Below are 72,089 nucleotides of genomic sequence, written 5' to 3'. Positions count from 1 at the left end.
ACACCTACAGAGATAGTTTTCTTGGCATACTCCTAATTTGGTTCTGTACCTGATGAGCCAGTTGTGATAAATACTCCCTCACTTCAATTTTTAACCTTTTCAAATACTTGCAAAGCATCATCCTGTTCCTTATTAGCTGCCTTTTTTTTTTTTCAGACTGTTAAGGTTTGGAGATGTTTTTTGGTTGGAATGTTGGGTTTTGTTTTGTTTGGGTTTGGGTTTTGTTTTGTGTTTTTCCTGTACTCAATTTACTTCTTAATTTTGAGTGGTCTACTCTGGGTGCACTCAAAAGGCCACCAATAGCCATTTAACACACTAGAGGCATAAATTACCCAGACTCCATGCCTTCTCTTCACTTACCATTTGAACTGTAATCATCTACCAGGATGATTTCTTTCAATAAATGCGAAGGCGTTCGCTTAATTATACTAGTAATTGCACGTAAGATGATTGACAGTGCTTCATTCAGAAATATAAGTACAACACTGAGTGTTGGAAGGTCTTTTGGATATTTTTTCGTTTTACAGCTGTAAAAGAAGAACAACTTTAGTACAGTTTCTAAAGAAACTCAGAGAGCAAGGTAGCTGCAAGAAGGCAGAATTAGGATGTTGGGCTTAAAACATCTAGTGAAAAACAGCATGAGTGATAAAAAAAAGGAATTCTCAAATCTAAGTTTAATTATTCATTTGAGTTGTGTTATGTATGTATATAAACCATTTGGGTAAAGTTAAAATTTCTGCTAAAACAATAAGGAAGAATAATTACTGTTTCTCAATCCAAAATGCTTATAAAAATTGAAAATAAAGAATACAGTTGACTAAGCCGGGGTGATCAACTTACAAGGTAGTGGACATGTGAGAGATTTGGCTTTTTGCACTTACGATGCAAATGGTTTTTGCATTTATGTGACAATAGCCAAACTTGACAGCAGACAAAAGCAAATTAGACAATAATGCTTTTGTATGTGCAATGAAGAGCAGCAATGTAGGTCTAGCTATACTTAACTGCCATGGGAGAAGGATTCCCTTGGACAAAGAATCTCTTCAAAAGTTCTTTAAAAAGCTTCAAAAATCCTTCTTACAGAGTAAATCAGGCCTTGTGGAGCTCCATGCTACTCCAGAACAAATTGTTTCCAGTACTGAAGTAAACCTGACTACATCATAATTTTTTTTAAAGTATGTATTTGGGATATTTATCAGGTCTGCTAATTAACATCCTGGCCACCAGGCAGATGGTGAGGACTGGGTCTTCTTCATTAGTGCTGAGCACTAACTCCCTCTAGGGAAGACAAGAGAGTATAGCTGGATTATTGGACTGATCGTTCCTTCCCCTTTGAAACATACTCAGGAAAGCAATACTCAGACTACCTGAGTTCTGTAGCTGCATAATGTAGCTCTCTGGGAGGCAAGCTCATGCTCAAAGTAGATCTCTCCTATGGCAATTGTGCATGAATTGAATGCGTTTTTGTGGGAGTTCCTCCATTAGATTCATTACCCATTAGTTCGAGAGCCTGCATGGATATCTGCAAAAGGCTGCCTGTGCAAATATATCTTCATAGAGAGGCAAAAGAGCACCAGGCACTGCAAGCCACCCTTTGGCACCACACAGGCTAATAATGCTCCAGCCACCTCTGCGGTGACTGCTCCAAGCAGTTCTCTCCAAAATGATCCCACAGCAGAGTAGGGATCATTCAGCTTGGAGCTGCCTCAGGAGGATCTGTGACTGAATCACCACTTTATGCCCTCACACAACTCCACACCTTCTGCTTGAGCATCCAAAGATATGCTGCACAGGAAGTCCCCCTGAAACTCACTCTGGAAGCTGCTATACAGCCCTCACACTACTTCAGACACTAGGAACTGAGAAACATGTGCAAACTGTCATTATGTACCAGAGCTGAGGCTTGATCCAAGACCCAGAGGACAACTGCACTCAAGGGCAAAATATTACTGTCTGCCCTAGGTGGAACCAGCTGCTTCGAAGCAGTACAATGAGGAACCAGTTGCATAACCTGCTCTTTGCATGTTCCAGAGGGCTGCCAGTAAGACAGCTCCCCTTTTCCCAAGTACAATGTTGTTAATTCACACCCAGTTTGCAGTAAATTGTCTTATCATACTAGCAGAAAAAAAAAGTTCATTTTTTTAACAGATACTGGTTCCTTATGAGGATTTGTATGATTACTTATGCCAGCTCCCATAATACCACTGGTCTGCTTAAAAAACATTATCTATTGGCTTTGAGAACCAACTGATTCCTAGAAAAATCCCTTAGGCTTCCTCTTATAAAGTGTAATGCTTACTTACATCTTAATCCTTTAGATGCTTACCCCACTATATTTTTCAAGTAATTAATTCTCAGACTCTAATAACTTGAGATGGAAGCAGAGAGAAATTTTAATTTCATGTCTTCTTGTGGATGTAGAGAGGGCTTATACTGTACCTGGGAGATCTGGTGTCTCTGATAGGTCGATCCAGAGGTAGCCGGTCACTGAGATAAACATTATACCCATATTTTATGAACAGATTCTGTGCAACAGTTTGCTCCTCTTCCCTTAAATCTGTACCCCAGCGTTTGAACAAAAATGAGTCTGGGTAGAGCAAACGGTGTACAATCTTCTTTTCCCCCTTTGCATTGCCAGCTTGGCGTACTTCAGTCTTGGAGTTATCTTGCAGCTTCAGATCATATTCTATTTGTTTTATATTTTCGTGTAATGCTTCCACTGATTTTGCTGATTGAAAATAAGAAAAAGATTGACTATAACAGCAAGTGAGAACACTCTCCATCATCATAACTGAGCCAAATTCTCCTTATAAACTGCAGTTCAAGAAAACCACGAAGTTACAACTAAACTGATATTCACATAAGAGTAGCATCAGAGCCTCCCTCTGACACGAGGACAGTTTTTAATCACATTTCACAATACCCTGAATCAGATTTTGCTCTCAACTGCATGAGCACAGAGCAAGGGACACTGCACTGGAACCAGTGGAGAAGCCCGAGAGTAGAGGCAACACGCAGATTGTTAAATCAGGCCCAAGTAATTTCCATGATGTTGTGCTTGAGTTACATTAATCTTATGGGATTAGATGGGATTCCCATCTAAGTCAGGTTGTTACTATATTTATCTTTAGGGTGAATACAGTAAATGAGCCCTTTGCCATCTCCTCTAATAAGCTTACTGGAATATTTTGTTTTCTGTTTTGAAGCCTTTGAATAAGGTGAACCCTGACCTCTTAGAGTGTTGTTAGGTTCACAATATTGTGCCACAAATAAAATGCACAGAGCTTGTGTGAGGTTGTTTAGGACATATTTTTCTTGAAGGTAAATACAAGAAATAAGCCCTTTGCATCATCTTTTGAAAACTTTATTGCCATTTTTGATTTCTGCTCTATTAGAAACCTTTGAACACATAAATACTGATCTCTCAAGGTCTTGTTAAGTTCACAATACTGAACTGTGCCTTACAAAAATGGCACAGAAAAACTTGTAGAGTTAAAGCTTACTAGAGTTAAATTACTGTCTTGGTGAATAAGGGAATAGGAATGGATGTTGTTTAAAGTCTGATGCTTCCTCTCACAATATCCTCCTGCACAAGTTGAGGAAGCATGCACTAGGTAAGTGGATAGCAAGGGGGATTGAACTGCCCGGATCAGAAGGTTGTAATCAGTGGCATAAAGTCCAGATGGAGACCAGCCACTAGTGGTGTACCCCAGGGCTCAATATGGGTTCCAACACTGTTTTAATATAGAATCATAGAATCATTTTATTTGCAAGAGACCCTTAAGACCATAGAGTCCAACCATAACCTAAATCTAGCACTAAATCCTGTCCCTAAGAGCCTCATCTCTACATCTTCTAAACCCCTTCAGGGATGGTGACTTCACCACTTCCCTGGGCAGTCTGTTCCAGTGCTTCACAACCCTTTCTGTGAAGAAATTTTTCCTAATATCTAATCTAAACCTTTCCTCGTGCAACTTGATGCCATTTCCTCTCATCCTATCACTTGCTACTTGGGAGAAGAGACCAACACGCTCCATGCTACAACCTTCTTTCAGGTATTTGCAAAGAGTGATGAGGTCCCCCCTCAGCCTCCTTTTCTCCAGGCTAAACAGCTCCAGTTCCCTCAGCCACTCCTCATCAGACTTGTGTTCCAGACTCTTCACCAGCTTTGTTGCCCTCCTCTGAACTCAGTGTCTTTCTTGTAGTGAGGGGCCCAAAACTGAATAGACGATCCAAGGTGGGGCCTCACCAGAAGGACTATCACTTCCCTAGACCTGCTGGCTACACTATTCTTGTTACTAGAGACCTTGAAAATGGGGCACAGTGCACCTTCGTCATGTCTGCCTGTGGTACCAAAGTGTGAGTGGCTGACACACCAGAGAGTTCTGCTGCCATTCAGAGGGACCTCAAAAGTCTTAAGAAATGGGCCAACAGGAACCTCATGAAGTTCAACATAGGCAGGTGCAAAGTCCTGCACCTGGGGAGGAACAACCCCATGGACCAGCACCGGCTGAAAAGCAGTTTTGTAGAAAAGGACCTGGAGATCCTGGTGGACACCAAGTTGAACATGAGCCAACAGTGCACTCTCATGACAAAGGACAAAAGGTACCCTGGGCTGCGTTAGAAGGAGCGGGTCGAGGGAGGTGATCTTTCCCCTCTACTCAGAACCAGTGAGGACACACCTGGAGTGCTGTGTCCACTTCCGGGATCCTCAGTATAAAAGACACATGGACATACTGGAGCAAATCCTACAAAGAACCACTAAGATGATTACGAGACTGGAGCACCTCTTATACAAGATAAGCCTGACAAGGCCTGGGGACAGGGGGTGACTTACTGATGTATGTAAACTTCTTATGAGAGGGCCTAACAAAGATGGTGGAAGACTCTCTGTAAGTCTTTGTCTTCCTGGTGTCTAGCGAGAGGACAAAAGGCAGTTGGCACAAACTGAAACTCTCTTGTGTCTATGCTCAAGGTCCACAAAGGCAAACGACTGAGTCACAGGTCCTGTTGTTGCTCACCCACGCAGAGGAGGCTGTTTCTCTTAAAGGTAGCATTTCATAGCAAACAAAATAATGACAAGAACAATAGCCACCTGAGGTTAGTAGGCTGGTACAATGACCTAAAAATTGCTTACCACTTCTAAAAGAGTTCAAGGTCTAATATGCAAAAAACCATGATGATCATGAAAGACTTTAGTTTTTCTTGTGCAAGTAGAGAAACTAACAAATATTTTTCAAGACTGCAAGAAAAAGAAAAAATCAATTGCGTCCAGGGGAATCTAAACAAACATTATCACTACTATCTGTTATTGCGTCCTTCAGGAAATCTAGATACCTAATCCTCAAAAAGTTAAGCAGCATGGCATTTTACTTACAGAGGTTATACATTTTCCCATCCAAATGATCCAGTCTTTGAATGATGATATCTGGGTTCAGAGATCGAGGATTAACTTCCAAGGAATCACATCTCCCTTTTCTTTGATCTTGGAATAAGTGCACGAGATAACATACAAAACCTGTGATCAAGATTAACAGTGCAACTCTATGCGGTCTCTTCCAGGGTGCCATTGTAAGCTTAAAGAAACTCAGCGTTCTGCAGCTGTTTGGAGTTTGTGGTTCTGTGTCTGCACTGAGTCTTCTTGCCAAACACACCGTTTGAAATTGCCTGTACTTGACTGAGAGCTAAGACTGCTCAGATGAAGTAATTAAATCTAATGAGTCATAGAACTGTTGATGATAAGGTACAGCTTACGGGTGTTTTCTCTTGCATGTTTATATACATTTGTATGAGTTATTGATGTCAGAGAAGGTGTGCAGCTCTCACTGGCTCAGGTAATGAGTGACGTGAATGAAGTGAGCACGTGATGCCGTAGGAAGTGCAGGGCTGCCGTGTAAATGCTAGAAAACCTGTCACACAACAAAGCACCTGTAGACCCAAAGACAGCAGGAATAAACTGCAAGTCAATTCTGTACTTTCTGGTCATTAGCAGCTGGGGAACTGGGAATCTAATCAAAGAAAAATGTGAGAATATACATTAAAATAGATCTTCCATCAGTTTTTGAGCTGTCTGGAAGCAATTGTGACTGGTATAGGGCACTTCATAGTCCTCTCCCACACAGGCCATTCCTGCAGTTCACCACTACTAAAACCCAGACAGTTTTGCCTCCCACACATACATGAATTTTAAGTACTGTTCAGAACAATAACTAGCATACAGAGCTTTCCTTTCCATAGAACCACCAAGCTGCTTTATGCTTCCCAGCACTGCTGTCCCAGTGTGGTCATCTGCTGGCCACAGTCCCTCAGGGCTGTGCCTGCCCCAGTGTGTGTCCCCCACAGGCCACAGTCCCTTCAGAAGCATCTCCTTCCAAAAGTGTGTCTGCAACCCCAGGTCTCCTCCTCAGGAGTCCCCTCTGTGTGTCTCCTGCCCTAAGGCTGATGCACTTTCTTCATGGCCCCTTCCTCCCCAGTGCAGACCTGCAGCCCCTGTTACAGAAACTCTAACAGTTATGCCAGATACATATTGCTATAAACACTGCTTCAAATTCACATCACTAGTGTACAATCCTTTTCTTTTTTTTCCCTTCCTAGAAAACATCAAACTTTGGCCTGATTAATGTGAAAAGAAAAAAAGAACCAAAACTACTGAAAACCAAAACAGTTATACATGCCAAGATTCCTCTACTATGTTAAGTGTTGACGGAAATGAAAAAGGAGCCAGGGGGAAGATGGGGGTATAAGGAAAAAAACCAACCAACCAACCAAACAAACAAACAAACCAAAAAAAAAAACAAAAAAAAAAAACCAAACAACAAAAAAAACCCACACAACAAAACAGAGATCATTCCTCAAGGAAAAAAAGGCAGGATAGATGGATCTATGGATCTCTTTGCTATTCACTTGCATTTCTTTGTCCTCACAAGTTTTCCCACAAGCTGGATGTTGCAAATGCTCCTAGGCAGTGTGACTGTCCACCTGACAAATCCGCCTGCACAGAAACGCAGAGTGGTTGAGCCCGTTTGCCCTGGACCATGTCCAGATGGCTTCTGAAAATCTCCAGGGATGGAGAGTACATCACTTCTCTGGGAAACTTGTGCCAGTGAACAGTCACCCTCACACAGTGAGCATTTCCTGAAGTTCAGATGCTGAGTCGTAGCTGTTTTATTTCCTTGGGAATGCTAGGAAAAGTATTTGCAGATTGTCCAAGAATTACAGGATGCGTAGGAAAGAAACTAAAGGCAGGAAATAAAAAGGAGTAAGGTGGTTTGAGGAGGAACAAACATGGAAGAATGAGTGGCTGGTCAGTTTGCTTGTTTGGCCATGCCTCGTACCTGATCTGTCCTGTCTTCTTATCAAACTTCATTTCTGAGCATATTCCTGAGTGAGGGACTCTGTTCTTTGTGCATTTCTGTGCTTGGAGCTCTAAGTGCCAGCAACTGGAGACCACAGGTCAGAAGGAGCGTGTGCCTGTTGTGCCAGCAACTAGAGTGACCAGCGTGAGTGAAATCAAGTCTTGACAACTGAACTGGTGACCTGGAGTTTATCACAAACCAATAGCTAAACCCTCCTTCCTATACAAAACATACATAAGGCTATAAAGCATAGGAGCATAGAAATGAGAAACAGGCAAGGATCATACCGGCAACACTGGAGACCAGCTAACAGCTTTTGTTTTCATTTTCACTTAGTTCTGTCACTATGCCCCTAATAAGTCCCAATTCCACTGGCTAAAGACAGTAGGCAACTCCACAGAGAAGAGACCCTGCCATTTACCCACTTGCAGAAAGACTACAGCATAAGTTTAAGCTTTACACACCAGTTAGTTCAATGGCAGAGAGAATGACAAACACCAGAACAGGAACAAAATGAAGTGCTGATGCCCTGTTAGAGAGCTGAGAAACCAAACACAAGACACAAATGCATGAGAAACTAGATTTCTCTAGGTAAGAATCCTTCAGCTGCTCACTGAAGCTCCTGGTTACAGAACATCACAGGCCAAAGCAGCTTAGACAACCTTCCTGCTTCTCTAACTCCCATGGCAATTTTTCATAGAGCAAGAAGTCAGAAGACTGACTTACCATGTTCACTGCTGAATGAAGGGATGTAGGAGCTCCAAGGAATAGCTTGCAAACAGAAGGTGACAGTAGCTTCACAAGGCTCCCAAGACTGTATTGCTAGAGAGATATTTTGGTTTGGGGTTTTTTTTGTTTGTTTGGTTGGTTGATTTGTTTTTTTTTCTTTCAGGGGTTAGAAGGGGGAGCAGGAAAGCAAAAATAAAAAGACAAATCCCAGTACCACAGTAGGTTGGTTGTTTTAAAGAAAAAATCATTTCAATTTTACTTTTTTTCGTGAACACTTACAAAGAGAATACAAAAGTATTTTCATGAACCATAAAGATTATTCTTTTGTTAAAATTTTATGGAAATCCAGGAAAGACAAAAATAAAGGACCTCAGGACAGAAACAAGACTAGAAAAAAATGACAGAATGAGGTTCATCCTAGGAAAGAAAAAACTAAGGTAGGTAAGTCTGGTGGCTGTAAACTCTGCTCAGACCACAGCTGAAATATTATTCCGATATTATTGCACAGCCTGGTTTAGAACCAGGGGGAGGGGAAAAAGAAAAGGATAGTCAGAGGGATCCAAGAGCACTTTGTACTGCACAGGTTATGGTTAAACCACAAGTACTGTACTATGCACTGTAAACACATAGGAATACCTCAATAGCACAAGTGTAGTACAATAGTATTTAAATACCGTGTATTTAAAATTATTTATTTTTTAAATACTCAATGTTTTGTTAAAAGTACCAACGAAATACTTCTTTGGTGATAGGAACATTTTGTGTGTGCTTTGGGTGTACTTGGGTCAACGGGAGAGAAAAGCATGCCTACAAGAACTGTACCACTCCACTCACTTTCAGGATCAAAGAATGATCCTTTACTGTTTTTTGTATCACAGCACAGATACCGCTGTGATACACTGAACAAAGGTGGGAGGGGAAATGATTTCTAAAAGGCAGAATTTTGGGGGATTGCTGGTAAGCATACTCAGCACCCTCCACAGCTCATAATGAAACATCAAGCAAAAGTCCTACATGAGCTGAAGTCAGTGGCACTTCTGCCAAAGTGGAAAATTTTTACCCTCTGAGAAAGAAATTGAACACTATCCAGAACAGGCTCCTAGGGATACCACTAGCCTTCCAGTACAAGGAAGGACAGTGCATCAGAAATAGAGTAGAAAGAGATGGTCCACACCAAGAAAAATTCCTGCATCAGCCAAGAAAGGATGTTGTGAATCACTCTTCATATTCTTATTGGTTCTGAAATGATATGAACCCAACCCATAGGTTTCAGGAATGGTAACTCTGGAGAGTTACTCTCAGATCATGAACTGACATAAATGGTCATTGCCATGAACAGAGTTGTGGCCTTCATCACTATCCCAAGATATGCTTCCAACTTTTACTCTGTGAAACAGTCCAGGGTGTGTCACGCACTACAGCCTTCAGAGTTGTTCAGCATATTTTTTCCCAAGAAGCTGTATTTTTTCCTTAGTGACATGTTTCAATCCTTTCCTGTCCACATTTACAACATCTTCAAAGTCTATTCGCTTGCCTTACAGGTCTCTGCCAGCTTTCTAATATAGAAACATTTATAAGTGACCTTAAGGCACTACCTGACTCCTTTTGCAAATCATAGGGAAAAAATTGCATTAAGATAAAGAGAAGGAATGCCTGGCAGAGTTTCAAATCACTAGACTCACACTATAGATGTGCATATTGTTGTCACTGTATTTGGTTTGTAGTTCTTAAGGTTCTGCAGTTGCCTGTAAATCCACGTTAGCATTTAATCCCCATCAATTTGAATCACTTCTTCCTGTTGGAAGGAATTCAAATGGATGTTTTGGAGAAAAAGAGATGGAACACTGCCAGGACCCACACATTTTGTAATTAAACTTTAGGATATTGACATATGTATTCCATAAATGTTCTGCATTCACTGAGGTTCTTTCATTTTGCTTTTCATAATTACATGTATTTATCCACCAAGGTTTTAAAGTAACACAAACTGAAAATTGGTCAAAATTAATGGAGTTGGAGTTGACAGCTAAAGATTGAACAATGTGATTTCCAGCTAATTGCTAACCATACAGATTTCACCAGAGCCAATTCAAAAATTGTTTTTAACTGTTTACATGAAAGAAAACTTTTCAACTGGAATATAAATATTTTGATGCCCATAATTTTGTTAACCTCCCTATTTTGTATCCTGGGCTGCATAAAAAGCCCTGTCATATAAAAAGTCCTACCATATCCTGGGCTGCATAAAAAGTGTGACCCTTTACTCTCTTGAGACCTCATCTGGAGGGTGCACTCAGCTTTGAGGGTCCCAGTACAAAAATGACGTGGACCTGTTAAAGCAAGTCCAGAGAAGGACCACCTTCTGGAACACCTCTCCTATGAAGAACACTGAGAGTCAAGACTGTTCAGCTTGGAGAAGGCTCCGGGTAGACCTTATTGAAGCCTTTAAATATATAAAGTGGGGGGGTTACAAGAAAGACAGAGGCTTTTTACCAGGGCCTGCAGTGACAGGACAAGGGGCAACAGTTTTAAACTAAAAGAGAGTAGGTTTAAGTCAGACATAAGGGAAAAAAAAAATGTTATTATGAGGGTGGTGAGACACTGGACAAAGTTGCCCAGCAAAGTTGTCGATGTCCCATCATTGGAAGTGTTCAAGGCCAGATTGGATAAAGCTTTGAGCAACCTGGTCTAGTGATAGATGTCCCTGTCCATGGCAGAGGGGTTGGACTAGATCTTTGAGGGTCCCCTCCAACCCAAACCATTCTGTGATTCCTCGGGTAGAACAAAAATAGTGGCAAAGGAATATGAACAACAGGGTAGAAATACAGGCATGATAAAAACTTATCCCTCAAAATTACTTTCTTATTTTTCTAACTGTTCTGCAGAAGCCATCTCCTTTCTTCTTACTTGTTGGGTCATCCTTTCTTGTATTGCACCAGGAAACTCAAGTATGAAAAACAATCCTTTCATATATGCATATATACTCACAAAGCAGAAAACTTTGAAGGAAAGTATTTAATACCATTTTAAACAGTTTTATCAGCCCAGAGAATAAAAGTTGGCCAAGAAAGTTACAGAAGAGGTGGAAAACCTAGAAAAGCATTTGCTAACCAGTAGCTCTGACTACTGGCCAATTTAATTCTAATCAAGACCACGGCAATATAGAAGGCAAATCAATGCGCACGGGTTACTATACATATTTCTCAGATTTGGCACCGTATGCCCTGCTCCAAATCACAATCTCAACAACAAAAGCCCTGGGACCTGGATGAGGTTCCCTAGTGATAACAGAAAGGCAGTTTCCATTTTCTAGTTTTTACCTACCACCCCCACCTCCTCACCTCTCCCCTCAAAAAAAACCACCAAAAAAACCTACAAACTAAAAAACCAGCTAAAAAAAACCAAAACAACAACAACAAAAAAAAACCAAACCAACCAAACAAACAAACAATAAACAATCAAACAAGCTTTGCCTATCAACATTAAAGCACTCTCCAAAATCCTGGAAGCAGATCATCTGTGATTTATTGTTGCTGATCACATAAAGGCCAAAATAGAAATGTGTGTCAAAACAGGCCTAAAAAAGCACAAAGGAAAGTAAAAGTTGAGATTCACAGGAATCTAGAACTAGCTTCATTCAGAATTTTCTCAAAAGGTCTCATTTGTTTATTACAAAAATTTTGATAGCACCACCTTCGTAAGATTTTTCAAGAAAGAAGAGTGTTTAGGGTGAGTGCCAAGCTGTAACTAGCCATTAAAAGGACATAAGGATGCCTCAGCAGCACACTTCACTCTATTGTCAGCTCTGCTACCAGCTATCTCAAAAGTGGCCTTCACCTTCTGTCTCCGTACCTCAAAGACACTACACTGGCACTGTCATAAAATACTCATCAATTTTAACAACACTTTCATTTACTTTATTACTTCCTTCACCAAGTGACAGAGGAGTGGTGCTGTGTTGGACCTTGTTATCACCAGCAAGGAGGGGCTGGTGGGGAATGTGGAGCTCAAGGGCAGCCTGGGATGCAGTGACCATGAAATGGTGGAGACCAAGATCCTTAAGGCAGTGAGAAGGGCACACAGCAAGCTCACTACCCTGGGCTTCAGGAGAGCAGACTTTGACCTCTTCGGGGATCTGCTTGGTAGAGTATCATGGGATAAAGCCCTGGAGGGAAGAGAGGCCCAAGAAAGTTGTTTGATATTAAAGGAACACCTTCTCCAAGCTCAGGAGCAATGCATCCAAACAAAGAAGAAATCAGGTAAAACTGCCAGGACACCTGAATGGATTAACATGGAGCACCTGGACAAACTCAAACACAAAAAGGAAGCCTACAGATGGTGGAAGCAAGGACAGGTAGCCTTGGAGGAATATAGAGAAATTGTCTGAGCAGCCAGGAATCAGGTTAGGAAAGCTGAAGACCTGATAGAATGAAATCTGGCCAGGGACATCAAGGGCATCTAAGAAAAGCTTCTATAGCTAAGTCAGTAACAAAAGGAAGACGAGGGAAAACATGGGTTCTTCCCAGAGGAAATGAGAGAGCTGGTTACCCAGGATATAGAGAAGACTGAAGTACTCAATGACTTCTTTGCCTCAGTCTTCACTTCCAAGTGCTCCAGCCACACTGCCCAAGTCACAAAGGGCAAAAGCAGGGACTGGGAGAATGATGAACTACCCACTGTATGAGATCATCAGGTTCAAGGCCATCTAAGGAACAAGGCCATGGGACCTGATGAGTTGCATCCGCAGGTCCTGTGGGAACTGGTGGATGAAGTTTCTAAGCCACTATCCATCATATTTGAGAAGGCATGGCAGTCTGGTGAAATTCCCACTGACTAGAAAAGGACAAATATAATACCCAGTTTTAAAAAGGGAAAAAAGGAAGACCTGGGGAACTACAGGCCAGTCAGTCTCACCTCTGTGCCTGGCAAGATCATGGAGCAGATCCTCCTGGAAACTATGCTAATGCACATGGAAAATAAGACGTGAATGGTGACAGCCAATGTGGCTTCACTAAGGGCAAATCATACGTGAAGAATCTGGTGGCCTTCTATGATGGGGTTACAGCGTTGCTGGATAAGGGAAGAGCAAATGACACCCTCTACCTGGACTTGTGCAAAATGACACTGTCCCACATGACACCTTTGTCTTTACATTGGAGAAACATGGATTTGATGGATGGACCACTTGGTGTATAAAGAATTGGCTGGATGGTCACACTCAAAGAATTGCAGTCACTGGCTCCATATTCGGGTGGAGACCAGTGACAAGTGGTGTTCCTCAGGGGTTGGTACTGGCACCTGCATTGTTTAACATCTTTGTTGGTGACATGGACAATGGGATTGAGTGCATGCTCAGCCAGTTTGCTGATTACACCAAGCTGTGTGATGCAGTCAATATGCTGAAGAGAAGGATGCCATGCAGAGGGACCTTGACAAGCTTGAGAGGCGGGCCTGTGTGAACCTCCTGAAGTTCAACAAAGCCAAGTGGAAGGTCCTGCACCTGGGCCAGGGCAATCCCAAGCAGAGATACAGGCTCGGCAGAGGATGGATTGAGAACAATCCTGAGGAGAAGGACTTGGAGGTGTTGGTTGACAAGAAGCTGAACATGACCCAGCAATGTGTGCTTGCAGTCCAAAAAGCCAAATGTACCTCTGGCTGCATCAAAAGAAGCACGACCAGCAGACCAAGGGAGGTGATTCTGCCCCTCTACTCTGCTCTCATAAGACCCCACCTGGTGTACTGTTTTCAGCAGAACGACATGGACTTGCTGAAGCAAGTTCAGAGGAGGACCATGACGATGGTCAGAGGGCTGAAGCACCTCTCCTATGAAGACAGGCTGAGAGACTTTGGGTTGTTCAGCCTGGAGAAGGCTTTGCGGAGACCCTAGAGCAGCCTTCTAGTACCTAAAGGGGACCTACAAGAATGCTGGAGATGGACTTTTTACAAGCACAGGTAGTGATAGGACAAAAGGTAATGGATTTAAACTGAAAGATGGTAGATTTACATTAGATAGAAGAAATAAATTCTTCACCATTAAGGTGGTGAGACACTGGAGCAGGTTGCCCAGAGGAGTGAAGGATGTCCCATCATTTGAAGCGTTCAAGACCAGGCTGGATGAGGCTTTGAGCAACATGGTTTAGTGGAAGGTGTCCCTGCCCACAGCAGGTAGGTTGGAACTAGACTATCTTTAAGGTCCCTTCCAACCCAAACCATTCTATGATTCTATAAAATACAGTAGTCCTCCAATCTCCTCATTTCATATAACGTGTATCCATGTGCATCACACATGGATCCTCCTGCATCAGACAGGAGGAAAGGAAGAAGGTAAAGCAGTGGGGAGAAACAAGGACAGAACTACAGAATAATTGCTGTCAGTGTGAATTCTCTTCTCAGTCGCTACCTTCTCCCCTCTAAGCAAGTGAAGAAAGTTTTAAGGCTTTCCAAGTTAAGTCAAAAAGGAAAAAGTATGAGGCAAAAAAAAAAAAAGGCAACAAACAGGGAGGCTTAATTCCATAAAAATCACCTGTTCCAACATGGAGTGACACACTATAAACAGCATAATTGAAGAGTTACCATATTTTCAGCATCATTATGCATATAATTAGCACTAAATTCAAAAGGTAAGCCCAAACCAGAGTCCTTAGGACACACAGAGTCTTTGAAGGAACACAACTGTCTACCCTCCAGGGAGGAGGCAGATGGGAGCAGCACCCCAGCTCACTCAGCTGAGGATCAGCTCTCACCTTCAGGCTGTAGAGCTGTGTCCAGTGCCCTTGAACCACTACACACATCAGGCTTTTTAAAAACTTCTCTTCAGATGTTAATGACATCCTTCACCTTCTTCTGAGGAATAACTCTATATTAACATACACTCTTTACATGAGATGAAATTCCTCTGCTTTTCTCCTCTATCAAATTTAATTTTAACGGAAAAGCTCTTAGAACTGAACGCAGAAAATTGATACTTTCTGCAGAAACTTGGTTTTCTAAGTACGCCCTGGTCATAGTCAGTCTTCTCTAGTTCTGTGTGTGGATGTGTGTATGTCATGGTTTAACCCCAGCCAGCAACTAAGCACCACACAACCACTTGCTGACTCCCCACCCCAGTGGGACAAGGGAGAAAATCAGACCAGTAAAAGTGAGAAAACTTGTGGGTTGAGATGGGGTCTATTAGAAGGGGGGGTTCTCCTTCCCATCTACTCTGCCCTGGTGAGACCACATCTGGAATATTGTGTCCTGCTCTGGGCCCCTCAGTTCAAGGACAGGGAACTGCTGGAGAGAGTCCAGTGCAGGGTGATAAAGGTGATTAAGGGAGTGGAGCATCTCCCTTATGAGGAAAGGCTGAGGGAACTGGGGCTCTTTAGCTTGGAGAATAGGAGACTGAGGGGCAACCTCATTAATGTTTACAAATATATAAAGGGTGAGTGTCACAAGGATGGAGCCAGGCTCTTCTCAGTGACAACCAATGGTAGGACAAGGGGTAATGGGTATAAACTGGAACACAAGAGGTTCCACTTAAATATGAGAAGAGGGTGACAGAGCTCTGGAACAGGCTGCCCAGGGGGTTTGTGGAGTCTCCTTCTCTGGAGACATTCAAAACCCACCCAGGCACCTTCCTGTGTAGCCTCATCTAGGTGTTCCTGCTCCAGCAGGGGGACTGGACTAGATGATCTTTTGAGGTCCTTTCCAACCCCTAAAATTCTGTGATTCTGAAAAACAGTTTAACAGGTAAAGCAAAAACCGCACACACAAGAAAAGCAAAGCAAGGGATTCATTCACCACTACCCATGGGCAGGCAGGTGTTCAGCCATCTCCGGGCAAGCAGGGCTCCATCACACATAATGGTTACTTGGGAAGACAAATGCCATAACTCCTCATCTTCCCCCCTTTCCCCAGCTTTACATGTTGAGCAGGACGTCATATGGTCTGGAATATCCCTTTGGCCAGTTTGGGTCTGCTGTCCTGGCTGTGTCACTCCCAGCTTCATGTGCTCCTGCAGCCTCCTGGCTGAAAAGTCCTTGACTTGGTGTAAACATGGCTTGGCAACAGCCAAAACAGTGTATGACCAATGTTTTTCTCACACTGAATCCAAAACACAGCATGATACCAGCTAATAGGAACAGAAGTAAGTCTACCCCAGCTGAAACTAGGACAATAAGGTCCAAAGCCTTCTCTCCATCCTTAGATGCAGATAGTACTCCCACCTACACAAGCTGTTTCTAAAATGCAAGTATCCTCCAGTCCTACTTGCAGGGAAATCTCAAAACCCAAAGTAGTTATGTTTTCTGGTTTTGTTACCTGTTTTTCCTTCTTCCATACCTACTTCCTTTTTACAATGAGGGTGGCACAGGGAACTCAGAGAGGTGGTAGATGTCCCATCCTTGGAGACATTCAAGTTAGGGCTGGATGTGGCTCCAAGCAACCTGATCTAGTTGAAGATCCTACTCATTGTCAGGGGGTTGAACTAGATGACCTTCGAAGGTCCTTTCCAACCCAAACTATTCTGTGAGTCCTTTCATACTGAAAAATTACACTAGCAGTTACCTTCCCAATAAAGGATAAGGACCATCAATATTTCTGACATGAACTCAAAATAAAGAGGTGCTCTGATTTACATTAATAAAACCATAACCACTAGAATAATATCTCATTATATTCTCCTACTCCTTATAATTTTCTCTTCACATCAGCCAAGATACACTGGTGCTCAAAGGCAGCATGTGAACTAAAAGTTAACGACATTGACCAGAAGTGTCCCTTTTTCATTTCAGGCTAGCTGAGTGCCAAAAGTGAGACGTGATGTTTTAGTGACACCTATGTGCTATTTCCTCCTTTCTTCCCAGTCCCAGGGAAATGCACATACTTTCCATTAGATGGTCCAAGGTGAGAGGCAGCATGTATACACACATATCTATGTACATGCACACACACATAGATATATCTAACACAACTGTCAGTATGATTGCTTTCACCAGCTCTTCAGTCCTTGATGGTCCATAACAATTCATCTCCTAAGTGCGCACACAGCCAAGCAAATACAATTCATCTGGTCCATAAACAGATGCTGCGAAGGGTCTGCTTTCTCACAAGACCCTCTAGAGAAGGCTGAAGGGGGGTTACAGATTAGATTATTAGACTCTGTTGGGAAAGGACCAAAGCCAGTTCCTTTTCAGCTAGAGATGGTACCTGTGCCATGTATTATTATGTCACTGTACCTAAATTTGTCAATGTACAATTTTGAGTCTGACCAGAAAACTCCTTTCTGGACATCCTTCTGGCCGCAGGCTGGCAAAGAACAGAGATAAGAAACAGCAAAGCCTAAGCAGGAGACAGGCTGCAAAAAAGTAAAGGCACCCAGCACGTTTAAACACCGCTGCCACTTTCTGCTCTACTAGTGACCTCTTGTGGCAAGGATGGGGAACAACAGCCCCCTCTTTCCCTCTCCATAGTCTTCTGAGCGACACCCAGCACAAAGGCATTAAAAATGTGCCCGAGTCCACACATTTACAGGACATTCAGTACTTTGCAAATTGAAGAATGGCTAAAAAATTATTGCAAGCTGAGAAACTAGGGACAGGATAAGAAGGAAGATGCTCTCATTGATAAATGAGTAGGGATAAAAGTCACAGATTAAGCTGAATTTTAGAAATTATGTATTCTGGACTGTATTACAAAATAAGCGACCTTTTTAACAATGAAGAACCCTACAGAAATTACTTTGGAAGGATAAATAATGAGAAATCACACTGCAATTTCTACAAGATAGGAAGCAGAAGTGCTATGTAAGGCAAAGTACTATGGAAAATGAAATTTGCAGCAGCAGCTCAACATTAACATGATGCTCCCTTTCACTAGTGTTCCCATTGGATGTGGAGGAGGCTGCTTAAAGCAAACTTTTAATGGGTATCCATCACCTGCATGTTTCTCTGCCTAATGGCTGGCTGAATTAAGATCCTCTAAGAATGGTCTGTGGTGCAACTGAAGCCACAGGAAAAGCTGTGCTTTGAATAGAAAAAAAAAAATCACCACATTATGGTAAGTATTCTCAGCATCAGCACCCAACATTACAGGATTAGCTTTGACAGGTTTTTCTGCCTCAGTTTGCCATCTGAAAATGGAAACTGCTTGTTGGTCAAACAGAACTATAATGACAATTACATATCTCTGTGTTGCTCTATGTAGCACCTGCAAAAATGTTTTCACAGCACGATGTAAATAACATGCAATGAATTAGCATTAGGGCCACACATATTAAATGAGCACTAACAGGGCTATTTATTACAGTTAAGGTCTTATGAAAAAAAGTTTGCAGTTCAAAAAATAAGGAAAGTTAAGGATCATATTATTAACAATATGCACTTCACTTCCAGTTTGTCCTAGCTTTTGAATGTTTGAATTTGCAGATTTATTTTAAAACAACTGAACTTACCTTATCAAAAGAAAAATAAACAATCCGGGAGAGCCACACTGAATGCATAGTAAGCAGGATCAAAAAATTTGTATTATCACAAGAGCTCACCTCATCCTAACAGAGTAAACATTAGCAGCAGTAGGTTTTATGTGGAAGAGCAAAATGTGGAAACTATTGGAATTTAAAAAATACTTTGCCCAGGACTTTCTTAGTAGTCTGGCAATAATACTGAAATAGTGAGATTCTAATCTTTGGCTCCAGCAATCAGTGTGATTTAATCAAGAGACTTCTGTGCTTTCCATAACCTTAACCTTTTTGCGCTTTTTTCAATCTGTCTGTTCTTTCTTCCTTACTCTCCTTTTTCATCACCTGTTCCAACCCAGTCTCCACATCTCCCCTCTACCATTAAACTTCTACTTTTGATACTCATTTGTCCAACTTGTCCCAGTTCCACTCCTCCAATTTCACATCCAACAAAGGCAAGTAGTAGGGAAACTTGGAGGCGAAGACACAAGATGTTCTGTCATTCATTTTACCTCTCCTTAGCCTCAGCTTAAAACTAGTTTTCCTACCAATCTCAACTCATACTAGTTAATGTGATTTGGCCTACTCCCAGAACTAGCAGCTCAGTCCTCAATTCAAGAAACATCTTCAAACCATCAGAACACTGCACTGCGTATAGAAGATCTAGGTGTCTCCTCTCAGTCCTGTGCACGAACCCATTCAGCTCTAAACTGTACCCTAGCTAACAACATCCCTGCCAAAACGTAACCAAAAGCCTCCAGCAGCTCTTTGGACATGGAAACAGCACAGCTCTTGATCAAATTCAGGCAGGGATTTTTCTTAATCTCGAAACAATTGAAAATATTAAATCCTGAAGTAAAGCTTATTCATTTTACCAAAAGAAATATGATGTCTGCGCACGTAAAAGCATTGAGCATCTAAAAATAGACTTTCTCATTTAAAAATGGAAGAAATTATACTTTTCCTCATACCTATGAGCCACAGCACACGTAAGTATCACAAGAGATCAGATGACATGTAACAACTTGTTAACACATCCGATTGATGCTCCCTGACCTTATAAACAGCTTGTGCCATTTTAGCTGGCATTTACAGTAATCTGCTCGGGGCAGAAAACAAAGCACAGAGAAATCAATAACTTGAAAATGAGGCTTTATCTAAGACCTCATAATCTAATGAGGCGGCAGTACCAGAAAGGACATGTTCTAGGCCAAATAGTCCTGAAGTGCAGTGTTATTCAAATTACTTGAGTACTTAATAAAGCTCAGTGACACGCTTGCTTTGAGAGCTAAGGGAAAAACCGACTAGTGGTAAGACACATTCCCTCCCGTCTCAACCTTCAAAATATTTTAATGTTCACAAGCTAAGCAACAGTTTGTAAACTTGCTTTCATGACTTTAAAGAGACAAATTGCATTTCAATGACAGTCTTCCATAATTAAAAAGACAACACTGGTGAAACAGAGTTTACACGATTAATATATTTTACTCAGTATGTACACAGCTCTCCAAACAAATTGGGTCATACAAAGGCAGTTTAAGAAGTGTTAAGTAACCACCTCATCAACTGTTACATGGGATATGTCTTCGCTGGTTTTGCTTCCTCCAGCTCAGCATCCAACCAGCGGTATCTGCGGTGACGGCGCAGAACTTCAATCGCTTTCTGTTCTAAAGGTGTTGGTTGAATACCCAGGTCTTCCAAACCAGGAAGATCAGGAAATGTCATGTCTGTTGTGTGAAACTTTAAAAAGAAGGAAACAAACAACAAAAAAAAGGCGGCTGAATTCACTGGATAGAATGAACAGCATTACACCCAATGCAATCATTCATGTACTGAAGTCAGTATTGTGTACTTATACCTGAGGTTACCTTTTTTTCTTTTATGGAAATGAACTACCATAAATTCATAGTACTAGAAACATTCAAAATGTCTCAAAACAATTTTCTACAAATGGCAGCTCTTGGGAGATTCTACTACAATTTCAAGGCTGCTGACGTAAGACTGTTTCCCCCAAGAAAGAATCCTGCAATACAATACACTGCTGCATCTTGCACTCGATCTGAAGACCTATTCAAACACAAATATGGGTCCAGCCAACTGTGTGTCAGTCTCAGTTCCTTGACCATAATTTTCACTCAGTATTCTTTCCTCAGGAGGAGGAAAAGATTCAGTGTGGCCCTACAGAACTATGGTGTAATTGTACAAGGTATTGAGTACCCAGTGTATTTCAACAAGAGATACAGACATTCTGCATCTGGCAAAAAGTCCTTCAGGCTTCAGATTTGGATTCAGGAATAAATAGCAGCTAGACACACAGAAAGTATCTTTGTTTTCTCTTCATCAGGTATATGTTATCAGGAATATTTTTCCTTTGCAACCACAAAATCAAGTCAAACTTGTGAGGGCGCCTTTGAAACACAATTATATGCATTTTACTTTGTCACGAAAACATATGTTGAATTATCACCTTGTTTTTTTTTCTCTGTTCATGGTTTACAACAGGGTCCTGTTGTGAATGTTTAACATTTACAACAAATAATTCTATTACCAAATTTGTAACACATATGACCTGTATCTTAGAAAACAGGAATTTATTTTATGCAATTATTCCCTGAAAGGTCTAAGTCAACCACACCTAATTTTGTGTAGATTGCTTAAGAATGAGAAGCCAGGAAAGAAATACAATCAGACACAAAGTGACAGAGAAACTTCCTGTTACAATATCCATGCTACAGCTGAACTGCAGTAGTTTTAGTGATTTGGTGCAGTCTTATTTTATTAAATGTAACTCTATAAACTACAAAGGCAGCTAGAAGTAAGGTTTTCAGGATATGTTCCATCTACATCCTACTCAATACAGCCAACAGAACTACAATGGCAGCACTTAGTACAGGTGATGAGTCACTAGTTTGGGGAAAAAAAAAAAGCACTTTGTACTAGACCCTGAATAAGCTTAACTCCTTCATTACACACACTATCCACAGTTTTTCACAATAGTTTCCAAACAGAACAGGAAACCTGTTTATTTCACAGATGGATAAGTGTAAACAGAAATTAATTGCTTACAGCTATTCAGTAAGTAGTTCTAATACATGGCCCAGTTCTTTCAGATTTGCAGTAGTACCCCATCTCAAACTAATTTTGGAACAATCAGGTCAAAATAGGTTATTGATATTGCATCATAAAAAAAGGCATTAAACCCCAACTCTGCAAAAATTTCAGACAGCAGCAAGCTTAGAGTTTGCCAGAGTACAGGGCTCTATCTTTGCAAACCTACACATATGCCAACAATTTTGACATCAATACTTCCTAAATTGCTACTTTTTCTTTACTTGCAGTTGTTTTTTTGCAAGTTATTTCTCCACCCCAACTTAGACACTCCAAGAAGGGTAAACATGAAGTTTAAATGTGTTCACGAGAAATGCATTCTAACGTTATGCAAGAATTTGGGCTGTATCCAGTGCTGTCAGTTCAACATGACTTGTTAAAAATGCCATGAGCTGGATGGTACAAGTGATTTTAATTAAACCAGAGATACATAAATTCACTAGCTACCTAAAAGTGGGGAGTACCCCTTCCCCATCAGTTAGTTGCACATTGCACATCAAATCTCTACTTTGGCTTTGCTATTTTCAATAGCATGTGTTTTAGGGGAGTGGGCTGGGACACAGTGAAGCATGCGGCCTTGACCACTTCTAAGACACAAGAAGTTTGGGCCCTTTCCCTGCCCCCATCATGTTACCTCTTGCTATATAACCCTCTTACCAATCATTTCAACCACTTTTTAGAACATATTTAGAGAAACATGTTTATTCTTCTTCCATCAATGCTAGTGGAAAGACTACATGATAATGATGCCTTTTTTAAAAAAAGTTCTGTTAGTCCCTCTCTTTTCCTATGTCTTGGTGAGACTACATCAGAGGACTCTCCAGACTGCTTTGACAGTGTATCTGTCTCATTGGAAATGTAACAGGTCTGAATAAACAAGTTAAGAGTCAGATTACAGAACACTAGCTGCAGCAATTGCATGGCAGGAATCATAACCATTTTTGAGGAAGGTTATATATAGACACCTTTTAAAACTTAAATTTTTGTAGTATCCAGACAATCTGAAAGCAATTCTTTACAATCAAATTCTAGCCATTGAACTGACTGAAATACAGGGTGTTTCAAAAAGATGGACCCAATTTAAAATCACTATCTCTTTGATACTGGGTCCATCTTTTTGAAAAACCCTGTACTACACCACATGAGGTACACAGATTTCAGCACTCCTGGAATGCAAAACAAGTGCAAGTTACAAATACACAATGGAACATTTCCCAAGAAGAATTTATGACTTGTCCTACACTTACCCGGTCCACTTTGTCGCGTGTTATCCATGGTTCAAATGGATTAATCTCAAAGAATCTTGCAACTAAACTGTGAACAGAAATAGTATTGCAGAAGTATAGTCATTATTCAGATGCACAGAATAAAATGAGAACTCGTAAAAATATTTCACACTTAACAGAGAGTGCACAAAAACTTGGTTTTGCAAGCTATGAATTCATTAAAGCAGTAAATGTGTCAGCCAGCAAGTTCTTAGCTGTGTTTCTGGTAACTTTAATTGTTTGCTACTGAATTTTTTGATCTATTGTTTTACTTTGGAAGGGAATGGAGGAGTAGATATCTAGAAGCAAAACTGAACATTAGTGGTGAGGAAAGTAAGCCTCCACATCCAATTCCCCACACACTAGAGGGTTCAGTCTTGCCCCTGACTTTCCTCCAAACTCTGTTCCCTAGTAGTGTAGGCAGCAATCCAATTAGTCATGAAGTTTGATTCAGTGCCTCCATGAAAAAACATGTTTGCTGACAACTACATGATTTAACAGCCATACAAACAAGATGATGGAATCTGGAGCAATCTGCATATATAAAACGTATGAGGATTAGTGTATTTGCAGTTTCCAGAAACAAAATTTCCCTTGAAAGAAATAAAATCTGGCAAATAATAATAATAAAAAAACCCACTATAGCTCTCACTCAGCGTCTTGGGACCAACAATATTCAAAGTAGAATTTCTTACTGAAGTGCTCACATGGCAGACCAGAGTATTACAAAGTGACTGCACATAAACAGCACTAGGCTTATCCATTTAGATGCACTCTTTTCTCAAAAATATGAAATACGACTTAGTTTAGTCTATAAAGAAAAAAGCATAACATGGATAGCAGCAAATGTGAATAAAACTAATAAGCACACACATAGTTACATTTTAACAAGCTGCTCTGTGTCAGATGAACCATGTTAACCCAATGCTTCTACAGCCAATTCAGAAATAGCCACAACAGTTTAAGAAATTGTTCTAGCATTATTCCTCATCCATTACATGAATCCAACACTGAGTCCTATCAGCAGATCGGTAGGAGAGTTCTAACATAGCTAATTTTTTTTGGCTTAGTAGTTCACATTGTACTTAAAATGAGGACAGCAGTCCAAACACTAACATATCTCCACCATGCTGAGGGCAGCTTCTGAAATAGCATTTACTGTTTGAGGTAGCTCTTCAAAAAGAAGTCTGATTATGCCTCAAGGACTAAGCCCAGGCTCAGATTTATGCTACAGTTTTTCAAGCACTAAGTAGCTGCAATTCAGCAAATCAGCTTCTCTGTGCCCCCTGAGGCCAAAACACACAGCTGCAGGAGCATCTCAGGGCATGCAAACAGAGCCAAGTTCATCTATTGTAGTCAGCTGAAGTGATGCTACAACTTTCCCTTCTTATCTCTCAATTTTTTACCATCTTCTAAAGATGTTACTGCCCACATATCTCAGAACAAGAAATGTTTGCTCACAACTGCACTGCTCAAATTCCCAGGCCAAGATCTCAGTACAAAATGAGCTCCAACACTGGCTCAAATCAATACAAAGGACTGAACTACGAGGTCAAACAATATCTTTACCCACCCTTACCCCAACTCTGCTTCCAGGGTGGCAGTGCTCACCAGACTGGAAGGACAGCTGACAGCAGCAATACCTTAAGCTGCTGCAGAAAAATCTGTCAGGGCCTGCAGTCAGCAGCATACAGACTATCTTTGTGGTACTATTAGAAGTTTGTTTAGTTTGTTACTGATTGTTTCTGCTTAAGACTTTTTTTTACTTTTTGACTCAGCAAAAGCAAAGCCATTCAATGACTCTGGAATAGTTAAATTTATTACAAGTACACCTTTCACACACTACCTCATCAAATGCAGGCCTGTGCCTCAGCAGAAGCCTCAATGTAACTAATGAGTACCAAGGGAAAGCCAGTATCTGCACTCATCACATTAAATAACAATTGACAGTACTAAATAACCAACACAACGGTTATTTATGCTTCTGTGCCACCTGGTAGATCCCAAGTTCTTAGTGAAGGAAGGGTCCCACTTACTGGTAGAGAGGACGTGGAAGCGGATAGGGAAGAAAGGTTCGATGGGAAACGGAGTAGATGTATTCTACTATGTTGTAAAGGAGGTATCGGTTAGGTCTGAAAGAAAATGCAATAAACATTGTAGGTAAGTTAGACATACTTAAAAACTCACGGCAAGAGACAAGAATTTTAATACACACACCTACACTTCCCCTAAGCCTACCAAAGGCCCAGTTTTGCTCAATCTAAATAATTTGACAGATTTGTCATTTTCCTCAGAAGAGATAAATACATTCCAGCTCTCAAGATTCTGTACTGGTCGAATTTAAGATGTTTTCAGTTAGAAACATATATCATCTGACACAAGCAAAGGTAACAGTGTAAATCACAAAGTGCAAGATTGTTTTGTGTCAGGTGCTGGGAAGGGGGCACTGCAGAGGCAGCCTGTGGAGAGAGGTCAGGGTTGCCCCGCGCTGGGCACAGTCGGCTCCAACCAACCCATCACAGGGCACAGCTGAGCCCCTCAGACAAAATGGCAATGTCTCCGGGAAAACATATTTAAGGAAGGGCAGAAATGCCACAGAGGCAGAGAGGAGTGAGGAAAAAAGTGTGAGAAACAGCTCTGCAGACACCAAGGTGAGAGCAGGACGAGGTGCTCCAGGCGCCCAAGCAGAGACTGTGGTTCATGGAAAGCCCACGGTGGAGCAGGTTCACATGAAAGGCTGCAGCCCATGGAAGGGCCCATCCTGGAGCTGGGGAAAAGTGTGAGGAGGAAAAAGCAGCACAGAGCAGCTAGTAGGGACTGACCCGTAACCCACTGTTCCCCACACCACTGCACTGCTTGGGGAGATAGGGGAGAGGAGTCAGGAGTGAAGGATTGAAGTTGAGCCTGGAAAAAGGGTGGCAGGGAGGTGGTGATGTTTTATTCTTTTGGTGTTTATTTAACACTATTCTATTGTAATTGACAGTAAATTAATTTTCCCCAGTTGGATCTGTTTGGCCCAAGACAGTAACTCCTTTTCTTTATCTCAAATTTTAAGTTTTTCATACTATTTTTTTCTGCTGTTTGAGGACAGGGAGTGGGCAGCTGGGTGGGCGTCTGGCTGCTGGTCAAGGCTGGCCCACCACAATCATGGTGAATAAAGTATATTCTGTGTATTTTTAAAGCACACATTTAACATGCCTCCTCCATGCTGACTCAAATTCTGAATACAAGATTTTCAGTGCTGAGACATGATAATCATCTTGAGAGGGATTACTTCCCAGGTAATCCCAGCCTTCTAAAAGACTGTAGGGGTTTTTTTTGTATCTTCAGTCTCCCTTCTTTTTTCTTTTTTTAAATAGGAGACACTGAATTACCATTGGAATCTAAATCCCAACAAAGTAAGTATGCAAAACTTCAAACAGTCCAAAAGTCCAAGATTATGATACAAAGAATGTGAATTTCAGTTTGATGAACCCAAGATCTCATAGATATCAAGGTCTTCAATTGACACGTTCTTCCAAAAGAACAGCAATGTTAATAACCTCAAACAAAATTTATTGATAAATGCTGGAAAAAAGAAGATGGAACCCCAAATTACTACTACTTTAGTTTGTAAAAGCAAATTAGTGCAAAACATTCTAATGAATACACTTAAAGGTAGGTTAGCATATTTGGGAGAATTCAAAAGATTTCAACACTCAAAACTCCTTATCAACTTCATCTAGGTGGCTGGATTAAAGAACCTGGGAGAGATCTGCATTTATGAAGTTACACTAAAGGACTACCATGAAAACCAAGATATTAAGCTTTCCTCTGTTAACAGAATTTACAAGAGAAACACAGCAAAAAGTAGTAATAGCCAATTTACTTACTCAGGTGAGATTAAAAAAAAAGGACACCACCTTTGTTTTCATTAGTCATTAGCAGGTTTTTTTACCTATTTTTTTGCCCTTATACTTAATATCTTCATGTCTATCCAAAGGCAGCATAAGAAAATCTCACTTTTATCCTGATATGTAAGAACCATGGAAGGATGTATAGTAGAACCAAACTTAAAAACGTGAAGATAAAGATACTGTTTGTAACTTTACAAATTACCAAACATTAACAATACAGCTTCAGTGAGAACAGAATCACATTGAAGTGTCATTACACTAAACACAACACTAGCAGACAATGAGGTCTAGAGCGCATTAGCATTCAAGAGAGAAGATTGAAAGAGTGGATGAAGCAAAACCAATGCCACAGGGGGAAGAGGTAAAATACCATACCAAATATTCAGTCATTCAGACATAGCAACAACATGACTAGCTGTCATAGCTGTAACTCTGTTCCACCATACAAAAAAAAGGAAAAAAACCCTAAAAAAACAAAACAAAAACACAGAAACGGAATGCTCTTTTACAAAATTAGTATTTGAAATGCAAACTGGTAACTCCTCTCAAAAAAAAGAAGTCTCATAAAGCTTTAGTCAAGAGGTATGCTTCAGAGTTCCTTTGGTTTTACAACACTAACTTGGATCTTCCATTTAGACCATCATTTATTCAAAGTGTTTTCAGTCATTGTTATGTGCCTGAAACTGTATTCCTTGCAGTGAGAGCCTGGCATCCATGCTTGAATTCCTGCCTCTGAAACCTGGGCACTGAACTCCTGGCCTTCCATAAAGTGCCAAAAATGTGAAACTGTAAGAATACCTTCAAAGTTTAGCCAATTGCTCTTCCATTTGGCTGCAGTGTTCTATTTAATGTGTACTTCTCAATTTCTCCTGCAGTTGGAGCAGCTGCTCCTGCTGAGATAGAGATGAACCTAAAAATAGGCACCTCTCTTTTGAGGCAGGTGCTTTTGGATACATATTGACCCATCTTCAAGTTTGCCCCCAAGAGAGAAAATAGTCGTTCATGGGGTTAATTTTGTCACATTTTGTGGTTTTGCATTGTGTCCATCTGACACCTACATGTCTATTCTCTTTGATAAAAAAGTGGTTTTGAATGGCTGTTTAGCCTTTTTTCCCCACTTGTTCTTTACTGTGGCACTTCACAACATCCCAGTGATTTGAAAGCCACTCCAAGTTACTTAATAACTTTATTGTTGCTGTTGGTCTTTTCAGACCATTTTTAGCCTCTTATTTTGCTAGTTTTTGAGCAGAAGTTCCTCAGCATCATAATCCAAAAGCAGCTGAAGAGCTGCTTGGTGCCTCTTCCAGAGCATCAGCACACACAGCACATCTGGCCTGGCTGCTGGGATAACATCTTCCTCAAGAGCTCAGTTACAGTGCTGAAGAAAGAGACATCACACAAGCGAAAGACAAACTAGCAATGATCTCTGCACTACAGCAGTAAACGGCTGTTATTGTAACAGCGTCACAAAACCAACATGGCAAAAACAATGTAATCTCAGATAAGCCTTTTGCAACATCCAGATACTACACGCATTTTCAGTGTATAAGTGGGGAAGACAGAAATATGCATGCAAAGGGAAAAAAGGGAGCTCTTCAGCATAATTTTTATCTCAACTAATTAGTAACTGCTTTCTTTATCAGTTAATCTAATGTTCCTTTTACCACATATATCCATGAAGACCAATTTCAGTGCCATGTTACAACAGCAAAACACGGACCCATTAACTTGGCATTTGCCACGTCATTTATTCTTAATGCTAAGGACATATTCTGACTTTTGCACACCAAATATTCCAAGAGATCTAGTCTCTACCCACTCTCATTCCAGGTGGCTTTCACACAGCTTTAGTAGAATTTTCGCCAAAGCTGTGCTGTCTAGCACATTTCCCAACACTGCGTATTTCTTTGTGTGCACATACATAACATTAAATGCAATGGGGTCCAAACTAGGATTTTCAGAGTACTCGCAATAACAGCTTGAGTCATTTTTACTCCCAAAAAGGAGGTGGAATTTATTGCAGCTCAAACTGTGTGCACGGATGGAGAAATTAAATGTACTGTGCAGCATGCCAAAAAATGACACCAAAAAGAAGTTCTTCACTTAATTAGAATCAGAAAAGTAACCTACCCAGCCAAGGCATATGTTTTTCCTTTAGCATCAGGATCCTTAATGGCATTTATAATTGCCTTTGCTACATCAACCACCTGTGAGAAACAAATTCAGATAATTACCAATAGAATACACGAATGCACGCGCATACTCCTCTTTGAGAAGCGACTTATCAGAGGAAAAGAAAAAACCCAACACACACACAGAGGATTTGGGATTGTCTTGTTTTATAGAAAACTTACATATATCGGTTGCTTCACTGTTTTTTTGCCCAGAGAAATAAGAGGCACACCACCAAACCAGCGCATGTCTAATAAAAAGACACATATATAACTTGAGAATAAAATCTGTGAATCCTTTCAGTAAACCAATAACCTAGGCACGTTGCACTACACCGAGTATGGATTTCTTCTGAAAACTAACTTTTAAAAATCAGTAGTGTTGTTTTCAATGCACATTTAATTTTCTTATTAATAGCCATAGTAAGGCTGTATTTACTGTTCACCTAGAGTGGTTCGAAGATATCTCAGCTTTGCAAGACAGAAACAGATTCAACTCTATCTTGTCTAGAAATTTTGTTGGTGGTACATCAGAGTCATTACAGTTGCTTCTGAGTCCAGAACAACTCAGATTGATTTTTGCATTCCCACATTACCAACTCGAAAAACTACTTTCATGACGAACTACTTTCAGGGCTGAGATGACCAAACCTTAGCTCAGAACAATCTAAATTAAAAACAAACAAAACACAATAGCACATAGACCCACCTCAAAAAAAAGGCAAACAAAAAAAAAAAAAAAAAAAATAAAAAAACCCACAACCACCACACACAGCAAAATCTAACTAGATTTAGAAAGAATTCTAGAAATAATTCAGTCATGAAAGTTTTTTGTTTCCATTACACACTTTCAGCTAACGACATACAGAATATTTCTGATAAAAACATACCTCTGTTTTCCAAATGAAAATCACATTTTCTTCACAGACAGATATACAAACCACATATATTTTTATTATTTCAAGAGTACATACTTGCGTAATGATTGAGAAATCGGTCCTCTCTCCCATACATCTCTGAGGGCTTCAGAATTATAGCATCTGGAAATTCTTCCCTCACTGCTCTCTCTCCAACAGCCTATCATTCAGTTAAAATGAACACATCCATTAGATTCATTCTGAACAGACCAGAAAAGGACGCCTTTTCAGAACTGGCTACAGCACTCAAAGAAACGACACCATCAGTAGCACAACAATTATTTGTATCTGATTTGATGTTTGAGACACTATGCTGAGATACAGCTCTCACAAAACATCCCAGAAGTCCCATAAACACATAGATCATTTCTTCTACTTGAGATACAATAGTCTCCCTAGTGAAGTGACATAAATTTAAAGTAGTAACATTCAAAAAGAAAGAGGCCTAAGCTAAGTACTTCTCTTGCTTAAGTCAGACTAGAGCTTGGAAGAAAACAGAAGGTTTACATAATCCCTGCTACATCATCGGAACACTCCAAGAACTGCTTAAGTAGAGTTAGAAATTTCAGTGGCAGTTATCTGCTTTTCCCATGGGACTGGCCAATACAGTAAGGCCTAACTATCCTGTAGGGCTGTTGTATGTTGAGAACTACCAAATTTGAAACCTGGTTTTAAAAATTTTTAATATTAAAGACAAGGTGCAGTACAATGAACTCAAATAAAACAAAAATAGCTGAAACTGGGACAACACCTATATTAAAAAGAGAAAACCAGTAATAGAAAACTATACCTCCTAATATGGAAAAAAATAATAGGATACCAAAACCTGGTTGGTTTTTTTTGTTTGTTTGTTTTGGGTTTGTTTTTTTTTTTTGTTTGTTTGTTTTTGTTTTTGGGTTTTTTTTTTTTGGAAGAGGTAACAATCCCACTCCAAGGGCCTGTTATCATGCACCTTGCAGCAGTCATTTTGGCATCTACTTAATTTGCTAGGTCATTCCAGTCTTAGATGTTAGGCTTCATATCAGATCCCGAACCATCATCAGACTAGTTCCTCTTTCTTAATGACAGCAATTTTAGATGCAAAGATATTCACAGCTAGAAGAAAGGAAGAGTTTTCAGGAATACAAGTTCTATTTCCCTTCAAGGCACATGAAGTACTAAGGAGGATTTCTAGCTCAAATATGAACAGAAACTCAAAAATTCCTCAGTTGCAGAAAACATTCCATAGCCAGTACATACACCAATTTCCTTCAAACAGACCCAGTTGTGAAGAAAAAACAACCAATCAAACAACAACAACCACAAAACCACAAACAAAATGCACACACACAAAAGTAGGCTCTCTGAATACATATTCAGAAGGATTCCAGACTTACTTTACTCCTGAGGTATTTGGAAGGACTCTTCATGCTAGCATTCAGGTGAGAGATATGAATGAGTGTTTCCACACCAGCTTCCCTAGCTATCTGTGCAATACTTTGAGGAATATTTACAAATACATCTTCATACTTGAAGTTTCTAAAACAAGGCAAAAAAATAAATGTTAACTTAAGAGCAATCAACAGTAATTCCCTATCAATCAATAGCAATTATTACATATTCCTTGAATGTATTTCAAAAAGCTATTGTGATCCTCCTTGTTACAAAGTTTCCTTTCATGAGGGACTCTTCGCATAAGAAAAACATGAGGAGAGTGAAATGCAACAGTAAGCTTCAATTACAGCAATGGTACTGTCTGCTTTTTCACCTGTTAAATCGGTATCAAAAATCCTCTTGCCCATTTGTTTATAACAGATGGAAGACTTCAAGTGAAAAGAGATCTTTTTTTTTTTTTTTTTAAGAGAAGTGCTGCATCTTGAATTCAGAGCAAAGCTGTCTTTCTACAACACCTGTTCAAAATTTTACTTGATTTGATGCTCTCAAAAGCTCGAAAGTTCTGAGCAGCCTAAGTTAGAGCAGATGCTAGACATTCGGAAAGTGGACAAAACCAGACCAAACACCATTCAGGTGTTTATGCAAATGCAAAATTTCACATTGACAGAACAGTTAGAACCATTTCATGGCAGCTGTAAAGGACTATAAGGAGAAGCATACAGAAAGAACAACTTCACTCACTTTATGGCATTCAAGGGGCCTAAATTAGGGGGTTCAACTGTAATCTAGTTTGGCATCTAATCAATAACAATACAGAAGCTCTGTCTCCCAGCAGAAATGACACTATAGGCTGGCAACAATCACCAAATTCTTTCCAAATATCACAAGACTGTAAGAAAGAGAATTGGCTCTCATGTCTTTATATTGTCCTTGTAAGCACCCTGCTCCATCTTTTCCATTTGCTTTGGAGAACAAACAACTTGTCCAAATGCCTCTCTCTCTGTCCTTATCTACTCCCACAGCTCTTCAGATCCCACTGGAGTCTAAAGAAAGCCTTAAAAATAAAAAGTTATTTTTGACCCTTCAATAACTAATCTGATCCTGGGAACCATCACTCCTGTTCTACTCACAAAAATAGATTTTAGAAACACACAAGAACAAACAACATCCCTCCTGTAACTATGGAGTTTCCAAACAACATAGAATACACAGAGGGCACTGTACACTAGTACTAGGCAAGGAGGAACATGTTTAATGGCAGGCTTTATTTTTTTGACTGATCTGAACTTCTAATTTTACTTTTTTTCTTTCCCCTCCTTAAGTTGTTCATAGACTTTGAGGTTATTACAATGGTTAGTATGACCTCGTGTTTAATAGAACATACAATTTTATCTCAGCACCATCAATGAGACCAACATGGTGGATAAACTACATGATAGGAACATTTGTGCAATACAGTGGTAATTTTTCACCATTCAGAAGTCTCAAACATGTACCAAGACTCCTCTGCTTTTGAATCTGTTGAAACTGAGGGGGGTGACGAGGTTTGGGGGCTTTTAACTAGAATTAAAGTTTTTGTTGTAGTCCTTACACTTCATTTCAATAACAAAGAGACCTCCCTTGCATAAATCATACTTTTTACATGAGTCCAGAAATTTTCAAAGAGGAAGTACACATGAAATACATATATGAAAGATGAACCAAGATTACATTGGCCTTGGGCCAAATGTACAGTCTTCCCTCACTCTGATATTACGAAGAAATTTCTTCTATTTTGACAGCAATAGGTGTTTGAACTCTTATGTTGATAATTTAGTTAACAGTGTAAAAAAATCCTGACAGGTTAGTTTGTACCTTTTTACCTATATCTCAAAGTCTGAAGAAGATGTAAGATGAATAAAAATGAATAAAAAACCTTGTCAGATGCACAAGACCAAAGGTGGTTTAGGTTTGGTGGGTCTTTCCCAAATAAGCTATGTTACAGACTCCAACAATGGGACAAGGAACTACGTGACTATCAGAAAAAAAAAAAGTACCACTATGAATTTGAATTCAAAAATCAAAGTGTCTCCAGAAGTTATGTATGATATTTGACTAGACAAGAAACAGCTGAAATAGGTGCTTGCCAACAGACATACTATTTTAGGAAAAATAATTACACAATTTGACACTACAACAGCAAATGGCTGTTCACAAAAAAAACCAGCAAAGGCATTAGGCTTGTAAGTGTAGATGAAACTGATATCTACATTTGTTTCTGTCTACTACAACAGCAAAATTATGTAGCCTATAAAGGCAAATCACACAACTAATGAGTTTTTATCTGGCAGTTCTCTCCAATGCTTTAAATAAAGTGGAGATAGTTGCACACACACACACAAAAACCCCAATATGAGGCTATTACAGGTATTTCTAACATAAAATAAATATGGGATTTTTTTAAATGGATGTCAAAAAGGAACTATCCCATTTCTGCAACAATGTAAACATGGTCTCACAGAAAACAGCGACACTCTGTCAGCTAGAGGGAAAGCAACCAGCAAACATCTGTAAGGTGTATGAAAGCTGTAAAATGAACATTCTGGCAGATCAAAAGCTGTACACTAGAAAATTACAGAAAGAACACACTTTTCGAGAGCAGATCACAACCAGGGTTCTAGTTAACTGTTTATAGAAATAAAAGAACTTTTATATGTAAAATTTCAGTTTTGCATTTTCATAGAAGCCAAGAACAATGTAAGCATTACTGTATACTGTACACATGCTGTAAATGTGGCTACAATACCCAATACCTGGTCCCAATCTATCTATATAAGGGAAAAAAAAAAAAAAAAAAAAGGAAAATTACTTTGTTTCCCATTCCTTTCCAACAAGATTAATGACCACATTGCTGTGTTCCAGGGCTCTTCGGATAGAGTCTTTGTCCTTACAGTCCCACTCCTGTAACCAGAGCATCAAATGGGAAAAAGATGAGATAATGTGTAGATAGGCATAATCAAAGAAAGCTCTTTCACATCATTTCCATTTAGAGGCTAAACAATAGCTGGAGTTCTGACTTTGAGAACGATTAGCAGATTTCCTTGTATAGCAATGGCATTGTATTTGATCTAAAGCCAAAGTAAAAGACTTACAAGGAAGAGAAGTTGCCCCAGGTCACCCATCGGTCGCAGATACATGAGGTCATACCGATCACAGCGATAGGGTATGATTACTTGAGATCCAATGCGACCTAAGTGTTCAAAAAGAAGTTTCATTTCTCTCAAACTAATGCATCACTTTAAGCAGAGGAACTTCTGAATATACAAAAATTCCTCGTTTTCTGTGATGTTAACACACAACAAATATATAGATATTTTGAATAGTTATCTTCAAAGCTAAAAGTAGCATAGAAGTAAGTTTTGGAACCTACATCACTGGAATTCTTGAGCAGGGACACACTTGAACATTTGGGCTTGTAAGAAATAATATAAGCTCATTAACAACAACAACAAAAAAATCATTGTGTGTGCTATAAATATTAGTACAATACCTAAAAATGTGTAACATAAGGATATTTGCATTTTCTAAGTTGCATGGGAATGAGAAGGAAAAAAAAAAGCAAGAGTTATTTTCTAATACTTAAATTCAAATGGCAATTCTGAAGAATTCCAATCAAATTCCTGCAAACATTTTCCTAAGAAGTCCTAGTAAGGCCAAAACCAGAAGAAATAAATACATGCTGTATGCTCCTCAGATCTGCATTTTACAGACTGAAAAACAGTACTTGAAGGAGAATTGTTTATTTTAATCACTTTAACAACCTTCAAAGGCTTCTACATTTCCTAGTTTAAACCAGCTTTTACTAATTGTCACATCCTGGCACTTTAGCAGACCAAACACTATGAAAATATCACATAAAACACTTCTGCACTGCTGTACTTTTAAGAACCAAAAATGCTACAGATTTCTAGCTCATCCTGCAAATTAAGCAAAACCAGAGTTTTGTTAAATGCTGAAATTTTTTACTTAGTGCTACTGGCAAATATTACCTAAACGGTTGACAACATAGCGTCCCAGGAAACCTGTAGCCCCAAAGACAGTGGCCACGATGCCACTAACAGAGGATCGTCCACTTCTTCCATGAGGGATCACCGCATGATGAACTTGGCGGTGCTGCGGCAACACAGATGGTGCTGCAGCTAACACAGAAATGCCAGGGCCTATAACACAAAACAGGAGAGATTAAGCTAAAAGTTATCAGGGTCAAATCATAGTTAAAGTTATTTTTCTCATTACAGATTCATTTCCTCTAATCTCCCTCACCAAAATTTCCCATGTCAAGAGTCCTGACAGGCTGTTCCAGAGACATCTGGATAGATCAGAGGACAGGAAGCTTAAGGAAGTGGTTATAAAAGTCAAAGACCAAATTATGACCCGAAAAGTGCAGACTAAGGTTATCGGTTCCTAAACAGCAAATAAAGCTTAACTGGCTAGCATTAGCACTTGATGTATAAGGTGAAGCACAGAGGTTAAGCAAATAAAGAATACTTGCTACAGGTAGGTCCCATCCAAGTATATTCACATCCAGATCTGGGTGTTGCAGGATAAAGACCTCAGAATCACTCCAGATGCAGTTAACCAGACTTTTTACCGCAGTCTAAATATAGCACACCCAAATGCTGGAAGAGCAACCCACCTATATCAAATCTCTAGGAGTGAGGAGAAACGAAGAAATGCAAAGAGCCAGAGCCATGACACATAGAATTGCCTCCAAGCTGTCCCTTTTCTCAAAGAGCAATGAAAAGTTGAAAGCCAGGGAAAAAGGACATCACTAGGATATTGCTAAGGTAGCTCCAACAGAGAGTTTGAAGAGAAGCCTATGTCCTCTCCAACAAAGTTAGCTAAAAGCAAGAAATTAAGTGACTGAAAGAGATTTTTGAAATTAGAAGTGTTTAATGTTAGTACATCTCCATGATTATAAAAAGAAAGGAACAGATGAAACACAGAGAGTGTTAACATGGTACAGACATCTGGCTGTTGACAAAAGCAGACTCTAGGAGCTAACCTTGGAAAACTAGCTTGAGAATATAAAAAGTATAACAGAAATCCAACCTTTAGGAAGTCATGGCCATAAGCATTTTCTGGATAAGAATAAGCAAGTTTCATCTGCCCCATATAAATCTATGTACCAAGAATTATCATGAAAACAAGACTAATATTTGACATCAGAATGATGGATGCTTTAGGAAACCACAAAAAAATCCCCCCCTTGTACAATGAAAGAGTACCTTTTATCCACATATGGTTCTGTATTGCCAGTTACCCCGTGACACTTATGTTGTAGCCACAACATTAAAAAGACAAAAAGGACAAGGTGTGTTTGGACAAATTATATTTTGTTAGATCAGCTAACAGAATTCAAAACAGAAAAAAAACAAAAACAAAAACAAACCAGCAAGATTTCAGTGTCTTAAGGAGGCATTTCTGTACCTACAAGTTTGTCTATCCCTCCTCTCTCCATACCGCACAAATTGGAATAAAAACAGATACCACATCTCCAACCTTGTCCTGAAAGTAGGCTAACACCCACTTAAATAAATAAAGCAATTCCATATATACATTTGTACTTATGAAATTAATACAATATGGCTAGAAGATATACTCCAATTGGCTGATAGAAATGGGACAAAATAAGATATTACCTACACAAAATTCAAGTAGGTATATGACTTCTTTAAAAGCAACTCTCTTACCAAAAAGCTCCAAGATCAGGAACAGCTAAACTGGGCATGGTATCTGCCTTAAAGTGGCAGATACGCAGGGCCTCTCCATTACTGGAGCAGATACCTTGAGACTAAGTATAAGAAAGAAGGAAAATATACCCTTTGATAAAGACCAAAAAAACTAACAAACAAAACATACAACACTAATCTAACAAACCAAAAACTCCACATCCAAGCAAAAATCCCACACAACTTGTGAAAGATCTGCTACAGTTTAATAGAAACATACACTTCTGTGGTATCCAATTAATATCTTAAAATTATATGTCAGGTTCTTAAAGTAATGCAGTATGTTCATATTAAACTTTACAACACCTCAAACTGAAATTTTACAGAACATGCCAACTCATCACTGCTATATTCACCAGTTATCTTCACTCTCTGCTTTTTCTACCATCTAGTTAATTTTACATTGCCCTCTAAAAACTTCATGTATACTTCTGCAAAATTACCGTGAAGATGAACACAGTAATTTCAATGGATTTCCAATATAGCATGTTTTAAAACACATTACCATGCTATCTTTACAATGTTATCTGACACAAAATACACAAACATGCAGCTTATACCCTAAATTCTTACATTCAAAAAGCTTGAGGAGAAGGGGGAATATTTTTAATTTATTCTTTTAAATGACAACAACAAAATAAAGTAGCAAATGAAATCAGGAATGTATCCTGAATACTCTGTACAGAATAAAGCCTGTAGCTATGTAATGGATAGCTGGAGAGTGAACATTAACCAAGCTCAGTTTGAGTGCAGGTGCAAACAATAATACTGAGAGAGATGGTTTGATTAACTTGTTACCTTTATTCTTGTGGTGTTTTAATAACGAGGGGTTTGTTACTAATTTTTAGAAAAGGCGGGCTCACAGAGAAATGACTAGGTTCTTTATAACCAACAAGATTCCTTCAAGTATGCAAAGAAGCTACATGGTATGCTGAGATGGTGAAAGAGAAAGCTCAGTACTACGTTTACATACGCTTCTCTAGAATCTAAAGGTTTGTAAAAAAAGTAACCACACAATATCCACATTTAGAGAGCTAACAGTATGTGTTACTTTCAGATAGGAATATTTCAATCCTTACAATACAAAACCTAAAAGCAACATTTTAGTCCACAGTGAACCCCTGCTGAAAAAAAGTATTATTAAACAGAACAACCCATGTAAGAAGGACAGGAAAGTTAATCTGAAAAATATTCTACACATCTTTCAACTACTTTGTAGCTTTTTTGTTGTCATTTCTGCAAAAATTATTGATGATATGCTCTTCATGATGCTATGACTGTCACACTACCAAATAACATCCAATTCCTCTTTTGTATTCTCCCACCTGCGCATATACTCCTGTTGTCACCTTCCTTATTTTGCAAGGTCTTTACTGGTGTACTTCTTTTCTTGTTCCATAACTGTACAAGATCTGCCACAATATATCACCATCTATGGCTCAGTGCCCAGTGACTACCATGTTACACACACCAAAAAAAAAAAGTTGGGTTTTAAGGATGTGCATGAGACTCAAAGAAAGTAGGCTAGAGAGATCCTCACACTGATTCAGAACCAGTAGGACCTTCCATGTGGCACAGAGCCCTGTCAAAATGCAACCAACACATAATAACGCTAGACTACATAATTTAATAGAACCATACAGCTTTCACAACTCATGTTAGTATCGCCAGACTGAGTGACACTGCTAAAACTCTGAGCTTCGGTGTAACACACAGTTGCTCAGAGATTATTTACCCAAAAGAGTACAATTTCATCTTCTTCACTAACCATAATCTATTTCTCACTGCAAATTTACTTTAACAATCCATATCTGAAGCAGTTTATGAGAACTGATTTGAAATAAACCTCAAATATCCACAGTAAACAAGAACGATCTTTTTCTTTAAAAGACACATTGCTACAATTAGAAGCATATTAAATTCTTTCCTCCCTTTCATCAACCAACACGTCCTGTTTCCCATCTCTCACTTTACTCAACAGAGGAGCATGTGCTGAACCAATTTAACTAAATATCAGTTCTGTTTTAACAGCAAAGGCCCAAATACAAGCTTTATATATAATTTTTGGTAATTAAGCACGCTTATAGACCACGGCCAAAACGTCAAGGTCGTAAAAGGAATTCAAACTTTTAGCCTACAGGGCAGCATTTCATTTGCCGAGATTTTGACAGTCCCAGTGAGACAACCCACTGTACCGCTACACCGGCAGCCTGACACAACTCCACGCAGGCATCAGTTCTCTAAAGAGAAGGAAGGCAGAAACCCCATCATTTCCACCGCAAGCAGTTATCTTAACCAGCTGCTTTTCAGGCGCTGCCCTGTGAGTTCCCTCATCGCTCCCCACCGAGGGCGCCCCGCGGTGAGCGCGGGCAGGCCGCTGGCACCGTACAGGCTCCGGCCGAGAGCTCAAGAGCATTCGGGTTCCACCGCGACCCAGCGGGCAGACGCGGCACTCCGGCCCCTGGGCGGCAGTGACACTCACCTGCCCTTGGCAACAAGAGGCCGCGGGGAACCCGGGAGCAGCGAGCCACAGCCGCCATCTTGCCTTACCCACCAACCCTCGCGCCGGACGGCACGCGAAGAAGGTCAAATCTCTCCCCCGCGGCGTGCGCAAAAGCAACACAACGAGCGTGAGGAAGAAGTAACACGCATGCGTAGTCCCAGCCGTCGCAGCACGCATGCGTATGTGAACACTGTTTACCTTCTCTCGAGGGGCGGGCTTTGGGGGCGGAGCTTCGAGCACATGAGGCCCCGCCCCGCGGTTGGGCCCCGCCCACCCCCCGGCTTAGGGGGCCGCGGTGCGTGGCAGGGGTTCCATCAGCCAGGGTCGGGCCGCGGTCCCGCTGGGGCGGCTGCAGCCCCCGCCGAGCCCCGCCTCCCCGTCCTCTGGGCACGGCTGCCTGGCAGCCGAGTAAAACACCGGCACAGGTTGCCCAGAGGGGTGGTAGATGTGCCATCCCTGGAGAGCAGTGTAGCGGAAAGGGACCTGGGGGTCCTGGTGGACAGCAGGATGACCATGAGCCAGCACTGTGCCCTTGTGGCCAGGAAGGCCAATGGCATCCTGGGGTGTATTAGAAGGGGGTGGTTAGTAGGTCAAAGGAGGTTCTCCTTCCCCTCTGCTCTGCCCTAGTGGGACCACGTCTGGAATATTGTGTCCAGTTCTGGGCCCCTCAGTTCAAGGACAGGGAACTGCTGGAGAGAGTCCAGCGCAGAGCCACAAAGATGATGATGGAGTGGAGCATCTCCCGTATGAGGAAAGGCTGGGGGAGCTGGGGCTCTTTAGCTTGGAGGAGACGGAGGGGTGACCTTATTAATGTTTACAAATATACAAAGGGTGAGTGCCACGAGGATGGAGCCAGGCTCTTCCCAGTGACAATCAACAGTAGGACAAGGGGTAATGGGTTCAAACTGGAACACAGGAGGTTCCACTTAAATTTGAGAAGAAACTTCTTCTCAGTGAGGGTGACAGAGCACTGGAACAGGCTGCCCAGGGGGGTTGTGGAGTCTCCTACTCTGGAGACATTCAAAACAAGCCTGGACGCCTTCCTGTGTAGCCTCATCTAAGTGTTCCTGTTCTGGCAGAGGAATTGGACTAGATGATCTTTTGAGGTCCCTTCCAATACCTAACATTCTCTGATTCTGTGTGTGATTTACAGCCAGACTGGACTGGACTCTGATGTCCGTGCTCATTTAGCAGGGTTGGACCAGATAACCCTTGAAGGTCCCCTCCAACCCAAACTATTCAGTGATTCTATGGTGGGCTGGAGCCCAGCCAGCCCCTAGTGGACACGACAGCCGGGATGTGAGCGCTGTGGTGGGGAATGACACAGAGTCTGGGCCAGGCAGGGGGAAGGACACTTGAGGTCATGGGCTCACAGCTCTGGAGAGTGAGACAGAAGTTTGGAAGCACCTAAGACAGGAATTTCAGAGTAGGGGTTACCCCCAACATTTACAGGTGCATGTGAAAACCCCAAGCTTAAATATTTATTTATCTCTCTGGGGGAAATGCTCTTTCTCAGTTCCTTGTGCCTGCTTCCGAGTGTCTGTCAAGCAGGAAAGCAGCCAAGTCCAACAATTAAATGACAGTAACTTTGACCACTACTGAGCTGGACTGATTGAAAACATTTTCAGTAACTCATTACTTATGCCTTGAATTACCTGGCCTCATTAAATTAGCCTTTAAATGGGCATTAAAGAATTTTATGATTACAGACATGCAACTACTCTAAAATTCCTAACTCCCTCTGTCAGCCCAGGTCTTCAACATTTCACTGAGACTTTTTCCCCTAAGCAAGTGCTGCTGTGAATGTTGCATCATGATCACACACAGGGCACTCTAAATCTGCCACTCGCACTATTATAACCTCGTTTTTCCCATGGGTTCCCATTGCTTTTTAGCCTGCATTGAATACAAATGGCTGTTCTTTTGTAACCTGGCTTACCCCACTGTAGCCAGTGCTTATATTCACAAAAATGTTTTTAAAACATCAGTGCAGTAAAAGGCAGAGCAGTAAGAGAATATTTCTAGCAATTTGGTACAGACTCCAAAATAGTCAGTTTTAACTCAACTCCTTCTCTGACATAGATCTTAAGGGACAGTTCTGCCAAAGCTGTAGCATAGCGGGTAGTTTCGGGGTTTAGGCAGAAATCTGGATGCTCTGTGAACTCTAATCACCTCCAGCTCTCAGTGACAACACACGTTTTCTTTGACGTGTAAGCCAGGTGCACATCAAACTAAACATGCTCATCTCTTTTTACTGGTAGCTGGGAACACAGCAGCAAGTCCCCTCCATCTCCTACGCTCAAACTACCTACACACCACTGCTCTCTCCACATTCCTCATGCCTGATGGTCTTGCCAGAGCTTTTCTGAGTGGCCCAGCCTGCCTCATCACCTTTGGGAAATCCAGTTGGTACCTTTGTGCTTAGATACGGTATGAAACATCTGATGCTCACAATGTGTATTTATATGTAATGGCTGCTCATGGAAAGTGGTGGGAATTTACCAGGCGAAACTGGGTACCTATTCTCATTTCAGAACTGGCGCGCAGCTACATGAAGGCAAAAGTCCAGCTCCAGTATCTCACAAAGACATTTTGTTCTTGATCCAAGTCAGAATCTCTTGCTGTGGAGGCTTAGAATCATAGAATCATGGAATCATTTTAGTTGGAAGAGACCCTCAAGATCATTAAGTCCAACCATAACCTAACTCTGGCACTAAACCATGTTCCTAAGAACCTCGTCTAAATGCCTTTTAAACATCTCCAGGTATGGTGACTCGCCCTGGGCAGCCTGTTCCACTGCTTCACAACTCTTTCCATGAAGAAATTTTTCCCAGTATCCAACTTGACCATTACTTGCTTTGTATGGTGACACAGATGTCCATGGAAAGTGATTTTCTAACAAATTCTAAGACTGCACTAGAAAGAGAAGGATGAATTAAGGCTAAGGCAGTGGAGTATAAATCAGAAGTGTCTTCTGCTCCAGGTTCGCCATCCCCTGACTTTAAGAGAGATGAACTAGAACTCTGTTGTTTCCACTCTCCTTTTTTAAAAGAATATTTTTGTATTTCAGCAGTGCTATTGGAGGGCTCAGATGTGCTAGTTGACCAGAGATGCTTATGTCTTACAGTGATGTAATCACGAAAAAAAAAGCGGGAAGGTAATGGATGGACACATCCAACTTGTTACAGCTCCAGTTGCAAGTTAACTAGGTTAAATGTGCAATTTACAGGGAGAAGAATTTGATTTTAAAAGCAATTTGGATCATCATATTGCTGATTAAGGACTATATCACTGTATTTGAATCCAAGGGAAGTTAAAGGCAAACATCTAAAAGCAGCCTCAGGGCTACACCTAAATGTGTGAGGATTTATTAGAAGTCCTATACTGAGTGTTTCTGGCATCTCTCAGCTCTCCAACATCAGGAAACAGCAGGCTAATTGCAAATGCTGGCTTTAAGGGCTGGCAGGTGTAGAAGGCATGCCTCAGTTTCCACATACCCCAGCACCCTTTGTGTCCTTGTGGCCTTACTGTTGTTATGGAAATGCTGATGTCACTCTGTTTTCTGGTTGGAGCAAGATAAGTGGGAGACCAAAGAGCCGGTCTGGTGACAGTGACTGAACAGCTTAGTTATAAAACCATCCATTGAAAGCTGCCTGGACCCAACAAACACAACAGTGCTGCTGAGGCAGGAAAGTCCAGTTGATTCTTCAGATTATTCAGCACATGTAAGGGACAAATAAAGCCATGAGCTAATGCCTGGAGACCCCATTTTCTTTCTGTTTTCACCATCTTTTGAATTCATCTGGATGTTTCAGTGGTCTAAGAAACCTCTTTGAAATAGTTCCAGACTATTCACGTCTGAGGCTTCCCCTCACCATAGTCTGCCTTATCCCTAATCTGACTTTTTTGAGAAGTGTGTGAAGAACAGCCAGCAGATATTCTTCTTCCTCTGAAGCTTCTCCTTCCTTTTCTGCTGGGTTTGTCTACTGAGGAGTTTCAGTGGCTTAGGCCAGCAGTCAGGAACCATACAGGATGAGAGGCAAGAGGTGTCTCTGCTCTGTACATGCCATGTTGCATCTGCATTATGGTATCTTGCATCTGTTTCATTTGCTGACTCCCCAAACAGTGTTAGATTTGTAAAATTTCATGTCATTTCCCCAAGGTGTTCACTTCTCATGCTGCAATTAAAGCACCCCATGAATCAGAATGAAAGCCATTTCTGAGTGCAAGAAAACTGACATATGCTGCAGAGATCTTGGTGTGATAGGTTGTTTCCTGTGATGCTACTTATGAATTTGACTTAGACAAAGTGAAACGACATGCTGTAGATGGCAGAATGGGATCACAGCATTGCCAGTGAATCAAGCACCACATTAGCACTTGGGAGACCAAGGCTGTGTTCCCAGTTTTGCTGCTGGTCTGCTCCATGACATATAGAAGTCATGTCGCGTTGTCACATCTCAGCTTCTCCATCCATAAAATTCAATAATGATGCCTACTTTGTGAAACATCTAGCAATATAGTAATGAAAAGCACTCTATTAGAATAAAGTATTGATATTATTGTTAGTGGTTAACTTTATTTTCTATAGGTAGTATATTTTTAGGTTAATATCCTAATCCTACAGCTTCCCCTGTTGATATAGATTAAATTTTATGATACCTCTTTGCTTTTTAAAATTTTTTCTTAGTAGTGGGACACTGTTATTGTTTTCTTTATCCTTGTAAGAGTGCTATCCTAAGTTATCCCAGCTTCCCCACAAATTGTCTTTCTTGTGGTATATAACAATAAATAACTTGAGAAAAACGGATGTGACCATCTCACATTAAGACCTATACAAATAAAATATTTTAGTGCTGACAATAATAGCTTGTTCTTAGATAAACAAAAAGGTATAGTGGGTTAAATTCAGCCTTGGCTGAAATAGATGTTACATCTACGTGTGAGGCCTCTGGGACAGAAGTGTCACGGGAAGAAGATGAACCCACATGGCAACCACATTTCCTGGAACTCAGAGCAAGGTGCAGAGGGAACAGGAGGTCCCCAGAGCTTTGTTATGCCACCAGTGTGAATTTGTGGCTACTTTGGTGCAGTGGTAGCACCAGGGAAAACAGTGAGCCCCCACATCCATTGTCCTTCCAGTAGATCATAGAATCATCAAATCACAGAACAGTTTGGGTCAGAAGTGACCTTCAAAGGTCATCTAGTCCAACCCCCCCTGCAATGAGCAGGGACATCTTAGGCTACATCATCTTGGATGTTAGCTAAGGGGTAGTTGGTACTTGCAATATCCTGGATCCCACTCAGCACATCTGACCCAGCATCGGACTCCAACACTTTCTAAATAGGTGCTTTTAGATATTCCACACTTGAGGGATTTAATCTTTAATACCAGATTTACTTACCTGAAAGTATTTGATGTTACAAAGGATTTTCATTTAGTAGAATGGCACAACAATGTACATAAATCACAATACAAGTACAAATTACACTTAGCAGACTACAACAATTGCAGTAGTCAGCTGAATCACAATACTTACATGTTTCTCATAGTAGGTCTCTATAACATGCTCACCATCATGACCATGGGCATCCTCTGCTGCTGGAAGTCATATTATACATGGTCTGAAGCCAGCTCAGGCGCAGGACAAGGAAGAGTATTGATAGAAGTCTCAGAAATGTGTAGTCTAGAACTGTTTCAAAGGGGCTTCTCATGTTTACATTCCTCGTCCTGCTCTGGCTTATGCAGGAAGACATTTGTGCTCATTGGATTAAGTCAGGGATGTGCAGTTCTACAGCCAGTTGATTCATGCAGCTGATGTAGCCATTTCTCTAGAAGAAAGGCTGCCCCTCAGTTCCCCTTTGTGTCAAGGCAAATTCAACATTTTGTGTGACAGCTGTGGTCAGTCACTGCATATTTTCTCCCCTAAGCTTCATGAGCACGCTGACCTTGCCTGTCTCCTCAGAGGCTTTTTCAATCATTGGGTTTCAATGATTGTCACACTCAGGATCTGTGTAAAATATTGCTTCAAATAATTATCGGAATGCCTCTATTTATATTGTCTGTAACCCATAAATCTTTATTTCCAGCAACTCTTCCTCAGCCAGTACCAACTGCCTTATCTGGTAAGAGATTCACTTTTTTGATAGGTTGCTGTGCCCCATCCCTGGAAACATCCAAGGCCAGGCTGGAGAGGGCTCTGAGCAACCTGATCTGGTTGAAAATGTCCCTGCTTATTGCAGGGGGGTTGGACTAGATGGTCTTTGAAGGTCCCTTCCAACCCAAACTATTCTATGATTCTATGAACAATTAGATTCAACGACAGCAAGACATCCCTGAGGCATCCCATTCCCGTTTATGATTTTGCTGAATTGCACTGATAGAGCTGTTTTTCTTGGTCCTCTTTGCTCTCCAGCAAGGTAGACTTCATGCCACCATAAGGTGGCTGGAATGAGTTGAGCTGAGATTTTTACTGATTTAAAAGGACACCATCAGCTTGAAAATTAATAACTTCCAAAATAAAATGAATAAAAATAATTTCAGGTGCCATATCTGTTCTTGAGTTTTCATTATCAGGATTTTGTAATCCAAGTTGTAAGCATCTTCTCCTACCTCCAGTAAAATGGAATACCCAAATAAAGTAGGAAATTAGGTGAGAAGATTATATGATTGAAAAAAGCAACCAAAATTCATGTCAAATGCACAAAATACAGTGCAGTCTACCACCAAGATGATTCAGTGTCTATGGCAAACGTATTATTATGGATGTCAGATCCAGGACTGAGCCACCAGATTTTCACTTGAAGATGAAAACCACTCAAAATCCAAAGAAGCCAAAGGGAGCAGAGGGTGAGGCTACTACTTGAAGGCAAGTGAGAGTTAGAAGAGGTTTCCTTTTAGGCTGACAGACTCTCTAATCTTGTCATTGCAATGGTTTATAAAGAGATTAATGAAAACTCAGATGGCCCTGACCCACATTTTGCTGTCCTTGGAGAGCCTGGTCATAAATCTGTTGGACTAGGTACAAATAAAGATAAAAATAATCCATCAGCAAATGTTACTCATCTCTATATGAAAGAAAGCAAATATTAAGAGAGTCCATCTTTCAACAAGACATTTTCTATAAATAAGTAAACTAGTCTTCCAGTAGAAATTAGTTTTTCCAGAAGAGAAGAATGGGATGAAAAGAGAAGCAAAAATGGCATCACAAAAAAAAAAAAAAAAAAAGAAAAAAGAAAACAAACAAAAAAAAATACACAAAAAAACAACCCACGCATTTTGGCCAAGATGAATTTGCAGATAATTTAAGCATAGACATACTAATTTATAGAAATAATTTAGTTTCAGTCATAATGGTCTCAGTGATGAAGACCAGGGAATGTCAGGCAAATAACTCAAACATAGCTTGTGTTGTGCCAAAAACATGCTACTGAAGCACTCTAAGGTTGTGGTTTCAGACTTAGACTCCTCTATGAAAAACTTACATGACATAGCAGGCCAACTCTTGACTAATTCAGAGTTTGCTTCTTCAGTGAAGCTGACTCCGTTCACATCAGGTGGTCAAAAGGCTGCAGAAATTAGTGCAAAACTGGAAGGAGATAATGTCTAGCATATGCCTCCACAAAGACAGGTTAAAGAACAGATGCAAAGACTCAAAACGAAAGTTTACAGCAACAAGGACTGAAACATTACCAAAAGAAAAAGAAGTAACCTGTGCAGATGCAGTGGGTAACCACATTATTAAGCAAGGGTTTACCCTCTGGCACGAAGACCAAAACCAATACAGCCAGTGCTCAAAATCATAACCAGGAAGGGAAGCTGAAACAAGATCACAGAAGAACATGCCCTGGAGTTCAGAAATTTGGGATGTAGCCAAAATGTAACCAGAGTCATGTACTTGATTTTGATTGCACTGTTGCCCATACAGTGTCATCTAATCTAGCAGAAGAATACCAACAAAAAGCAACAGAAGGTGGCAATGCTAGCAAAACAGGTCCCACTGCCTTTGGGTTGTTATTACAGAGGTCTCATGTTCCTACCTTCCAAAGATTTGAAGAAAGATGTCAGGATCCACCAAAAGAAGCTGAAGAAATAGATTCACAGAAGTCAGACACTGAAAAACAGAAGCCAGAAAATGATGTGCCCAGTGTTACGTTAATGCTAATCCAGAAGTTAATAAGCAAAAATAGGTGGGGTTTTTTGTTTGCAAAGTAGAAAGCCAGCCTGGAAATCCAATTGTTGATGAAACAAAAGCACTGGGAAAAACACGAAGGGACATATTTGCCTTTCAGACACTGAAATATCCTGTAAAGAGGCCATATCTGGATTGACTCAAATGCTTACTGATAAACTTGACCTGAGCAGAGGAGGTAGCAGCAGGGTATATTTTGTTGTCACTCTGGTGGATATGGTGCTAAAGCTGTGTCTTATAATAGTTAAATCCAGTAACCCTGAGTCACTTCTGGCAGACTGGAGGAGCAGGGAGGGTGGCACAGGGCCTGTGGGCTCTGAGGGCATGGGAACTGCTGACTCCATGTCTGAAATCCAGTAAAGGTACCATAGGACACATGGTGGTAGCAGTGAAACAGAATCCTTCTGAAAAATGTAACAGCTTTGAGCCCTTTTGCAGCAGGTGATTGCCTCTCAGGCAGGTGTGCTTGCTCTCCACTTCTCAGATGGCGACAAGTTAATGAATAAGCAAGGCAGAAATTAGAAAGCGACTGGACTTAGTTATTTGGTTGGTTCTCCCCACTTATGCTGCCTTATGAGGAACAAAAATCTTTTTCCTTAAGAAAAGATTTTCTAGATATTTCTCTTTTTAAGCTAGTTCCTGCATAACAATATTGCTAATCTACAGTCTTGTTACAAGAGAGTAAACTAACAAGAAATAAAGACGTACAGAAAAATACTGACCTTTAGCTCAGCACAAAGGTGGTTCAAAATTATCTTATATGCTGTATTTCACACAAATTCAGTGGGACTAATTTTAAAGGTAACAAATATATTTACTTTCAAAATTTATTATGTAAATTAAGATATTTACATTTGGAAATGTTCTAATGGCAATGCCATTTAATAAGGAAATATTTACATTATAAACATTATGAGTTGTTCACAAACATTTTTACCGATGTTACGGAATTGCTATGGATTCTGAGTATCCAAATAATTCAGAACCCCAAATTACTTTTCACTCTGTATTTATTATATTTCTTTCAACTTGGACAATGAAGAGCAGTCTGAGTTGTGTTTGGAGCAGCTCTTCACCTCTTGTAATCATTCCGTTTGGCAGCCTCTTACAGAATCCAGCCATGGAGAATTCAAGCCTCCAACAGCAGGATGGAGGTAGAGGATTGAGATACATCTGCTACATCGTGCTCACACACACACATACACACATGTGTGCACAGTCTCTTCAGTTCCCTTTTAAAATAATTGACCTTATCAGTACATCTGGTGTATCACACCTGTATATCACTTCCGGCTTAGAGCACACTTCTGTTGTGTTTCTGGTTTTTTGCAGCTTCAGAAAGCATCATCAGTGCCATTGGAGAAGGGATACAAAGTGTGAGGAATTTTACAAGCAATCCTGAAATACAAGAGGGGAAGGCAGTCTGGTGAGACTGCAGGCAACTCTGTTCAGTTGCCAGTCTTGAACTGGCTGTTGCCTATCATGTCCTCATCAGCAGCATGATGCTGGGCCAGCAAAGCATAACATGATATAGCAGACAAGAGCTTAGCACAACTCCATCATCTCAGACTCATTTATACAGCCATGATTTGTAAGACCTGATATTAGTTGCACTACTCCTTGGCAAACATGGATTTAGAAAGCAAGCAAAATAGCTGGGGAAGTCAGTCTGAAAAAAATAGTTGGTCATAAAATCTACTGTTTACCTACCTCCTTGATGCAAATTTTACACATTCTTCTTGGCTGTTTCCACCAGAGTTCCTGTCCTTCCTGAGTACCTTTCTTCAAGCAGAGTTTATCCCCATGCAGAGGGGTCCAAGATCTTTACCCCGAGTTTTCACTGTTCTTGGAGTCAAGCCCAGGAGATATTGAGTCATTACCAGGTTTGTTTCCCCTCTGTACACACTGAATGCAATACAGCTTGATTCTCCCTCTGTTAGATAACTTCCCATTAATGAAATTGGAAAGTGGGAGCACAAAAGAAAAGGCAAGCTCCTTGCTCTCTGGAGCAAATCAGGGTTTATGGCAAACCAGCTTGTCACTCATGCACTCCAGCCAGTCCTTGTCCCCCAGCAAGCTCTATGGTTTTAGCATTTCTCCAACTTTGCTCTTTATCCCTTGAAAGAATTTGCAAGTTTGAGACTGGTGTCCAAACAACCAGGTTTTTTGTTCTGTACTGTGTAGTCTGTTCTTTAGAAATCTGCACAGTGTCATGAGAAAAAATATGGACATCCAGGGAGAACATGTTGCGACACAAATGTAGGGACTGGAGGCTAAGAGTGATTTTATATAATGTGAAAAAATAGAAAAAAATAGGATAATATTGAAATTTTTAGATAATGCCAATAATAAAAAGACAAAAAATGACCACTGAGGGCATAGAATATGACTCAGGAAAAAAAAAAAAAAGAGAGACTGCATACAGTTTCAGGAGAGAATAATATTTATAATATAATCTATAATATCAAGAAAGAGAGAATTTAGAATAATGCAAGGCAGCTGTAAAAAAAAAAAAAAAAAAAAAAAGCTGCAATACAAATACCCAGTGGAATGCAGAAGACAGGGAAACAGCACCAAAAGAGGCCAAGGAGTGATAGTGAACACCAAGTGAGATGTGTTTTCAATACACTATTATACACTGCATGGAAGCAGAGAGACTATAAGCAAATATGTTAAGGCCTGACTTAGCAAAGTACAAGGGCACCATAGTGCTCAGTTGTACATCCCTATAAGATTGCTCCTTGAATGGTAAATCTAGTCCAAGAAACTACTTTAACAGAAAAAAACACTGTAATAATGAAGGAAATTTAGAAGGTAGAAAATTGATAATGGGCTACAAGTTGTGGGGTTTTTGGAATAATTAAATTGGGGGTTACAAGATTCCATGGGAATGGACATATAACATGATGTCTGCTTGTGCAAGAGATCTTTAAATATTTAAACAAGAAAGGAATTTGCTTAGAAATATAATAGAATACATAACTAACATAACAGAGATAAATACCAGTAAGTAGTTGTCGTGGTTTAGCCCCAGCTGGCAACTAGAACCACATGGCTACTTGTTAACTCCTCTCTCATTGGTAGAATGGGATAAAAACCAGCTTAACAGAATAGCAGAAGAAGAGATAAACAACAACAATAATAACAATAAAAGAATATAAAAAGCAAGGGATACACAATGCAATCATTCACAAAACTGATGCCTAGCCTGCTCCTAAGCAGCAGTACTCCAAGCAGTGATTCCCTGCCCCAACCAGCTCCCCCAACTATATACTGAGCATGACATCATATGGTATCAAATACCCTTTTGGCTAATTTGGGCCGGCTCTCCTGGCTGTGCCCCCTCTCAGCTTCCTGTGAAAACTAACTATATCCCAGCTGAACCCAGGACAGTAATCACTACCGTTCGTCAGGATTTATAACTCTACTTCCTAGGTGATCCTGGCCAGTCATTTGTGTTACTTTATGAACACTTACATGGTAATAAATATACATAAAGGTTACAAAGAAGGTCAATGAATTGAAAACTAACATGTTTCTGGTTCTTGCAGCCTATTCAATGCATTTTTGCCCAAGTTTGATTGTGTTTGCACTACTGTTAAGTCTGGAATGACTCCATGGAGTTCAGTAAACAAACTGACCCTCTGCACCCCAAAGGGCTCCTATGACAGAACTAGAACCATAGTGGGGAGACAGCATGAGTCTTGGGTGACCTGGCCTGTATATTTCCAGATGGCTCTGCTTCCTATACAGGTGTATTTTGCCAATCCATTATTTCTCAGCAGGAAACTGACATGGCTTGTTCCAGTAATCATGCTGTATTTTCCACCACTGAAGGCCCTCGGAGAGGATCCTGCGCAATGAACTCAGTAAGTGATTTTGTCCAGCACACCTTCTCTGTGCTTAATGTGGTGAAGGCCAACATCAGACCCTTTCCATGTGTTCATAAGTTACAGTGATAGAAAGAAAAAATGTCAGATAAAATTTCTTTCACAGTGAACAGGAAAAGTCGCATGAAGAAAAGTTCTCTGCACAGCTGGAGGACCACACAGATCAACCTCATTTGCCAGATTATAGTGATGACCTCATTTCAGTGCATGATGTAGTTAAAACAGGGAGGTCTAATTAAAGCTTCCTTTGGATAGAGAAATAGTATCAAGAGCAGGGAGAAATGAAAGGATTGGTTTACTCTGTGGCTATCATCTTAACAGAGCTAGGAGACAGACTCCTCAGATTGTAGGTTAGTTCCTATGGAAATATTATCTTCTGCTTCATTCAAAATGGACAAGTAAGAGCTGTCAAGAGTTAGAAAAGGATACAACAATCACAAAGGGAGTATTAGAGGCCAAGAGAAGCAAACTAATTTTTCTATCTGGTAACAGGACATCTAACTCCTGTGTATAAGTACAAATAAGTTCACTACAGGAGTCTGTAGATTTCACACAGAGCAAACACAAACTTTCCCATTGCTTCCACCAGCTGACATAAGGTCTTTCATGAAGTCGTAGTGTGCTTGGACTTGTCCTTATGGCAGGATTTGCTGTGTATGCCACTGACAGAATGGAACTTTGTGTTAAAGAAAACGTCTAAAACAAAATTATTGCTTATAGATTCTGAGAAAATAGAAGTCTCTGAAATTAATATGTTGTTTTTCTCTGTAACTAGGTAAAAAGGTGCTGCCAAGAGTACACCGAGTGGGGTGTAGTGTTTCTGTCATCTCTGTCTACCTACATTCTGAAGTTCCTCACATAAGCAAGGATCTGGAATTTGATTTGATTGCTTCTATCGAGTGGAGAAGGAATTTTCCTCAATGGCTTTAGATTTCCTTTTGAACAGATAGATAGGGATGGCTTGTAGCCAAGGCAGGTAAAAGAGACTAATAGTTTGTAAGAATTGAAAAACTAAGAGATTGTCAATATCTGCATTCATGGGGTTTTTAACACATGCTCATTTCTATGATTTATCTCATCACCTGAACTCTTTCAGACTTACTTGCCTAGTTGTTTCTTCCAGCTAATCTCAGAATTTTTGAATATCCAGTATTGGTACAATTCTGTATCCACAGAACCCAGCAAGATTAATTTTACTGTTTACTAATGTCAGTGAATTAAGACCTTGCTCAGACTTCCTTACTATGCATAAACTGGGGATGGGTAAAAGGGTGCCTGTTGCCTTACTCACTCTGTTGGAAAACAGTGTTTAGCCAGTTCATCATCAGGCCATATCTCTAGAGCCAGCTGTTGGTCTCCAGGTGAAGCTTTGGAGACTCAACACCAAAGCTATTTCCTAGGGCAGGTGGTCAGTTTAATTTCTAAACACTTAAGCCAAATTTTCAATGGCGGTATAAATCAGCTGGTAGACTGTTACCATGAGTGCTGGGAGATTTATTTGTGTGCCTCAGTTGCAGCAGCAGCAAACCTGAATTTTAAAGTCCCAGCTGAGTTGCATCCATTATGGTGGTGCTTTAAACACACCAATCTAATTCACTCTACTCAGTCAGCCAGAAGACTCCTTTGTAACATAAATGATTTTCAGGCTTTGCTTTCCCACTGAGGGTATTATTTCAGATTATATTTTCCCAAGTATGTTAGCATGCATTTTCCGAGCTGAACCCTGTTTTATTTTCAGCCCGCCTTTCAAATACCCATGTTTTACTTCTCTGTCATCTCTCATTTGCAGTTCATCACCTTATATGTATATTTTCTTAAGCTTTAGTTTGTATATAAATGGATTTAAAACATTATTGCACACCTTCCCAAGTTTAGCATGTTCTGGGCTAATGCTCCTTTCTGATTGTAAGCATAGAATCAAAGAAGATAAATTTACAGGAGACCTGAAAAGGTCTTCTGGTCTATTCCCCTGCTCCGCCATAGCATCGGTGCTACCTAAATTGTTCCTAGCAAACATTTGCCTTGTCTCTGCTTAAAAGTCTCCAAAATTAAAAATTCCATGATTTCTCTAGGCAGTGTATTCTGTCCTCTTCTATAAACCATCCTCACCAATAGAAAATGTGTCCCGGTGTTTAGTTTAACTTTCCCTTGAAAGACTTGCAATGGCTGAATAATCAGCATGTTGATGTTGTCTTCACCAGTTTTCATTCCATTGTCTTCTTTCAAGTTGACCAGAAATCTGTGCTCCCTTAAATATATGATTCTGAGTTATTTTCAGTGAGGGTGAAAGAAAGGAATATTACCCATTCCTTAGCAGTTTCATTATTATTTGTTTGTTTGTTTGTTTTCCAGGTTTAGCTTGAGAGTCATCTATAACAAAAGAGGATTTCGGGAGAGATCTCAAGTAGACACTTTGACTTGCCATTTAAAAGAGTTTAGCGGCACAGCAACTACAGTAGCTAATAGCCACATAGAGGCATCTTAGGAAACATTTTACACAAAAGACACAGTGAGAGCAGATTCTAAGACATCTCAGTTGTATTTGGCAGTGTTGTGGGGGTAGGTCAATTCTTGGATTTTTGTTTTAAAGCAGCAGTTCACTGTGGGTAAAGGGAGTCAGCCTGACAGACATGGTGACTTCAGCCTGCAGCCCTGTGGACCAAATACCTTTTAGAGAACAGGATGGGGTTTGCATTCATCTGACTGCTCCTCTAGACCTCTCGGTAAGTGTCAGGTGCAGACTGATAAATTCATTATTGTTGCCTTCATGCCCTTTTCTTTCCTGGTCTTCTGACCCCAGAACACTACGAAGAATGAAAAATATTTTGTGTCCGTAGTCTTTGGTCACTGAGCACGTTACTGCAGCCACCTTTGCTTAATGTGACTCACTAAATAGCCATTGGTTGGTAGCAACTTCTGGTAACTGTGGGCCTCAATTGGATCTCATCCAGTCTCTCACAGACCAACTCAACACTCAGAGAGACAGAGAAATCTTTCCATTAACTTTAAAAAGTATTGGCTTTGACTGTCTCCATAGACTTCACCTTCTATCACAATATTCTGAGCTACTTAGCTGTCACTGGTAGTCTTTTAGAGACTTTGTATCACTTAGTCACGAGTAAAGCTGAAGACTTCCTCTAAAAATGGCTGGAAATTATATTATAATTTTATCTTAATCCATAAATATTTCAGACTGGTGTTTTGCTGTAGACAGTCAGGTCCCAGGTATGCCAGAAGGTTTTAAGCAAGATTATATTAGCACAGGTCAAAGATGGCCCCTGGAGGACTAATAAATGCTGGCAACTGTGCTTGGCTTATAGTTGTGCTGGGTCTTTAAGGAGAGATTCCACTGCCTTTAACCAAGTATCTTACAAGTTCAAATCACTAAATGCTCTTTAGGAGTTCACAAACAGGGAACCAGGGTTGGCAGACAGCCGGTGACAGGCAGGATGGTATTAGCACTAGTTCTCTTACTCGGGCCAAGGGAAAACTTTGGTTTTTTTCCATCTGAATGGCAGGAAACTACATGCACCAGCTGATCTCAGAATGATCAGTGTCTGTCTGTGTTCAACTTCTCTTCTACCATTTGTTTATTCCCTTTTTTCACTTTCTTCCTTTCAGGACACTTTTTCTCCCTATCTTTTCTGTTCATTCATATTCTGTTACCCGTATCTCTTTTCACTCCCATCTGCACTCTTCCACCAATTGATTTGATTATTTGTTATAATCTATTTTTACATGTTATTATTTCAATTGCAGTAGCACCAACAGGCTGAACTAAGACTGAGTTCCCATTGTACAGTTAAAATGGTAGAAACAGGCAGTCCCCACCCTGAAAATACACTATGAGTGGGCAAGAAAGAGAAGCAAAATGAATTTCCCAAGGTCCTACAGCAGGTCAGTGGCAGAAATTAGTGAACTCTCTCAGCTTGGTCTCCTGAGTCTCAGCCTAGTTTCTGTCTATCATATCTGTTACTTTTCTTGTTCTTTTTGTATGTGAAAGTACATATTTTGTTCTTGGCAGTCTTGATCATCTGTCCATGCAAGACCAACCTGGAGAATGGTAGGCAGAGTTTTTGTGTTATTATTGTATGGTGGTGTCTTCCCACACCTTTTCCCAGAACTTTATCCCCAAAGTTGAGGCACCTCCTGGGATTTCCGTGTAAAAGTGCTATGCCATTTCTGCTTTTGCTTCAAAGCCTTGATACACTTGGTGCACTGTATGAGCAAGGCTGAGTCTGTTCTCAAAGCTGAACTTGTCCACTGCTTTTTGAGCATGTTTGTAAGCTTTTAGCACTCTCTGGAGGAGAAGAGTCTGAACACTTTCTGCTCTTTAAGGTATGTCATAGCTCCTTTATGTAAGGTGTGTGACACAGGGACAAGAAGAAACAACACAACTTATGCTATTTAATTACCTTGGGTTCATCTTGTTTAACCACAGAGTAGATGCTCTGAGCTCTTGTTACAACCAGTCTTGTTGACAAAAAGTCACAGAACCTGGCCTGCTTAACCCTGCTTCTCACCTCACAATACAGCTGTAACACCAGCCATTCCTCCACTTACTACAGCAACTGGGAAAACTCAGGAATTAATACATTTCTAGAATAAATTATCTCAGAGATGTGTTTCCCTTTGAGAATGAGGGGTGAAATTATGTTCTTAACCTCTTTCACCTTGCCTTTGCCACCTTTGCCACCTCAGCTTTTGATGGAAACTGCAGGCATACTTCCAAGAGCTCATGTGTGAAATAACCAGGGAGGTCCAAACAAAAAAGCACCTTTACAAGATTAACCCTGAGAGATTTTCCCCTCTCCCTCCTCCTTCTTCCTAAATATTCTCCTCACTGGATGTAAATGTAAGGTATTATCACTTCCACAGTCAACAGGTTAAAAAAAAGCCTCCGTTTTCAGTCGCTTGAACAAGTGCTTGTTTAAATGATCCTTTTCCAGATCTGTGGAAAGAAAGCTAAATTTATAATCTGTAATTTTGTCAAAGTCAGTCTGGGCCGTACTAGCATCTAGGAAAGCAAAACAAAGAAAATCCCCAAACACAGCACGCAAGCTTATTTGAATGGCAAACCAAAGGCATAAAACCAAGAAAGAATTTCTGTGGATGGTTTCCTCTCCACAGAAAACCCTGAGCTTGGAGACATTTTGACAAGCCAAATGCTGGGTTTGTCTGATTATAGGTGCTGTTGTCAGTAGATTTATTTTGTGGGTCTCTTCAGAGATTATCTCCAGTTCCGAGGTTTTGTATTTTGATGCAGGGCGCATTTTGTATTTCGATTGCGTATGTGTTGGAGATATTCATTAGGCTTTCAGAAGGATATTCCATAGCTGTAAGCCTTTTAAATCACATACAATGTGTTTCTTATTTCCCTATGGCATTCTGCTTGCATCTGCTTGGTATGTGGAACGTCCAGGCCAGCCACATTTCAGTGGACTGTTTGTCTCCCAGTGATGAAGCACGTGGCTGATAATACAGGGACATGTAAGCATTCATGGTGCTTTTCTTTTGAAAGCACGTGCCTAGTGTTTAACACAGTCAATACTTTTAGGGACACAAACAAGACAGAATTGTCCTCTGTAGCCAAGAAGAAGAGAAAATATTGGAGCATTTGTGCTTGTGGAAACTTCACATTTAAGGTTCATAGAAAATAGACTTGAAATTCCTCCTCCTAAGGCAACGATGAGGATTCACAAAGAATGTTGATTATGTTTGCTAGTTTATTTGCTAGCAAAAACCCTGGATCTTTCTTGGTGGCTATAATATCGGTGCATTCCTGCTTCACTATGAAATAGTTTACTGATGGCTGCAGCAGGCAAGCAGGGCAAAGCCTGAGGACAGAAAAGCTATGAGAATATCTAAGAGAGAAATCCTCCTGTTCTTCCTTTTTTTTCTTTTTCTGCACTCACCACAAAGGAGAAAGGAGAAAAGCCTAAGACATGAGAGCTAGGATTCCTTAAATTCCCCGAACACCATGCAGCTGCCTAAATGCCCTTGCATCTACCAAGTTTTCTCCCACAGATCACTAAGCATCTGAACATCTGCTGCTGGATAGATGTACCTCACTCCTTTCCCTATCCAGGGTGAGTGCATTGAGCCCTGGTTAAGCTCTATTAGTCTCCACAGGAGCTCTCCACGTGGTTCAGTTGCAGAGTTGAGTATAATCAATGTTTGCAGAGCATGCTTCCTAGGTGAGGCTCCACACACAGAAGCCAGAAAAGGAGTTTCTTTCCTTGCCTCATGATGGGCAGTTGGATGAAATGGTTAGCATCCAGCATCCCTTCAGTCCAAGTACACGTGTTTTCATTTCTCCAAAGCAGATGGTAAATACTCGGGTCAACAACCTCAGAAGAAGAGACTAAGACAGCCTCCCTTCCACAGGTAGCTCTGTGGTTGGATGTTCAGTGCAAAGGCAGTAATCATATCACACAGAGCGGGGACTGAATCTGAACCTGGCGTAGGTTGTTCCTCTTGTAGAAGGTTGTACCTTGCAAGTAGGAACTCTCTTGGCTCAAACACAAAGCTCCAGAAGAAAGCTTGTTGGTGAGAGGTCCAAACAGGGATGGATGCTCTTCCACAGAAGACTAACATTATGCCATCTCCCATTTATTAGTGACAACATAGGGGTGTCTCCCTTAGCTTTTTAGGGTGCTGTGTTTTGATATGCCTGACTCTACACATGTATTTTCTGGGTGCCTTGCTCAACCAGGAACTCTAACTGAATGCTTTGGGTGCCTAAAAGCTGTGAATCTTCATGGATCTAGCACAGAAAGCTTCCTTATGGGACTGGGTAGACCTGCTAGAAGGATTCCACAGAGTTATCAGGACAGCTGTTCTATCTGCCTTCCCTTTTCAGCAGTTTCCAGTTTTATGTGAAAGGGATGTTGGATGTACATTCTGCTGTTTCCAAAACTAAGACATTTAGTGAGACAGAGACTCAGCTGTGTTAAGCCAGAATGCTCCATAAAAGTAGTGAATGTCACTAAGAAACTGACATGATTTTAGTCTTTTTAATGCTTATTAATGTTATTCAAAGATTAAAAATTCCCAATATCATGCTTTTAAATGAGGAAAACTGCAGTGTTTTAGTAACTCAGAATCTTAACAAGACATAACTGTACTCATTTTGCTTCCCCACTTAAAATTTTGCACAGCATGATGGAGCAGGAGGCGCCATCAAATGGGCTCAGTATCCCCTTTCACAGATAAAGTGTGTACAAAGTGTGTCAGCATTTCAACTGGGGCCCTTCTCCTGAAGGCCGTTAATTAGTGCAGAACGCAGACTTCAGTTCTTTTGCCAGGGTAGATGAAAATGATTTTGGAAGACAGCCCAGACAGAGGAATTTGTCATAGGTTAGAACTGTTCCAACTCTAAGAACCGAGTGTACGGCTTATGCAAATCACTTTCCTAAACACAGATTCTGTGTTAATTTTTTCAAGGCTTTTTCTTTGACTAGCAACAAGAGCTCACTTGCCAGATCTTGTCTGAAATTAAAAAGAAGTGATTCCTTCTCTGCACCTAAAAAAAAAAGAAAAATGTTTCTAGTCTAAAACATGTCAAGAAAGAGCTGAGATGTAAGAATAAGGCAAATGTTCGTAGGAAGTAGAAATGGAAAAGCCCGATGACATCACCGCTCCATCTGCCCAGGGCCGTCAGATTCCTCAGTACAATGTGCTCCACAGTGCATTGAAGATGAGGCTGGAAGAAGCACTGAGCTGTGTCTCAGACTGCACTGAAGAAATGGCTCCACAAATTGAATGTTCAGACCGTTTTCATGATAACTGGCAGGTGCCGCCACCGTTCCCTCCAATAAACCCATTCATAGCACATAAATCTCAATGCAGGTAGGTTTGGCATCTATTTCAAATTGTTAATGCTGAATTTTGTCAACCGTTATCAAGTTTTTTTGGTGATTTAAAGTTGCTGGTTAGCATTTAAAGCTCTATTAAATAACAGTGCTTAACAGTTGCAGGGGTTTGTTTGTTTGGGTTTTTTTCCAAAGTCCAACACCAGCAAAATTTCAGAAATGCCTTTTTTATACTCTTATAAAGGCAGTGGGAAGAGAAAGAACTTTATGCAGATTTGGTGACAACTCTGTGATGGGGCTTTAGAGGAATGTTGTCTTAGTTTCTTTGCTTCCCATGGTATTTTCTACTGGAAAGGTTAAGTATTTTCTTCTTTCCTGCTTCATCTTTCACAAATCAGCTGAGATCTGAAGAAAATGCTCCAGTTACATCAGTGAGGCTGTGTTTTGTCACAAGGTCCTATTAGAGCAATGTGAACTTGTCCCATCCCTTGCCACATTTAAGCCATTTCAGCTGATTGAATTTACAGGCATTTCAGGCGAAGAAAACATAGGTACAGACTACTGCTGCAGATTAAAAGAAAAAAAAAGAAAAAGACATCAGTTTCTGCCTTCTGCAAAGAAAACATGTTGGTCAGAGAATAAGCTGCATTTCCAGTAGGATCTTTGAAGATGACACAAAGCATTTATAGGAGTTATACGTTTCTTTCCATGACAATTGAATGCCTTTCTCTTGCTCACTCCCCCACCTGACCAAATCTTTAGCTTCAGTTCAACAGAGTGGCTGAGAACAGCCACTGACATCCTTCCCCAGACATATAAATGTAAAAAAACCCTGAGGCCCAGTTGTATCTGTCATTTCTACCAACACTCACGGGCTGCGGAGGCTGAAAACAATCCTCCCCCCATCCTGTGCCAGGACTGCACAGTTATTGTTGTTCTCGCTGTTTTGTCCTGCGGCGATGCCCTCGGGATCCCCCGCATGGAGCACAGAGAGACAGGGAGCAAAACCCAGCCTGAGCTGTGAACTGCTTGCGAATCACTTGAGCAGACAAACGAGAGGGAGGAGTTGATACTCATTATTTCCATTTCGCAGGGGCCAGTGAGCTGTTTGCCCAAAAGCACCCAGAAAGCCTCTGGCAGAGGCAGAAGCCGAGCCTGGAGCTTGTAGGTCCCAGACAGGTCTGCTGGCCAAAGGAGTCATAGGTGTCTCCTCCAGTGTAAGGCTGCACCTCCCTGGTAAGCACGTCCCATGGCCCTGGCCCTGGTGGGCAGATGAGTCAGTGGTAGGTTGGCTGCAGCATGAGGCTCTTCATGGTGTCTTCCAGCCACCTCTGGCAGCTCCACGAAATTCCCTCAGCCTGGGCTGAGGTGATCGAGGACAGATATCTACAGCAGGGCCAATCTTCTGGAAGAGTAGCTTTCCTGTGTCAAGAGCAGCCACCAGGTCCCTCACATCCTCAAGGAGAGCATGGGTGCATCTTCAGTTCCTAGCCAGGCTAGGTCAGCTGCCATTTCCAACCAGATTGCACAGTGTGATCAGAGTTTCCAACTCAACCTGAGCAGATGGTTTCTCTCCTCTCCTGCCTCTATCCAGCAGGGCTCCCTGCAAGCTGCTATTTGCAGTGAACACTCCTGCTTTCCCCCTTCCCAACTCCTGCACCTTCACTGTTGTTGTCTCACCTCTCTCCATCACCAGTCCTCCTTTACACTTGTCCTGTAATCCCTTCTGTGCAGCACGCAATGGCATTCTGGACACTGTCGTGGTTACTTTGCATGTACGATCATGTTGCTGTGGAGAGAGTGCAGACTCCCTGCCTTGTGCTTCTGGCCTTGTCCATGACTGCAGGCTCTCCATCACTGGAGCAAAAGCCTTCCCCATTGCACCAAGACAACATCTATGCCTTCATCTCCTATGCTTTTTCCTTTGAGGACAGGCTGAAAGAGTTGGGATTGTTCAGCCTGGAGAAGAGAGGGCTCTGTGGAGACCTTATAGCAGCCTTTCAGTACTTAAAAGGGGCCTGTAAGAAAGATGAGGACAGATTTTTTAGAAGGGCATGTTACAATAGGACAAGGGGTAATGGTTTTAAACTAAAAGAAGGGAGATTCATGCTAGACATGAAGAAGAAATTTTTTACAATGAGGGTGGCAAAATACTGGCCCAGGTTGCCCAGAGAGGTGGTAGGTGCCCCATCCCTGGAGACATTCAAGGCCAGGCTGGACGGGGCTCTGAGTAACCTGACCTAGTTGAAGATGGCCCTGCTCATGGCAGGAGACTGAACTAGATGACCTTTGAAGGTCCCTTCCAAGCCAAACTATTCTATGATCGTATGATTCTATGATTCTATCTCTACTCTGGTCTCATTTTACAACAGATAAACTATACCTTCCCCCTTTTTTTCATTTTCTTTTCTGCTGTTCTTCAGCTTGATGCCTTGTGCATATCCGATACTTGTGTTAGTCTTTTGTACTTTCTATTTATGATCTGCTTATGGTTTAATTCCTATTATGTCTATTTGTTTCCTATATAAAGCGAAGTTTATTGCTGGGGCTGATCCAGAGCTGGAAGGAAAATGTCATCGCTTTTTTTTCTCCCCATCAAAATCTGAGGTTTTACATTCAGCTCTCTGAGTGGGTGAGAGTTTTGCTATTTTCAGAAACATTTTAGTCAAAACCTCCAACTCTGTTGTCCAACAAAATCTGAATTCATGCTGAAAGTTCCAGCCAGCTCTGCTCTACTGGTGCAGTTCTAAAATGATGTCACTTTGTGGACATTTCCTAATAAATAGTTGCCAGTTTGGGGGGAGAAACTCCATTCTCTTTAAAATGATTGCCTGTTCCATAGAGTACATCTCACACAATAACAATAAGATGCCTAAAAGAAACTCAGAAAGATGCCCCAGTTTCAACAGACCTGAATTTTGAAGGGAATTTCAAGATTGGTAAACTCTGTCAATGGGCAGAGCAAGGCTTTTTGCAAGCAGTGTGTATTCTGTTCCCTTTGCTAGCTGTGCACATTTAGTGCAAGCAAAACGTTTTGAAATGTCCTTGTTAACAGCACTCAAAAGATGAAGCAGAACTTCTCAGGAGGCAACAACAGCAAAAGCAATACAAGTTCGGAGTGATTTTACGGCTTATGTCACGGCTAAAACCTGCTTTTCTGTTGTATTCATAACCTTGCTTCACTACAGGGTGGCTGAGGTACCAAGAAAATGGCCTTGGAAGACAGCTCTTTGCACATGGCAGCATTACTTGGGGTATGCCACAGTGAGCTGAGGAGGATTTTCTCACTTCATGGCTTTGAACTTCACCTCTATACCTCCTTGGCCTGTATTACAGCTATCAATTCTAAGGATCAGAGCTGGACATCCCACATGTCAGGCACAAAAAATGGCATTACTGGTAGATACAAACACACAGGCATTGCACAGTGGATCATTTTAATATGTGTGTGTTGCTCTGCACCCTGTTTCCAAGAAGACTAGAAGAAGTGAGGACCTTAAATCAGGTCATAACAGTTTTAGGAATTAAGGTAATGAGCAGTAAGCATGTAAGGTATGACATCTTCATTGCTTTTCCTGATTGTGGAAAAAAAACCAAGTGTGATACTGCTCACGTGCATAATGCTGGGGAGATCTGACCACGACAACAATGAAAGACCCAGCTTATCACTATAGCACACACTGAATTTCATGAAGGTGCTTAATTGCCCTTGTTTTCTGTAGACTGGATTATTTTTTAAGCCTTTAGAGTGCCCTGCCAAACTGAAGGACTTAAATCACACTACTGAGGTTTCCAAAAGATACAGTAAGAATGCTTGGCCTAGAGTCCTAGTGAACCCCCTATTCCTACCTATAGAAGAAGTGACTGGAAGAAACCCAAACCTGATCACAGTCTTTGTCTCACAAGACTCTTGCCAGGCACAGACAGCAACATCTCAGCTCTGCATTCTGCACACAGCTCTCGTGGCAGCTGCTTACAACAACAGGGACTCTATTCCTTCTTGCCCAGGCAGGAAAACAGAAGCATAGAGAAAACATAAGCTACTCAGACGAGATTAAATGCAAGCCATGTAGTCATGAACACCACAAAACCATTCAGGTTTCCATTCTTGGGTCTGCACCCTGCTGCCTCGAGTAGATGCCACTCTGGCACTACTGAGCTCACCTCCACCTGTATGCCCATTTGTGTGTTCCTTCTCCCCACTACAGATATGGAAATATGCTGGAGTCCAACCTGAGCTCAGCTAGCAGAGATGTCTCAGTAAATCTGTGAGCAGACTTGCAGCTGAATGCAGAGACAACAGCATTTCCACCACTGCTATCATAAAACAAGTCACTAGGACATACCCCACTACTGATCACAGAGCTCGGGCAGTTCATACCAGCCCTTGATGTGAGTAACTGTGCTTTCCTCTAAATCCGAAACCAAATTCATTTTGGCAAACAAGCAGAGGAGTCAGGAGGAAAAATTTTCATTAAGGCAGAAATTTTTAGGCTATTTCAGACTCCAGCTTTTATGCAGAAGCAATTAACCAGTGAATGCATTTTATATGTCTGATCTTTGCAAATTCTGTCCCAAATCAGCACAGGACTGTGACTAATTGCATGGTTTGCATTGCGTAGTCTGTCTTGTAACAGTTGGAAGGACAGTCTTTTCCCTTGGTAGTGCCTGAGTGTCAGGTTCAGGAAGCGCATGTAGATTTGATGGCCATGCCTTCTCCCCTGACTGAGATTAGCTACCATCTGGTAATGCTTCAGAGAAGAACATTTCCCCATTGTCACTTCCTTTGTCTGATGGTCTGTAACATCTGACCTCTACTTCACAGGTCATGGCCTTCACCTCCTTTTTTTTCCAATACGAATAACGACAGCAGGGTTAAGTTTATATGATACCTCCGGTAAGTGCTACTTGTGAGCACTGGGCTTTTGCAGTGCTCCTCCTTTCTTTGATGCTAAAGTTTCTGTTTTGACCTCCTTGCAGCATTAAATCAGACTGCCCTATCTGCCACCAATCTGGCCCCCTGGTTACCAGGATCTGTACTTCTGTTTCTCTCTTCAGACTCATGACTCCTGAAAATCCTGAGCCAAAGGTACATATCAGTTGTCTTCTGAAAAGTATTTTTTTTTCTTTTCCCTTAATCAGAGCCTTAAAATCTCTCTCTCATTCAATTATATAGCTCTTATTCCTTGCTCCATGTGTAACTGATGGACTGAAGGGCCACCAACCGTCAAAGCAAGAGACGGTCTTCGCTCCAAAGCACTTCCTCTCCAGTGTCAAACAGAGGACATTTTCCATTTTTGTTTATAAAAGGACTGAGTTCCACAGAAAGACTCCCATCAGCTACTGTGAGAACAAAATTCCTTGTTAAGGGACCTCCCTAAATTCATGCCAGAATGTTCTGGCAAGACAAGTATGGAGCCCTACACTCCTGAATGCCTGTCTTGTAACAGCACAAGTGCATCCTTCCTTATATGGACCCTGCACCAGCATCACTGGCAAGAGGAGCATTTCCACAACAGGGTCTGCCATCCTCTTCCGCTGTCACTTTCCCTACTGCTGTGCAGTGTCTTCACATTCTTATTGCACAGGCTGAGAAGCTCAAGCTGACAAAGTCGTCTGCATTGAATTTAGGGCCCACACAAATGGTAAGCTCGACAGCCTTGGAAGCAAACATCTAGCCACATGTGAGAAGTATAGACATGAGAATACAAATGTTGCATGAACCTGCCAGTTCCCAGCCCTGAAGTGGAAGATCTCCCCGTACAATGCTGTGATTCTACTTTCTGTGGCCATTCAGGCATGTGATTTTGAAGAATTCAGACAGATGCTAGTGCTCTGCTCCCCTTGGAAATCAGTTCAGATCAGACTTCCAAGCACTTTTTGGTCCCTTAACTGCCACAAGTGGCAAGAAGAGCTGCTGAATGCATTGACAGTTCAATTATATACCTGCTAATATCCTGGGAACCAGGCTGTTCGAGTCCCACAGCCATCTCTTGCCAGTCCCTGTCACTGCCCGGGATCACAGAGCATAAACAACCTTAGGCTTATGAGCTCTGCAAGCACGTGGCTTCACCCCATGGCCAGCAACAAGGCTGTGATGATGCAGGGATGGCTGAGCAATCTGAAGGAAGCAAGGCTGGAGAGGTGAGAGCAACCATCCCCAGGTCAGCTTGGGAGGGAGCTGCAGGGCCAGGCGTGTCCCAGCCCATGGTGGAGTGGGGAACCCTCAGGAATTCATTACCTCTGTGTCTGATTTCCTCCCAGGACACCTCTTCCCTGGCTCTCCAAGGCATGGTTAGCTGTCATGCTGCTTTCAGTCACGTGGAGATTTTGGTGTGATGTTCCTGGCTGGGGAAGGCTGGAAACTCCTCAGGCACCATTCACAGCAAATATGCGTTCAAAAAGTATGGCCAGATAGTGCTGTCACTGTGATCAGGGGCCACATCAGGTGCAATTTCCTTTCTAGGCTCCTTTCAGCCTCATTTCTCTGACAGAGCTATGCAAGTGCCACATAGTCCATTAAAAACAAAACAAAATAAAAACTAAAAATCCCAAACAAACACACACACAAAACCAAACAAAAACAAACAACAACAAAAAAAAGCATCCGTTTGGAGAAGATAAGGGTGTATTCGCTTCAAGATTCCTCAATAACATCATTAGCACTTTCCAGAACTTGTACCATTGTTCTGTGGATGACAAGAGTAAAATTGGTAGAGTGCGAAATTTATGGCAGAAGAATAATGTGTTCAAGAGTGAACAAAAACAAAACAACCAACCAAGCGCACACACAAACAAACAAAAAACAAACTGACAAACAACAACAACATAAAACAGGTGTTCTCACTGCTCTTACTGCTGGCTGGTAGATGTTTTGCATTTAATTCACTTTTCTCTTTCATTGCTAAGAGCTGGGCTGGAATACTGCTGCTGCTTCCCATTTGGCTGGAGGGAGAAAATCTCTTTCAGGCATTCTTCTTTATTTTAGAAATATCACCCAAATTATTACTGAAGAGGCTTTTAAAATTGTAAAGGTTTCAAAGCGAAACTACGTCCAGTAATATATTATAAATATATTATTCCATTCTTAACGTTCTGAAACAACACCGTTATTTTCCACACTAGACCAACGTTGTCCACCCCTCTCCAGCAGCTTCCCGGAGCGCTCGGCTCTTGGCCGACCCAGACAGCCGGAGCCCGGCTTCCCGGCGCGCCGGGCGCTGCCGGTGCCGGCAGAGGGCGGGCGCGGATCGCCGCAGCCGTGCGACGGAGCCGCCACCCCCGTCGCCTCCTCCCGGCCCCGCAGCTGCCGCGGGACGGAGCCGCCGCCGCCCTGGGCGCTTGGTTCCTGCGCGGATGGGGGTACCGGCAGCCCCGCACCTTTGGTCTCCGTTCCTGCCCGAAATCGCAGAGTGACATATACATTATATATGTAGCGGCCTCCAGCCGGGTATGGGTGCCCATCGTTGGCACTACACCTGGTGATCTCTGGGTTTAAGCTACCTGGTCAGCCTGATCTTTGTCCCTGAGCGTGTCTAGGGACTTCTCAGCTGAAAAAGAGAATCAGATTGTCCCGGCTGAATCTCATTCTCAGCAAAGCAGAGCACTGGCCTCGGCAGGGCCCTCTGGCTATTACTGTAGTAGCAAGTTTTCTATCTTCTCTTTTCCATCTGTTTTTGCTTCTTCTCTGCTTTCACTTACCTGCTCAAGCCTGAGCTGCTGTGACAGATTCTCTTCTGCAACCAGCCTCCCTTCAGCAGAGGACCAAAGCATAAAATGGCTTACCTTTCTTGAAGGGCTCCTTTTTGCTGCTAGCGGGACTGGGGGAACTTCAATAGAGAATGAAGCCCACTGTTTTACGACTGCTTTAGTTTGATGTCTCAGAGCGTTGGCTGGCTTTACGTACAGGTCCACCAGACATGCAAAACTGCTGCAATTGCATATGAGTAATGCAAGTCATGCCAAGATTTACTTGTCATCTTAACTAGAGAATGCTCACTTAAGGATACTCACGTACGTTGCACACAAGATCCCTCTTTACCAGTATAGATAATAAGACGTTTTCTCTGTATGTCAAAGAACCTAGAAAACCCAGGAGAAAATAGTCCAGTCTTTGGATTTGGTTACTACTTTAGCACTCAGAAGTTAACCACAGAGCTAACAGAAGAATGTGCAGTAATTCATTTCTAATGATCATTTCCTGGGTGTGGTAAGTGGTTTTGTCGCTTTAAATTCTTATGCAAATAAAATCAGGCTAATCTTCTTAAATAGGTAGCTGTAGCTGTGTCAGCCTATTCTGAGCTGGCAGGAGAGCTGCATAATACTTGGAATTCTCTAAATTGTTCATGTCAGTGGGATATCAACAATCGGCACAATAATAATGATAATAGGCATGTGTTTGCTTGCAAAGAAATTATTGCATAACTAAGGGCCTCATTAAGGGTTTTCAATACCTCAGAAGAATGTCCCTAACTTTCTGATTGTTTTCATCCTACTAATACCAACATCACAAAAGCCACTCCCCAAGAGGCTTATAACAAGCATGTTGTTTTAATCACTGGTTAGTTAGGAAATTCAGATGCAGCAACATATTTGAAATGAATTAACAGTGCAGTTATGTCTGGAGTCCTTTGATTAACAGAGAAAAGTGCCTGCTTTGAAACTGCCATCTCTCCAAAGTAATGTTTTCTCATTCCAGTGTCCTTGGATTGTGCAACAACCCTCCTAATGTGATTCCAGGTAGAGGAGCAGTAATTGTTAAATGTAAACCTTGTAGTAATTTCTACAAGATACTGCTAGAGAAAGTGAACGGTACCAACACAGCCCCACCCCAGCAACACAGGAAATCAAATGACATCTCTGTGGCACTCAGGGAAGATCACCCACATCAACAAGTCCAGAGCATCGCAGTCACAAGCATCCTGCAGTCTTGAGAAGTTCCAGGGAGTATCCACGCCCACAGCACATGTCACAAAATGCTGCATCACTCAAAACAGTCTGAAAACCTTTGCCACCAAACCTACTGTGCCATAGGAGAAGAGACAGAGAGATGAGCAGCATGGCCAGATTTCCAAATCGTACTCTTACAGGGGTTTTATTAGGTGGAGATGCTCAGATGACAGGGCAATCTGAAGGATGTTGACAATCCTGAGGACTACTTCTACGCTTCTGAGGCTAGAGTGTCTGCACACGGTCATAAAGTGACTGCATGATTATATGAGGCAGGACTGAGATCTGTAGGGCTGGATCTACTTTTCCAGTTGTGAGCCCAAAGCCTGGGTCTTTACCTTTTCTTGAGATGGCAGTAGATAATATAGGAAGCCAACCACAGCCCACACTGCAAAGCAAGGGAAACAAAACCAACACAATAATCCCTGCCAATGTGACCTAGGGCAAAATTCCTTCCTGACCCTAGACCTGGCGATCAGGTTTAACCCAAGTATGTGAGCCACACCTGCCCACAGATACTTGAGAAATTTTCCAATACCACTACAAGTATAAGCATGCTTGTCCAGCCTCCTTTTTTTCCAGACAGGGCAATGTTGGTGCTTCAAAAAGTGAAATTAAACTCTACAGTGTTTCTTTCTAGTTCTTCAAGCAGCCAGCAGAAGCACAAAGCAGGTGACTGACACAAGATAAACACAGTACAGAAAGTGGGAACTGAGTCACCTTCGAACTCCTTCCTGCTTCCCTGCCACAAGCTTGAGAATAACAACAAATCAACCCCTACCTCCCCCAGCCATATCCTGATGTCCTTCCCACTTGCAAATACAAAGCAAAGGGATGAAACAAAACTACCTGACAGGGAAAGCAGAATAGCAACCTGGAAAGAGCTGAAAGAGCCAGTGGTGTGCTAGCTACATGTCAGCCCTAGTCCTGCACTGTCAGCACAACTTGCTCCAGTATCTTGTACCAGCACTCCTGTTGCAGCCACCAGTGGTCATGGATGCAGCCACCCGGCATCTTCCCCCTTTGTTATTCTCCACAGTCTGCTGGTGAAACCAGCTACTGCTTTGCACCCCTGGTTTTCTCTGCTGAGGCATCCAGTCAGTACCCTCCTCTCCAAGTTGTTCCCCACAAAGTCTCCATCCAGACTTTGTAGAGTCCAACTGTTAGGTCTATTTTTACTTCCAGAGAAGCACAGTTTACCTCCTTTCAGGTAGTTGTAGACAATGATAAGGTATCCACTCAGCCTCCTTTTCTCCAGGCTGAACAGCTGCAGTTCCCTCAGCCACTCCTCATAACACTTGTGCTCCAGATCCCTCACCAGCTTCGTTGCCCCTCTCTGGATGTGCTCCAGTTCCTCAATACCTAGCACAACCATAACCGTGTAGTGATTACTACAGATGTTGTAACACCAGCTGTGAACTTGCAATACAGCCACTGTGATAAATTATAACAACAAGAAGCATGTTAATGTTTTAGCGTTTTCTCAGCTTTGGTCACCCAATGTCTGAAGGCTATAAATAAATTCTAGCCTACCTGTGCTTTTACCATATCAACTCTGTAAATGTAAGATAGCCCACTTCTTCCACTTAAATTAATAAGAGTGTACACACATTAGCATAAAAACATGCAAACCAGATAGGCAATCAGAGAAGTTTGTGATAATTGGAAGCCCTGTGTTCCACATTTCAAGCTTATCAAGCTGTATTTTTAAAAACAAAATAAATAACTAAATAAACTGGTTGCATATATGGTTTTGGTTTTTATTCTGACAGCGTAGGATAAGGTCAGGGCCAGTGGTAGGAGCAAGGCTGAGGAAAGAATTATGGTTAAGGATAAACACATCCAGAACTTCAGAAGTGAGGCAAAATGAGCACGTGCAGCTCTCCTTAGTTTATCAGGGATTTCTGTTGGTAATACTGAATATACAAAAGAGACTACATGGTTGGCAAATACTAATTGGATCACATTATCAATGAAGCCATAATTTTCATACATCTTACAAACCAGACTGTATGTTACAGCAAAGAGCAGGAAAATCATAACCTCATGATCAGTGCAAAGGGTCTGGGAAGCAGCGCCATGCTGGTTGGGCATGAGGTGTTTGAACTCCTTGGCTGTGGACTTGCTGTGGGAACTCCATCAAGATCCTCACGCAGGCTTCTACTCTACCCCCACCTTTGGTCCGGTTTTATTTCATCCAAAAGCCTGGGAACAGTCACTGTCTCTTAACACGTCTTCTCAGAGCCTGCGTAATAGTCTGATTTCACAAGGACACTCTACAACCTACAGAAAACACAGACAAAAGCTTTACTAAAACAATATCGTTTACACAGTGGTTATCTACAACACTGTGGTCCAGCAGTAAATAAAAAGTGGACAGAGTCATCTGCTAGGCAGGAAAGGAGATAGATAGACTTTGCCTCGTCTAGAAGCAGATGAGCTCTGCTCTCCTTTTAACCCCATTACCACTGCTTGGATCAGGATCTGTCACTTTCTTCACTTTCTAACATGTGTCTGTGCCAGTTCAGTAAGCCTGGTTTTGTACCTGTTTCCTTTGGATTTATTTAGAGCTAAAACCCTGCAAGATCTGCTATTCCAGAATCTTACTTATCATCCTCACCAGGGAAGAGTTTTACAGCCAGAACCTCTAGGACTGCAGCACACATCTCTAAGGTTTTGTCTTCAGGACCACTTGTGTTCAGTCACAGTGGGAATACACATCAGTCCTGGAAGCTCAGGAATGGTTTCTGCACCCTGTGTCAGTAGGCCTAGGATAGAAAATCAAGGCTAGCTGCCTCTGTAAGAAGCTACCACCAGATATTCCCAAAGGAACATCACTTTGAAGTGAAGTGTCATACTGCTCTGGGGGAGCACAAGTGTCTGTGTTCAGTGTTATCATGGGATATTGCAGGATTTTTCTGACAATCATGGGGAGAGAGCAAAAGGATTTTTAAAGCCATTTCTGTACTAGCTAAATCTATGTGGAATACCACAATGTTTCCCTCGTGTAGATTTCAAAGGTCTACCATAACAAATACAGATCATCATTGCTCGATCCTGTAACTCCAGCAACAACAGCAGTAATGTTGTGCTCTGAAGACATACTGAGCAAGGTCAATGGACCTGATTTGGAGCTGACAGCGCTAACTCAATTGAAGCCAGTGGAGTTATTTCTGTGTGAGAGGAGAAACCAACCAGTATTTTGCCCTGTGGAGCTGAGGCACCACTGAGAACACTTCTGTCTCCTGCTTTCTCTGCAGTACCACAGGTAACACTACAGTGGCAACAGCAGCCACACTGAAACTAAACCCAAATACATAGATTTGGTAACTGAGAAAAATAGCATGTCTCAAAGATGATGCCTGTGATGAAGTCTTCAGCAACTCAGTCTTTTGAGCACTGCGTGAGCAGCAAGCTACCAACTTAGTGCCTTACACACTGAGATGTTTCTAAGATAACGTCTTCTTAGAAAGAGATCAAATGTGAACCTGGTTTGCATGGCTGTGTTTTGCACCAGTGCTTCCAGAATTCTGAAGCTCTTTCTTCTTTGTTTTGCTACAGATTGTATAGATGAGTGTCTCACATCAGGTGCTTCTTAGAAGCCCTTTTAGCAGAAGCAGGATATTTGAAGCATCAAATTGTATCCCATGGGAGCTGCAGTATTAGACCATAGAGCAGTTTATAAGTCCTAAAGCACCAATAGCATCATATGTTTTGTCT

The 72,089-nt window shown here is 41.3% G+C and overlaps 2 protein-coding genes across 2 annotated transcripts in view; both read right to left on the bottom strand.

The window, feature by feature from the left end:
- GALNT8 (polypeptide N-acetylgalactosaminyltransferase 8) overlaps positions 1 to 7,366 on the bottom strand; it is a gene marked incomplete at both ends in the record, with an annotated part of 19,831 nt that extends 12,465 nt beyond the window's left edge. The window contains 5 exons of the mRNA XM_080340995.1: positions 361 to 527; positions 2,440 to 2,728; positions 5,378 to 5,485; positions 5,929 to 6,008; positions 7,335 to 7,366. Coding sequence (XP_080197121.1) covers positions 361 to 527; positions 2,440 to 2,728; positions 5,378 to 5,485; positions 5,929 to 6,008; positions 7,335 to 7,366 — 676 coding nt within the window. The remainder of the gene's footprint in view (positions 1 to 360; positions 528 to 2,439; positions 2,729 to 5,377; positions 5,486 to 5,928; positions 6,009 to 7,334) is intronic.
- Positions 7,367 to 19,866: 12,500 nt separating this feature from the next.
- Positions 19,867 to 39,642, bottom strand: NDUFA9 (NADH:ubiquinone oxidoreductase subunit A9). The gene is made up of 11 exons (XM_080344439.1): positions 39,504 to 39,642; positions 35,279 to 35,449; positions 34,382 to 34,479; positions 34,099 to 34,190; positions 31,253 to 31,394; positions 29,934 to 30,036; positions 29,143 to 29,210; positions 28,919 to 28,995; positions 24,929 to 25,024; positions 22,875 to 22,941; positions 19,867 to 20,259 (listed from the first exon to the last, which is right to left on the bottom strand). The coding sequence occupies exons 1-11, from the start codon at positions 39,559 to 39,561 to the stop codon at positions 20,089 to 20,091; spliced, it is 1,143 nt and encodes a 380-aa protein (XP_080200565.1). The 5' UTR covers positions 39,562 to 39,642; the 3' UTR covers positions 19,867 to 20,088.
- Between the last annotated feature and the right edge of the window lie 32,447 nt (positions 39,643 to 72,089).

The sequence above is a fragment of the Nesoenas mayeri genome (genome assembly GCF_963082525.1).
Source record: "Nesoenas mayeri genome assembly, chromosome: 1".
NCBI lineage: Eukaryota > Metazoa > Chordata > Aves > Columbiformes > Columbidae > Nesoenas > Nesoenas mayeri.
This window is presented reverse-complemented; position numbering and strand designations above follow the sequence as displayed.

Bases quoted from the DNA above. Each gene is read 5' to 3' on its own strand.
- NDUFA9 (XM_080344439.1), bottom strand. From the start codon at position 39,561: ATGGCGGCTGTGGCTCGCTGCTCCCGGGTTCCCCGCGGCCTCTTGTTG. The intron at 28,996-29,142 runs GTAAGTTTTCTA...TGTTTCTCACAG, and splicing joins CAGTGAAGCAACCGATATAT to GTGGTTGATGTAGCAAAGGC. The intron at 20,260-22,874 runs GTAAGTGTAGGA...TTCTTTTTAAAG, and splicing joins CACGCGACAAAGTGGACCGG to TTTCACACAACAGACATGAC.